This window comes from Vicugna pacos, chromosome 27, assembly GCF_048564905.1.
Source record: "Vicugna pacos chromosome 27, VicPac4, whole genome shotgun sequence".
Lineage (NCBI taxonomy): Eukaryota > Metazoa > Chordata > Mammalia > Artiodactyla > Camelidae > Vicugna > Vicugna pacos.
The window spans coordinates 5,502,292-5,559,987 of record NC_133013.1 but is presented as its reverse complement, the minus strand read 5'-3'; the positions used below and the strand labels follow the sequence as shown (position 1 = coordinate 5,559,987).

The window sequence follows — 57,696 nt, the reverse complement described above, 5'->3', positions numbered from 1 at the left end:
CGGGACAAGGAGACATCCTGGTCCCTGTTGATGCCCTCACTGTCTCTGCACCAATGTGGGCAGGCTCTATAGAAAGATTGAAGTTACGGGTCATTTGGGTGGGCCTGTGGCATTCTGGGGACAGCCATCTCAGTCTAGTTGATAAAGAAGAGTATTTTTGGTTTTTTTTTGGGGGGGGGGGTTTCTAGAAAAGGGTTTGAAAGCTATTGTAAAATAAATAAATAAATAAATATTCAATTTTTTTTGCATATTCTGTGATGGTCATCAATAAATGGTGATATTCTTAAGTGCAATAATGGTGCTGTGGCTTCTCAAGGAGCAAGTCCTCATCTCTGGAAACATCAGGGAGTGAGGTGTCAGAGGATTCAGGGGAAAAGAGATACAGAAAGATCCACGGAGGGAGAAAGAAAATGAAACATGGCAAAAACTCAGCAATTGGTAAACCTGCGTAAAGAGTGTTCATGGTATTTCTCCCTCCCCACTGTCAGTCCTGAGTTGGAGAGTGTCCTGGGCAGTCTGGCCTTCCAGGTCACAACACCATCGAGAGAGAGCTTGCTGCTGAGGGTCTCTCCCTGAGCCGTGAGGGGAGTCTCAAGTCCGTCCATAAGTCAAACACAGAATAGGTCAAGTCCCTTAAAACCCTCAGCTCATGTGTGGCGACTGGACCTCAGATCAAATCCCACCATCTTGGTTTTTGCCTCCCCAGGTTTGAAAGAGACCCCTTTTCTTTGATCGAGCACTAGGTCAGTCAGTTTTTGGTTTACAGGAGCTATGTTTATTTCAGTTACTATTCCTCCGTAACAAATAACCCTGAATGTGATAGCCTAGAGTAAGAAACATAGCCTCTGTTAAGTCAAGAACATGGACGGGGGCCCGGAAGGGATGGCTTTTTTTCCTGCTCTGGTATTTGGGCCTTCGCTGGGAGGTCCAGAGGTGGGAGGACCTGAGGACCTGAGGCCGAGACCCTCCCTCACTCCCACGCTGGCTTCCAGCTCAGGGCAGATGGACTTCTTCCCTGGGGAGAGGTGTACTGCAGGACAGCCGGGGGATGCCACCTTTTAGGATGAAGGTCACACAGCTCCCCTTCCACTCTGCTCTGTGGCTTGAAGCGGTCTTGAGCTGCCCAGAGTCCAAGGGAGTGGTGTCAAAACCTCTGCGGCCATTTAAAAAACTGCAACAATATTGCAAAAGTATTTCACACTGCCTTGCGGTATTGCAACAATTTCTGCCTTGAGAGTGGGCTCCCCTTCAGGCTGCCTGTGCCCTGAGCTGGCCCTGAGCTGAGCTGAGGCTCGGGGGACTCTACCCCCACCCCACTATCCCTCCCAGATGGCACTGCAGGCCTCCCTGAGCAGCCCCTGCACTGCCTAGACCTCTTCATGTGTCACGGGCACGTAGTGAAGCTGCTGTAGGTAGAAATGTGTGCATCCCTGGATGGTTCAGATGAGCCTGGCTCCTTTAGCATTAGCAGCCAGTCCAGGAGTCTGGACCACAGTCTCTGAGTTGGGTCCTCTCAGTCCAGGAGTTAATGCTGCATCACGACACGTGGGGAGAGAAAGGTCTTTAAGGGGAGACTTCAGGGACACAATAGAATGTGTCCCCATCCACTGAGGACCTGTTTCCTGAGTGGCAGCTCACCCCAAGGCACTGGAGCACACTCCAGTGACTGAGCCCAGGGCTGGCCCACAGCCAGGGGGCATCCTTGCCCCCTTGGAGTGGAGCCTTTGGAGGGCCTGCCTCGTAGCGACCCGCCAGATCCAACACAGACCCCTCAAAGGGACTTTGTCAGCCATTTCCAGTGAGAAATATTTCTGGGCTCTTGGGAAATGACTTCTGATGGGGGATGACAGCCTCCGGGTGGCTCTCAGGTTAGCTGGAGTGTGATTAAAACAAATTATTTTCAACTTCTGGCCTTTTCCTGGGCATAAACATCCTCCCTCCCCCGGAATATCAATAGTCCTGGTTGTACAGTTCTCCGCTTTACATCTGAGAGAAGTTTCATACCAAGTCCCAAATCCTAGGTCAGAAAGTTCCAGTTCAAAGAGCCTCAGAGTAGAAAGACCCAACTCCTACTACCTTTGGAAAATATTGTAAATCAACTAGTTTCACTATAGAATCAGGTCTAATAGCTACTGACTGTCTCAACGGACTGCCCTACATAGGAAGCTCAAAGCCCAGAAAACCAAGTGAATATATGGATGAATCTGGAAGGTGACAACAGACCTTGGGCGCCCACACTGGAGAACTCACCTGACTGTGACTGGCCTGACCTAGACCCAATTTCTGGGATCTTATGATACCTAAGTAATCCTGGCTGGCACTCCCTTCAGCACTAACCAAAAAGAAGAGTGCTTCCCCTGCATCCTGTCCATCCTTCAATTCTTCACGGAATCCTACGTGCAAACAGCCAAGAATTAAAGAGAATTTTATCCTTCATTGTTCACAGCAAATCCGCCCAATCCCATTAACGGGAATCCTCATTAGACAGGATTCCCTGGAGAGCCCAGAATGGACTAAACTGGCTCTTGTTTAATTGATCTGATAAATCCCCACTTAATTAGCTGGCTGCCCCAAGGCTGGGGATGGGGGACCATTGTGAGGCCAAAGGACTCGGGCTCTTGCTAGGTGTGGCCTTGGGGAAGTCTCTTGCCCTGATGGGGGCTTGATTCTCTCACCTGTAGAGTGGGAAGGAATGGCACCTTCCTTGGTGAATCTCCCATGTGTGTCAACGTATCAGGGGAGCTCTGCAGTGGTCCCAGAGGTTGAAACTATCATTGACCAGTGCTGGGGAGGAATCTCAGAGTCAACTCGAAAGGGTGAGATGTAGCATTGGACCCAGAGCAGCCACCAGGCAGGGGGTGACAAGTTACCGATGGCAGACAACCAGGGTTTAAAGTTGGGAAAGGGGATGCACCAAAGAACAGTTACTGGTGAGACTGGAGACCCTCCCAGATCATCATGAAGGAGGGCGGGATCCCAGGTCAGTTGTGGTGTCTAGAAGTGGGAGCCATCTGCTCCAGCATGCTTGGAAGGAACCATCCATCATTTTAAAGTGCTTTCCTCCTACATTTGTAAATATCTGTAAATATCTCTTCGGTCTTTTGAGGACTGGGTCTCAGAAGCCTTTCTGGTTTTAATCTTTCCCCCATGTAAACATGTACCAGATGCAAAGCTGGCTTTCATCGTTTGAGATCTGATGAGTTTTTTGGCACTCCAGTGTTCCTGGGAGACGGAACATGAATACAGTCTTCTACCCACTTCAACCACCCCTCTACCATATCCTACAACAGAGAATGCCTTGTTCTCTTAGGAGGTCAAGCCATCAGTGGCTGTGATGAAGGTTTTGATCAGAAGTTCCCCACCCAACCATCCAATTCTGAAATGGCTAGACTTGAGGGCTGCCAAAGTTCCGGGGCCAAAGTCTTTTTTTTTTTGTTTTTTTTTTTTAATGGAGATACTGGGGATGGAACTCAGGACCTCATGCATGTTAAGCATGTGCTCTGCCACTGAGTCTTCTTTAGAACTAATGATTCTTTATGATATTGGAAGTAAGTCAGGAGACATGTAAAACCAGGTGTGGGGAGCTCTGAGCATAAGGACTTCATGAGGTGGTCCTGGATAAACCCCAGCCACCCTCAGCCATAGCCCTTGAGCAGATGCAGGATTTACCGACAGCAGCTGCCCTGGGATGGAGGAAGGATGATGCCCTGAGCTGGCACCCCACAGCCTGGCTGCCACCAGGGAGCCAACCCTAGAGAAGAAGACTGTAGAATAAAGCACAGACCTGGTTCCACCTGGCACCAAACCCTCTCTTCATACACCTTCTTCTGTTGTTTTCTTTCATCCCCTCCACCCCTTTTCCCTTTCATCCTAGCTAAGGTAAACTAAGCTCCAGTAATAGGCAGGTCCTGGATTCTGGCAACTGAGCCAAGTGGTCAATGACAGTAGATTTCCCTTTTGTTCTCTTTGGAATGCTTTTCTGTTCACTTTATTTTCTATCTCCATGTTAATTCAACATCCAACTCTTTGCCAGGTTTCTCGATAGCCTCTCAAGTCACAGCCACAGGTTTTGTGGAAACCATGAATGCGTCACTGGATAGCTCATCTTCTGACGACATCATGGGTCTGCACCCGGTTTCCTGTGGGTAGCATGGTGCATGTGACTAGCTAAGAGCAGAACTGTTGTGTGTCATTTCTGGGCCAAGTATTTAATTGTCACAAGACCTTCTAGGAGGTATGCCTTCCCTTTGGCATGGCGACTGCCAGTGTTCCAGAGATAGGCTGCTCTGTCCATCTGGGTGCTGGGATGAGGGTGATCATGCCACAGAGCAGAGTCTCCTGCCAAACCTCAAGGTACTGAGAATTAAACATGTGGTATTTGAAGCTTTCAGAACTACTCGTTACTGTAGCATAACTTACCTGCTCCTGACTGGCACAGAGAATGGTGACTGGGAATGGGGCATAGCTGCAACAGAAAACAGATATGTGGCATTGGCATAAAGGCAGACCCAGCAGGCAGTGAGAGGATTGACTGTGGAAGCTGGAACATGGCCGGTGGTAGGATGTACGGTAAACTGTCACCTGGGATAGCTTAGAAGTTTCAGAGACTGAAGGGACTTAGGGTGTTACTCTACCATCAAACCGAGTGGCTCAAAGTCTGCAATTTAGCTGAGACAGAAGCATGTGTTGAAAAGCACTGCGATGGGGGAGGGTATAGCTCAGTGGTAGAACACATGCTTAGCATGCATGAGGTCCTGGGTTCAGTCCCCAGTGCCTCCATTAAAACAAATAAATAAATCTAATTACTGCCCTCTGCCCCACCCCCAAAATAAGAAAATTTTAAAATTAAATTAAAAAAGAAAAGCACTGTGAGAGTGGTTACTGACAATGAAGCCAAGTGGAATTGAATATATTAGGTAAAAAGTGAGAATTCTGACGAGCTAGTAGTGCCAAAGAAACCAAGTACAAGCACTAATTGAGTCTGTGGCTGGAACTTAAGCCAGCCCTTAATCTCTAACCTTCTGAGGCTGGAAGTGAGCTGGGGAAACTGCTCAGCCCCCAAGGAGGGCAGATTCCCATTGCCTGCCCCACTCCCCCAGCTCCACGCATCCAATGAGGACAATGGTGGAGGAAGGACACCGCCCCCTCCCCCCCACCCCCGCAAATGGACTAAGGCTCCGCAGAAGAGTGGGCCAGTCAGGCCTTCCCGGGGAGCAGGACAGGGACTATTCACCAAACATCCACACTTGGGGATCAGGGACTGTATCTGTCCAAGAGGATTTCAGGATTGCTATGGACACTGTCTGCTGGGTATCGCCCATTTCTCCCCTTTTTGAACTGGGAGGTTTGTGGTGTTATTCTGCCCCTTTCCATCACTGTACATTGGGATTGTGTATTAGGGCTGGGGGTGGAGTCAGGGTGGTGGTGCAGACAATTGATCACTGGTCTCTAAACAAAGGAGAGCCACTGGAGCCAGCCACGTGGACCACACGAAGAAACTGCAGAGGTCCCGGGTCTCCAGCTGGATGCTGGACTATCTCCCTTGGCCTCAAATTCCTGCCTTCCTTCCAGTCTCCAACTTCCCTGTCTCTGGCCTCTAGATCAGGATTTAACATGTTCATTGCCCACAGTGGGTCAGGTGCCCCTGAAGAAACACAACTGTCACCCAGATTTGGGTGACATGGTGATCAACGTGTTTTGAAGGGTTTCTCACCTGGGGAGAGGGATGGTGTATTTTGTGTGTGGGAAAGAAGGCATCAGGGCCACCTCTGGGTCCAGCCTTGCCCTTTGTCTCTGCCATGGTGACCAGCATGTTCCTGAGGGGTTGCTCCATCCGCCCGGGCATCCCCAGGCCCCTCGTTATGGGTGGGTAGCACAGCCAGAAATCAACCTTTGAGATTTGCAGGTAGTTTGGATTGCAGTGTGGCCCAGCTTCTCCTGAGGGACCTGTCTATTTCACCTCCTGAAGAAGGGTCTGTGGATGTTCTGACGGGCCTGAAGATTCTCTGCTCCCCTCCTTCCCTCCCGCCCAGCTGGACTGCCTCCTTCCTAGATCACATGGCCTCCTCTTTCTTAGTTAACTTCTTTATTTTGGTGAAGCATTATCTCTGGCAGAATGCTACCATGAGAAAGGATGCATGGGTAAAATTTTTGAAAGCTCCTACCTCTAAAAATATTTGGGTGAAAACTGGAGAAAATTTTTCCTTTAGATTCCCAAGGATTTGCACCCTGGCTTCCAACTCCTATGTGTCACTGCAGAGAAGCCATAGACATTTTGACTCCTGACCATCTATGTGACCCACTTCTAATGTCAGGACACTTTCTGTTCCCATTATTCAGCAGTGATGTGCCTTGGGGTAGGACTATTTTTTTCCCATTGGGCTTTCTGTGGGCCCTTCCAACACATGTTCTTAAATTTTGGAGACTTTTCTTAAGAGTTAATTCATCGAAGAGTCCCTCGTCCCTTCCACCCCTGCCCCTGCGTCTCTCATACCAATCTTTTGGGGTTCCTTTCCACCAGTGGACTTTCTGGATGGTCCTCTTTTTTTCCCCCTCTCCTATTCCCCATTTTCAGGGTTCCTTTTGGTTCTGCTTTCCTAGAGATTTCCTCAACTTTAACTTCCAAGCCCTCTTTTGATGATTTTTTCGTTTCTGCTAGTTTAGATTTCTAAGACCACTTTTTGTGTGTTCTCTGATTGCTTCTTTCTGTGTCCTCCCTTCGTGGGTTGCCATGTTTTCTTTCACTTCTGTTAAGACATTCCTGATAGCATTGCTGACTTGGACTTCTCTCCACATCGTTTCTGTTTCCCCCAAGATGCTTTAAAAAAAAAACCTATTGGGGCTTTAGATTTCATGACACAGGCTTTCCTGCGATACCAGGTCAGCTTTGGCTGCCCGTGAAAGACGGATTTGAGGCTCCAGAAATATGGGGGCTCGTTAACTGTGGCCTTCCCTCTAGGATGGTCTGGCTGTTCAGTGAGGCAAGTGCAGATGTCAGAAGGTTTAGGTGTTCTCCTCAGCCTGGTCTACTGCCCCAGGAAAGACCCTTCCAGCACCTGGCTGCTTATATTTTGAAAATCCACTGAGGGGGCGGAGACATAGCCTCAGCATCTCATATCTTAGCAGCCAGCATCCATAGGTTCATTTAACCCCTCTGCTCCCATTATGGCTCCTCTGCCCTTGTGTCCAGTATCTCAGCCCAAGACGTTCCCTTAGCTCCTGTCACACCCACGTCCAGAGGTGCCCAGTGCCATCCATTAGTGGAACATTTGGGGATTCAGAGTTTGTTCTTGGCTTTCCTCCCTGAAGCTTCCTGTGGTGAACAGTCATCAGATGTTTGAGAAACAAGCCAAGGGGCTGAGTTTTGCCTCTGGAATGCCATGCGGGCACAGACAAAACCCTTAGGGAGGCTGCAGCCATGGGGGGGCCTGTGGACTCTTTGTGGCTGTGGATGGGATGGAGTGTCTCCCAGTGCAGTGGACCCTTGATCCAAGCTGGCCTCCCCTCACCCAGAACAAGTGTCTTGTCCATGGATGTGGCCCAATACCTAGAATGGTGCCTACTCATAGGAGGCCTGTTAGTGTGTGTGCAGGCTGGGGTTTCCCAGGAGGGATTATGGTGAATGTGGAGAGATGTGGTACCTTGAAGACTGGACAGAATCCTGCTAGCTGGAGAGGGACGGGGAGGGGACCGGTGACTGCTAAGTCAGTGTAGGGCCAGCTCTATCCTTAATAAAGTGATTGACTGTGGTAGAATTGGAGAAACATCCTGAATCATTACTTGGTCAGAACACAAATCTCTTAAATGTCATCAACACAATTCGCCTGGGAGAAGAATGATTACTTCCTGCCAAGAGGAGACCCTGTTAGAGGAAACTGACCCAGCTGGCTGGTAGAGACCCCACCCCAACATAGCACATTGTGCAGTCTTCCCAGAGAGCACAGGCACCACCAGCGAGAGGGAGCTTGAGGGTTTTAGTTAGATACGTTTACAGGTCACTGTAACATCCAACCCAGAACGCCTGTCTCTGTTCCTCCTTGGTGACCTGAAAAGAGTTTTTTTCTACTCAAGCTCCAAATCAATTCGGTGAGAAGTGGCTGCTCTTAATTTTGTGCGCAGAATGACTTTGCTCCACCCACCCCTCTTCTCTGGTCCACGGGAGTTGAGTGCCTGGGCTGCCCTCATTCTCCAGGCTCCCCGCACGGACAGCTGACACGTTCGAACGTCCATCATTAAAGGCAAAGGAACCAGGGGCTGCAAACCCCGGCCCCTGTCTCCCAGGGTCAGGAGCCGGCGGCGACGGCCCGGAAAGGGGCTTGCTGAGCTTGGTTCGGGCCTCCAAGGTGATGGCCTAGGCCTGGAGAAGAGCGGCGGGGACGCCGAGCAAGCGAGGGCGAGGGCACCGGTCAGAGCCAAGGGCAAGTCGGCGCGGCGGGGCGGGGACATCGCGAGCCGCGCGCATCGGAGCGTTTCCATCAGGAGGCCCCGACAGTGGGTGGGTGGGGCGCGGTGGGCAGGGCCCTCGCAGCTGGTGGCGTTTGAAGCCTCCCACCGCGGCGGGAGAGGGGCAGCCTGGAGAAGTTGGCAGCAAGCCTGCGGAGGGGAGGCGGAGGAAGGGGCCCCGCGTTCCCCAAGTAGAGGCGCTGGCCGCCCCAGCACGTAGTTCACTCCTGCGAGCGCAGGACGCTGGGGGCACGTCACCCACGCAGCCGGGTTAACCACCAGCCTGGGGCCAGTCTGGCTCCGGCCGACCTGGTCTCCAGGGCCGCTCAGGACCGGTCGGGGAGATCCTGGTCCCTCTAGCGGGCGCAACCCCGCCCCACCCGACTCCGCTCCTGGCCGGGCTGCGCAGAGGGCCTGAGGCTCAGCCGGGAAAGAGCGTGGAGCTGGGCGCGGCCACCCAGGAACCCAGCCTCGGTGGGGTGCGGCCAGAGCAGTTCCGCCCCCAGGCCAGACCGGCAGCCCTGAACCCGGCCGAACGGGCACGCCTCTTCGCCCAGCAAACCGCGCTCCGCAGGGGAAAGAGACCCACCCAGGCGCCCCTCACAGGCTGGGCAATAGGGACAAAAGGGCGCCCTCCCGAGTGCTCGCCTACACACGGGTGCAAGACTGTCACTGTACAAAAGCTCCGGCAGCAAAATACCCGGCGGAGTCCCCACTGCGGAGGGGAGGGGAAGCGGCCCCGCCCCGTCCGACCCACCGCCCTCGGACGTCGTGCGTCAGCGTGCCCGGCTCCCGGCTCCGGTTTCCGCCCCTCCTCCCGCCGGCCAAGGAGGCACGCCCATTGGCACGCGCAGGCCTGGCGGCCTGGTAGCCACCTCTCGCGGTACGGATTGGCCAGAGCGCGGAACCCCGGGCCAATGGAACCCATCCTCGTCCTCGGCCACGCCCCCTCCCTAGGCGTGGGCGCGCGACCGCCCTACCCAGCCGGTGCGCGCTCCGGGATCCCCGCCCCCTCCGCGTGCGCAGCCCCCGGCTGCCGCCGCCGCCGCCTGTAACCTGCGCCGCCAGGATGTGGCTGGGGGCTGACGTCGGGTCCAGATGTGGCCCCGGCCCCGCCCACCCCCAGGGCCGGGCCGCCCACACCGAGCCGCGGCGCGCACGGCTGCTGTCCCGCCTGCCACAATGCGCGGGGAGGCTGCGTCCACGACTTGGCGCGGTCATCCCTGACGTCGCCGCTCGGCATCCTTAGGACAGGCCGCCCCTGACGCCTTGCGGGGACCCCACTCGCCCGCGCCCCCCATGCGCTCACTCTTCGGTGCCCAGCCGGGCGGGCGCCTCGCAGACGCGGAGCCGCGCGGGTGACGGCAAAGGCGGCTGCGCGCCCAGCCCAGCCCGTGGAGAGGGCGCGCCGCGCCCCCGCCCCCCGCCCGCTCTCCGGAGGCCGTGGGTGCGGATGCGCGGCTGACGACTCGCAGCGACTAGCAGTGCCGCCGGCCGGAGCCCGCAGCATGGCAGCCGCCGCCTATGTGGACCACTTCGCCGCCGAGTGCCTCGTATCCATGTCGAGCCGCGCGGTTGTGCACGGGTCGCGGGAGGGGCCGGAGCCCGGACCCGAGGGCGCGGCCGCTGTCGCCGCCACGCTGCCCCGCGTCGAGGAGCGCCGCGACGGCAAGGACAGCGCTTCGCTCTTCGTAGTGGCGCGGATCCTGGCGGACCTTAACCAACAAGCGCCGGCACCCGCCCCTGCGGAGCGCAGAGAGGGCGCCGCGGCCCGGAAGGCGAGGACCCCCTGCCGCCTGCCGCCCGCGCCGCCCCCAGCCCCCGAGCCCGCCTCCCCCGGCGCCGAAGGCGCGGCGGCCGCGCCCCTCAGCCCGGCTTGGAGCGAGCCCGAGCCCGAGCCCGAGCCCGAGGTGGGGCTGGAGCCCGAGCGAGAGCCGGGGCCCGCGGGGAGCGGCGAGCCCGGCCTCAGACAAAGGGGCCGGCGGGGCCGAAGTCGCGCCGACCTCGAGTCCCCGCAGAGAAAGCACAAGTGCCACTACGCAGGCTGCGAGAAAGTTTACGGGAAATCCTCGCACCTCAAGGCGCACCTGAGAACTCACACAGGTCAGTGGGGCGGCCTGGGCACCCCTAGCGCGCGGACCCGGGCCAGTGCCAGCCGCCCCGCCACGCCCCCGGAGCCGCCGGCCGGCCAGGCGCAAGGGACGGCGGGCCGGGAACGACTGTGGGCTCGCCCCTTACCCCGCCGCTTGGTGCTGGGGTCGACCCCGCTCGCGGTTCGAGGCGGGTCGCGGCCCTGGGAGCCGGCGCCCGCCCGGCGACCGCGCCCCCGCCTGGCACGCCCCCTCCCGGGGCGCGCTCGGGCGGGGGCGACTGTCGTCATCGGGGCCGGGGGCGGGGACCCCGCCCAGGCCAGGGGGCTCGCGGGCAGGTGCGGGCGGGCTGGCTGGATGGGTAGGGGCCGCGGGTGCTGCCTGGGGAGGTGGGTGGCTCAGGCGCCCAGGAGCTGCGGGGGAGGGTTGTCCTCGCCCGGCCCCTCCCCAGTCGGCTGGGCGCGCGTCCGCGAGGGGAGGGGCCGTCCCAGGTCGGGCGCGCGGCGGGCGAAGTTCACGCGGGGACAGGGTTCCCTCCAGCCACTCGGCACATTCTTCCCTCTCCTCTTCCTGTAATTTTTCCAGCGCTCTAAGGTTCAATTTGTCGAAACCGGAGCCAGCGGCGGCCGACGCGGGGGGCGGTCCCGGGTCTTCGCCTGCGGCTCTTTGTGGGAGCCCCGCCCATCCGGCCGGCGGGGGCGCGCCCTACCCGAGGGGCTCCTCCGCCCGGCGGCGCTTTCTCCTGAAACGAGCTCCCCGCCGACAGCCCGTCGGCCTGCGCCGCCCTCTTCCCGGCCCCGCTCTCACCTGCCGGGGCCGGATGCGGGCAGGCAGCACCTGCGCGGGGGCGGGCGGCCGGAGCCTGCAGCCTGGGAGACGCGGACCGCCGCCGGCCCCTCGCCCCCGACCCTAGGGCGGTGTTTCCCTTTGCGCGTGCCCGGGACTTTGTAGTTGATTATTCTGTGGTCGTCTTTTGGTTTTTAAGCACAAAAGTGGAAATAGCCTTTTAATGGATGGCCATCTTTCTCCCCCAGTTTGGTTTAAAGAATTGTGTTTTTCCTGAGCTCACGGGAAGTCTTCTGTGACGTTTAAGTCTTACATATCAGGGACAGGTTCAAAGCCCTTACACTGCTACCTTGTTATCAAAGGTTTAGGCTTTCTGTTTGTAAAATAGTTCACAAGCTGATTAAAAGGCTGATTTAAAAACCGCAGTCTTAAAGAATCTAGAGGCAAAGGGCTCTTTTCTCCCGGTCAGTTGGAACTGAGCGGCCCCAGGTCTGCAGGTGTCAGGAACCAAGGATTTCACGAACTTTTCCCACCAGGCTTTGCCCGCATTTCTGGTCCCACGCTGTGACCGCCTCAAACCACGTGGCAGGTGGTGGGGTCGCGGGTGAAGGCGAGGCCGTCGTTAGGCTTTCTGAGTCAGAATTAGGGGTGTGTGGACTCAGGAGAGGGGTGGGGACGTCACTGCCAGAGTGGGTGTGGTCGTGGGGGAGGGGCCAGGCCAGGTTCGGAGCCAGGTGGGGCAGCGTTTGGGGCGTGACTGGGGTTGAGTACCGCGTTGGGGGCGAGGCCAGTACTGGGAGGGGAACTTGATTGGAAAATCTTTCTCCCAGCCTGTTTATCTGTGGCCTCCCAGCCAGTTGCAGAGGGGCTGGCCCAGGGGCGGGGCTCTGCCGGGGGATGCCTTCTGGGTTGGCTCGGCCCCCGTGGTCTAGGCTCTGTGTGCCCTGCCTGCGGGGTCCAGGGCAAGATGGCTAGATGATTGGAGCAGGGCGCGCCTCTCAGAGTGGGGTGGAAGCCAGTCTCTCTGGGGTACCTGGAAACCGAAGAGGCCAGAAGAGGATGGCAGTGTGCTACGTCTGAGCAGGGAGCTGCCCCGCCCTCCAGGTGTGTGGAAACTCCAGCCAGATCTCTAAGTCAGGAGTGCACAGTTTCCTTGGGGCCCTTGGAAATGAAGATTTCCAAGTCCCAGATGCTGACTGCAGTATAAGGGGGTACTCCAGGTGAACCTAGTTATGAACCAAGACCCTACCTATGGTCGAGGGCACGTCCATGCCTAGTTCCAGCCTGAGCGCAGGTGTGCAGAGCATAAGTAACTGGTGTTACTAGAGGAGACAGGGGCCGCCCACGGGAGGGAGAGGCTTGGCGAACTGGCTGTAGGGGGTGACCCAGAGGCCATCCTGGGAAGACCGGAGCAGCAGGCTCTGGTCTGTGGGCTTCCAGAGTGTTCTGGGGGGTCTCTGAAGGCAGTGTTTCAGGTCACGCCAGGCCTTTCACTCTATCCCCTGAGGAACCGCCCCCCCCCCCATGGTAATTACATGGTAGGGATTGAATACCAAAACCACTTTAGCCAAGGAGGCAGTTGGCAGCTTGATCTGCCCAGCTTTGTGACCAGGGACACAGGCCTCCCTGCAGCTTGATGATGCCTCCCTTGACCACCTGGAAGCAGGAAACCAGGATGTGTGCGTGTGTGTGAAAATTCTTTAGGAAGTCCTAGGATCAGCTTTGACTCTGGGTGGACCTGGCCTTCCTGGCTCTGCTTTCATCTCCTATCCCCACTCCGACTAAATATGTGCAAAGAGCCACCTGTCCTGCTGGCTGTGTGGCGGTGTGGCCTCCCACCTACATCCCCCAGTAGTCATCCAACTCTGTCACTTTGTGGTGATTGTTGACGTTATAGCAAATTCATGATAAAACAAAACAAAGGCACAAACGTCTTTGCAACTCGCCGCTCATTATTTGGTTGATTGTAACTTCCCAGCTTGGATTTGGGAAGTTTGCTGAGTCTCACCATGGGGAACACCTAGACCACGACCACATTTTCTTGGAGGCTGAAGGGCTTTGATTTGAAAATTCGAGGTCTTGAAGAAGGAAACTTCTGTAGCCCTCTGAGGGCAGACCCACACCCTGAGATGCCAGGTCCCAAATCTGGAGATTCCTGCTTGTCATCCGGGGTAGTGGGGCTCGGTGGGCCTCTAATGTAGTGGCTGCTCTGTCTTTCCTGGCCAATGTGCCCCAAACACGTTCTTGCCTATTTCTTCCCACAAAGAATTGTCTCCAGAACACCTCTGTGCCCTGTTTTCCCTCCAGCATCAGTAGCCAAAATATCCCTTGCACCCTGCCTGAGCTGGGCCCATTTCAGCAGTTCTGGGCTGTGCACCCTCCCTCCTGCAGCCCCTGAGAGGTGTTCCTGGTCACCTAGCCTTGTTTGGGGTGGGGTAGGGGGGTAGAGTCACATTTCCTCCTCTCAGCCGTTTCCTGTGATGATTTCGGCAGGGTTTGTTTGAAATTTATCTTGGCTCACTGGACAAGGGATTCGATCCTGAGTGATAGTAATGGGGCCAGGATTTAGGTCCTTTCCCCCAGTACAAGCTCTGGCCTTAACACACGGTCTCCAAGCACATGGAGCCCTGGCAGGTGCTCCCCAGGGCAGCTGCGTTGGAAAAGCAGCCTGTCCTTGTGGAGGGTGACTGTCTGGGATCTCCTTCACCCTGGGCAGACCAGGCTGGCAGAGGGCCAGCTCTTGGTCTGGGACACAGCCAGGCCAGCAGCTCCAGCTCCTGCCCACCCCCACTTCAGTCCCAGGCTGCCCGTGGGCCTCATTGTGAAACTCCTCAAACAATGCAGAAGTGAGTAGACAGAATGTGCAAGCCTTCCCCTCCCCCAGCTAACTACTGTTCCCTCTATGGGTGTGTCTCTTTCTAGACCCTCTTCATGGAGTTTTCTGTACACATGCATATGCATCCGTGGAGTAGATGATTTAAAAAATATACGTATAGGATCCTAATAAACACAGCCTACTGAGGCTTTTGGTCCATGTGTTTGCTCAGTGAAGCATCGTTATTCTTTTTCCTGGCTGCATTGTACTCCAAGGTGCGGCTCTGGCTATGGCATAACTTACCCAGCTTCTTACCTGCTGAAAGCACAATGATGTTGCTTTTCTCTCTCTCTCTCTCTCTCTCTTTTTTTTTTGTTATTATAAGATATGCAGCAATGGACTCTGGTGTGTGTTCTGGTGTCCAGCCGGCGTTTCTGTCTGGTTGAGACCTGGGGTATTCGTGACAGCAGCGTAGGCAGCATTTAAATGTGTTGTGGAGTTCCTGTGTTGACTTCAAAGACATGTTCTGTTTTTAAAGGAAATAGACTGACAGTTCTTGGTCTCCCTGGTACTTAAGTTCCTGCTGTGTCTCTGGCTGCCTTTTTTTTAAACTTCTCCCAGTTCTCCTTTTGTACACGTGACAGCATTATATTGAGACCCATTTGAAACAACCTCAAGAAAGCCATCGTTACTTTTTCATGCCCTGAGGCTCTCAGCCCCTGCAGGCATCAGGTGTAGCCCCCCTGGGCGCCTCTTGGCACAGCCTGTGGTGTGTGTGTGGGGGGCTGGGGCGATGCCACCTGCACCCCTCCTTCCCCTGCCTGAGAGTAGACAGGAGGCCCTCCCGGGTGAGCCGGCTGATAGGAGCATGCCTCACTTACCCAGAGGCCCTGTGTGTGGGGCTTGATTGAATTCTCTGGAACCAGCAGAGTTGGGGGCCCTCCCCATCAGAGTAGGGACTGTGGGGTTTGCTCATTGACGGCAGCTCCTGGTGGCCCCCACACTCTCAGGGCCTGTCTGCTCTGACTTTACCCTGAATCCAGGTGGTGGTTTGATTCCTAGATGGGGCAAATCAAAAGGGGAAGGCTTGATGGTGGCTAAAAGCAAGGGAGGAAACACAGTGAAGGGTTATGAATATGTATACATGTGCGTTTAAATACGTAATTCGAGAAACCCCACAAAACCGAATAGCACTAGAACAAACACGGGGTGTTTGTGGAGGGCTGCTCTGTCCTCCCGCCCCTATGAGGCCTACGTTCTGTGATAACCTGACATTCACAAGGGAGATCTGAGCTCTCGGGGCACTGTTAAAGAGTGTCTGGTTTGTGCTTTAAGAAGGCAGTTAAAATAGTTTTGTTGTTGTTGTTGCTTTTTAGTGGAGGTACTGGGGATTGAACCCCGGACCCCATGCCTGCTAAGCACATGCTCTACCACTGAGCTATACCCCCCCCCCCAGTTAGAATAGTTTTTAAAATAAAAACTTGTAGAATGACACACTCAGCTCTCACATCGCGTCTAACACGTCCACACTGCTTGCTAGGGGCCTGGTGGTCTATTTGCAGCCGTTTATAGTAAGCTGTTTAATCTTCACAAGGACCCCATGAAATAGGCACTGTTATTGTTACTAGTGTTTAAATAAGGATGCTAAGCTCAGATGGGTCACGAAATATGACCAAGGCTGCACAGCAGATGAGGGTGGAGCTGGGGCTAGTGCCTGGGCAGCCACGCTCCTGAGTTCGGCTGTGCCCACTGGGCCTGACTGCTGCTCCCATCCGGACCGGGTCCCAGGGGACGATAGGTGAGCAGGGCCTCCTGATGTCAGAAGCCCGCACACCCTTTGCACATAATCATATACCCTTCTCCCTGAGTCACTAGTTGTATTTGTCACACTTTTAAAAAGTCTTTTTGGGGGAGGGTATAGCTCCTGCCTGGCCCATCTGCTACGATCCCTGCCCTCTGCCACATGCAGGAGTGTCTCAGGTGCTCCCTTCCCCAGACAAGGAAGATACCCTCATTTTATGTTGCATCACATACTTCCAGATGGTATTTCTAGCAGCTCGGGCGGTGGTGATGGGCGTGTTCCTCTTGGTCAGTCTGCCCACTCACACCCTGGCACCGTGCCCATGGGTGACCCGTTTCTCAGGCCTGGGTGGGGCCTGTGCCCAGTGACACCCTGGATGTCCTGGTGGGTCTCTGCACACTTTCCCGGAAAAAGCCAAATACTGATCTGAGTCCGCACACCTGAGCCTGTTTTCCTTTCCTGTTTCACAGCCTCACAGGGGACCCACCCTTGGCCCCCAGCCCTGTGGCTCTACAGTGGGCCGGTGAGGCTTCCTAGGGGAGACTCGGGGGACCCTCAGCTAGGGTGAGGCTGGTTGCCCCTGCTCCTACGGTGCCTGGCTCTGCTGTGTGTTCCACCTGCTCTGGTCCCCTGCCGACCTGGGGCCATCCTCACGCTTGCTGAGGGTCCCCCAGCCTTGTATGCTGGTGGGGGCAGGCTGGCCCAGTGTGGCATCTGCCCTGACATCACTCTGCACAGACAATGAGGGCAGGGGGGCCCATTCCCGGGTTTGACTGTGTGCAAGGGGAGGGGCGTGGTGGGGGAGTGGATCTGTTTATTGTTCCCCTTTTTGAAGTTCATCACACAAAAACACTTGCTAACCAGGAACTTGGCCTCACTCCGTGGCCATTGGCCAGTCTGTCCCAAGGTGACCTGACTGAAAAAGTGCTGAGACTTGAGGTCTCAGATTACATGTCCCTGTGCTGCTGCCCCAGGGGTGTGGCCCGCCCTGCACGGGTGGGTGACCCGTGGTCCCCAAGCCCAAGGCATAGGCCTGGCTTCTGGAGCTGGAGCCCAGGGTGCATCGTGGGAGAGCTTTGCAAGAGACAGGGGCCCAGATCAGCGGGCACTCACCAGAGAGCTTGGGGTGCGCACTTTGCTGAGCTCGTGTCTCAGAAGCAGCTGCTGGAGGTGGAGTTCTGGTGAGGGCCTGTCTCCTGCAGACTTGGCAAGTGGAAAGGAAGCTTTGAGATAGGAGCCAACCAGGTGGGCTCCGAGGAGCTCAGGGGGCTTCCTGTCCTGCACCCAGGGCCACCACCCAGACGCAGAGGGACTCAGGAGGTGATGGCTGGGCAGCTGGCTGGTGCCCCGGGGCTCAGGATGGAGCCTCCTCCCTCTCTTGGGTTACGTTGCCCCCAGGTCATTCACCTCTGGTGTGAGCAGGACAGGAATTTCCTCCCCCTATAAATTCTTTCTCTGAGCTTTTCCACTTGTTTTTAACTCTCTTTATTATATAAGTGCTCACTAGGAAAAAAAAAGAATAAATAACTTGTTTGGGGGCTGGAGGAAGAAGCTAAAGTTAGTGAAAGATCAAGCATATAAGTTTTTGCAAGGAAGTGTTGGGAAAGAGAGAGGAAGCAGAAAAGGCAAAGGAGCCCCAGCACTTGGCCCGCAGGAGGGGAGGAGCAGGCCCAGGGGCCCAGGCATGTCCTTGGCGGGAGTGACGTTTTTGCCTGGGCTGTTGGCCGGCTGACTTGCTCAAAACCATGTCTGAGATGACGGGGAGGGCCCCGGAGGTCGGGGGGTTAGCACCCCGGCTGCTCCCCAGGCATCTTGTCAGTAGCAAACCTCGACAGATTTTCCTTGGAGGAGGGCTGGTAAATGTGGATTAATTATACAGTTGCTACTAACTAAGCTGTGGAAGGAGTGGCGGGCAGTCTGGATACTTCGCGGGCTCTGCTTGCCTCCCTGACTTACTGCCCGTTGTCCTCATTCCCCGGACTGGCCACGTCTGGTCTGCCCACTGGTCATAGGTGGCTTTTGTGTCTCTACCTGGGGTCCTCTCCCATTGGGCGTGCTGAGTGAGCATGGCGGGATGGGCTCAGGCAGTGTAGACGCTGCCTTAGGTCCCCTCCATCCCATCGCTGAGATCTCACACTCTGGAAGGATTTCAGTTTGTTCATCAGTTGCCATTTTTGTCCCCGGGCAAGGGCGACGTGGTGGGAGGAGGACCCCCAGGACTCCAGCTCCGGCAGCCCAGGGTGCTGAGGGCAGTCACCCAAGGTCTCCTTGTCTTTTCCAGAGTGCCCCCTATGGGCTACCGGCGTAGCACACCCTGTGTTCTAACACTGCTTTGTTCCCTGGCCGCAGACCCCAGGGGATTCTCGGGGAGAGTCTGAGGGACTTTGCAGGGTGCTGTCTTCTCTGATGATGAAGCTTCGCTGTCATTTTACGCGGTGGGCCCGTGGGCATCCCAGCAGAGCGTAGGCAGCAGGGTGAGCTCATGGGGGTTGTCCTGAGTTACCGTCAGGCCCCAGGGGTTTGCAGGAAATTCAGCCGTGGCTTCTCACAGGTGCTGATTCGAAGCTGCCCTTCCCTCAGCTGGGGCTGGGTGTTACGTGTCAGCATTCTGCTTGCACGGGTGGCATCATTTGTTCTTAAATTCACTCACTTTAGTCTTTGAAAACATCAAGCTTTATCTCCCTTTCCCGGATCGTTGTTGTCTCCCTGAATTATGAGCCAGGTGTTGAAACACTTTCCCGTGTTCAGCTCCTCCCATCACATGTTCAGCATTGCCCGGAGCCCCGGGACACAGATATTTATGTGTGTGCCGTTGTCCATGCGTGTGTCTGTGTGTGCACGTACCTGAGTGTGTGCACGGGGTCTGCCTCCCACCAGAGTCAGGACAGTTACTTCTTTGGAAGGAAGCCAGTCCAGCATGAGGTCTGGCTGGTGGCCTGTGCTGTGACAGGCATGTTCTGTGCGACCCCCAGTGGGGCCGCGTCATGTGGAGTCCTGCAGGAGCGTGGAGGGAGGGAGGAGCCTCGTGTGCCCCACTGTGACTCCTGGGGTAGGACTGGTCTCAGGGTGGAGGGGACCCTGGCGCTGAGCTGGACAGTGCAAGTTCCTGGTCCCCAGTGGGGCCCTCAACTCAGCCCTGGATGGGGCCAGCAGCCTGATGTGGGGGGCTGGCTGGGGCTGGGTGAACCCACCTGAGCTGAGCTCTGTGCTGCCCAGCTGAGGGTCCAGCCTGGTGTGTCCTCGCATTTCCTCCTCCTGCCTCTCCCTCCCCTTCCTCCTCCTCCATCACACCTGGGACCTGAGCTTGTTTTTTAACCTGCCTGAGGGATTTCTAGTTCTCCGGATGAGGGGAGGGTGAGTGTGCTGCGGAGCTGGAGGCTTGGGGAAGGTGTGGACACCTCTCCTTTGTGCTGTTGCCCTGGCTGGCTGGCAGACCGGTGGGGGGCTAGGGTGGGGCTAGGCCCCTGAGGACACCCCTGTGGTCCTTCCTGTGGGCTGTTGCCGGCATCAGCCTAGCTGCTCCCGGTCAGGCTTGGTCAGCATCCTCCTACACAGCAGAGGGAGGGGTAAACACTGGGTCTCCTTGGCAACCGGCAGAACCAGAGCGCTTGTGGCCAGAGAAGCTCTCATTGTCTCAAGTTTCTAGGATGGGCTTCTGTTTTGATTTTTTTTTCCCCTTTAATTAGCTGGATTGACTAAGGTTCCAAGATGCCTGACCTGGTACCTATAATTTCTTAATAAACATTTATATTCCCTTTATGGGAGGAAGGTTTCTTCCAGTGACTCATGGGCTTTTTCTTTTAAACTGTGGAGGGGCCCTGGCATGGCGGGCAGGGTGAGGGTGTCACAAAGGGGCCCCTACCACCAACAGCTGGTGTGGCCTTAGGATGGCGTGTAGGGGATGCACTGGCTGGGGTCCAGGCACCGGGAGCCCTCATGTCAACCCCACACCAGGATCATATCTACCCGAGATTGATTAGGCTCCATGGAGAATTTAGGGGCAATGCCTCTCTCACCTTGGGATGTTCAGGTCCCAGTCGAAGGGTCTGACAGGCAGTAAGTCTGTCTGAGCCTGAGCAGCACTCTCCCCACCCGATGAGCTAGTTTACACCCTGGTACAAGGTGACCTTTTGGTGTTTGCTCTCCAGGTGACTGGGCTGGATGTCCTGTCTCAGTGGGAGGGACTTGGGAGGGTCCGGGCCAGCTGGGGCACCTCAGTGTCAGGGAGACTCAGCAGCAGACTCTTGTGCAGACCTTACCCTTTACTGGGGGCAGCCCTGGGCTTCCCTGGGCCATCACCTGTGAATTACCTGCTACGGAGTCACCAGCCCCCACTGAGAAGGTGCCGGGTGAGTCTACAGGAGAGCTGACTTCATTCGTTTTGTTGTGAGTGGAGCTGACCCAGGCAGCTCTGGTGGGTGGCTTGTCCTTGGAGTCACTTTGCAGAGTCACAACAGTGTGCGGGGGTCCGTCTTCACTGGGGGCATGCAGGGCCCTGGGCTCCCTTCCCTTGGCACACGCAGGCTGAAGCCCGTGGGGTTGGGCTGGGCTGCCCCTGGGCCCTCCTGCCCCAGCCTCCCTGCCAATCCCCTGCGCGTACCTGAGTAGGGAGCGTCTCCCTACAGTGGGGTTGGTGTGATCACCGGGGCAGAGCGTTGGGAGTCCTGTCCGGGACCCGGTGCCCTGTGCCCTCTGCTACATCCTGACCGTCTGGGCTTTGGACTTTGAGCCCCATGTCATTGTCGCGTCTCTTGTCCTGACTACGTGGAAGCTTGACCCCACGTGTGGTGTGTCTTAGTGACCTCAGTCAGTAGCCTCTCAGTGTTTTGTTTTTATCAGAGAAAGGCCTTTTTGTCTGATGGTGAGTTGTCATTTAAACAGAGGGGTGATATGCAGTGTTGGTGAGGTCCCCTGGCTTTGGAGGGACAACAGATTGCATCTGGTCCAAGTTCAAGGTGTGCTGACTCCCTGGCCTTTGAGAGTGTGTGCGAGGCACCCAGTAGGAGGGATGTGTGTGTGTGTGGCTGTGTGTAAATGTGTGTAGTATGCGTTGTGTGCATGTGTGCATATGAGTGTGCGTGTGTCTATGTGTTTAACCTGTGGGAGCAGAATCTCACCCACCATAGTACTGCTCACCAGCACCTGAATGAACAGACATCTTTGCTGATTTCTCTTTTGGAAAGAAACAATTTAGAACTACTTTTCTGAAGCAGGTGCCGGCTCTTGCCTTGGGACCTCCCAGAGCCTCCCGGTGGCACTACATGGGTTGAGCTGTGTCCCACCTCAGCTCTCCAGTCAGCAAAGTGCCCATCCTGGGCCCCAGAACGGCAGTGCAGACAGTGGGGCTCCACGAGTGTCTTGTTGCTATGGAGACCCGCTGCCGAGCAGCGGCCAGTCTCAGGTGAGCCTCATTTGTTACCAGGTACCAGCTGGTTGTAGCTGGGCAGGCTCTTTAAAGGGTGGAAGCCACTAAACTGGAAACTTGAGGTGAAAGACTGGGTCACCCATCACCAGAGCCATTTTGGATACGCTCACTCTCCTGCCCCCTCTCCTCTGGGGGTCGATAGTCTTGGGCAGTCTCCTGGTGATGAGTGGCTGTGCCAGTCCTGCCAGGTGACCCCGCCCAGATGGATGGGGTGCTCTGGGCAGGACTTCCAGAAGCGGGCTGCCTGGGAGAGGCTGCCCAGCCCTTGGGAGGAGAGCTCCTTCAGGTGGACAGCCCGGCCCCGCTGTCCCCGCGGCTTCGACATGCTCGGCCGGGAACTCCCGCTCAGGACTGACAGTCGCTCTTTCTCTGGCGTCCCGGGCCACTCCATCAGCAGCACCCCGCGTCCTGTTTATGAGTGTCAGGCTGTCTTTCCCCCTTTCTTCTCTCTTTCTTGGGGCCCGCAGTTCTAAGTTGCAGATGTGAGATCAGATATGAGAGTTGTTTCCTAAGGGGAAGCATGAAGGTCTTCTTGAGACCAGGGTTGCAGCTGTCCGACCACAGGTCATGCACCCTTCCTGCCAGCTTTTCGTCCTTTGGCATTGAGATGCTTCCTGTGTGGTCTGAGGGGAGATTCTGAGTGAGCGTGCGAGCTGGGGGCGTCTGTTCTGAGCTGACACCTGGACGCTCTTGCAGCCGTCCTCTTTTCTGCCCTGGCATCTAAGTTGTTTCTGAGGACATGTGTGGAGTGTCTCCTTGCCCCGCTCGTGTGGTCTGGAGTGACCAGGCACTGGGCACGGAGAGGCCCGGAGCTGTGCGCACCTGCACCCCTGCCTCTCTGCGCCCCAGTCAGGGAGACCGCCCTGAGAGCCTCACCTCCTCAAGGGTCAGCCTTCCATGGGGACCACAGCGGAAGGGCGCTTCTGCCAGTGCATGGCCTGGGGGCTCTCGGCCCCGGCAGACCGTGTGCCCACCTGTGCCAGCAGCACCCTGGGACGTAGTTATACAAACTGGGCTTCCTACATTAGGGGACGATTTCCATCCGCAGGAAGTGACTGGGACAGCCCAGAGCTGTTCGGAGCTGGCCAGCTGGGTCCTGGGAGGCTCTCCAGGCTTTGCGTGTTCTGACAGTGGCTGCTGTGCATCCGTGGACACAGAGTCCTGCAAAGGCCCGGGGCGGATAATGAAGGGTGCCTGACCTCTCAGGCACGGAACTGGCATCTCTGGGTCCAGGTTCCTGAGCCTCTAGAGAAGGCCCGAGGAGTCTTCCTTCTCCGTCTTCCTGGAGGGCCGAGATGTCCTCCAGGACCCTGGCCCGGAGAGCCCTGTGCCTGCGCAGCCGGATCATGTGGCTCCAGCCCCAGAGGCAGGCCCCATGCCCCTCCCTCCCGTCTGTGCTGACATCTGGTCTCACTCCTTACCTGCAGCACGGCTAGGGTGTCAGCAGCATGAGCATCTCCATCACCGCCTTCACCCCTGCTTTCAGGCTAGGGCCTACTGAAATCGGGCTGTGGCTCAGACCTGTCCAGGAGTCCCGCCGGCAGGGCTGTGGGGAGGGGGCTGGGGTGCTGGGAGCCGGGCTGGAACCAGCAGCAGCCCGGGTGCTCGCCCAGCTTGGCTACTCTGTGTCCTGGCTGGGTGCTGGGCCTCTGGGGTGGCCTGCTTCTGCCCCTCTGACGGGGGCCTGGCTCGTAGTGGGTCACTCCCTGCTTGGGAGGCCTGGGCCGTCACTCCACACCCCTCCCGGGGGCCAAATATGCTGGTCACAGGGTTTGTCCTAAGAATGTGGAGAATGAGTCCTGGCCTGGGGTTTACAGATTTTTCCTCTAGAAGCAGTAGAACCTTTATGTCAACAACATCTTGGTGGATTCCAGGGCAGAAAAGAGCTGGGGGAGGGCGGTTGCCGGCAGGGGTGGAAGTGGCAGGAGGGGTTGCAGTTGGGGCCCCTTCCCCACTGAGCTGTCCCAGGCACTCCCCACCCTCCTGAGGACAGCACCCAACCGTCCCAAAGCCGTCCTGCCTCCGCACTGTGAGGAGGGGATCCAGCCCCTGAGGCGTGGGGCTAGGTGCGGCTGCCCCCTGGGGCTGGGTGGGGGGGTTGGGGCCTGAAGTCTGAGGCAGGTGCTTCTGGGCTGTGGGTCGGCGTCTCCTCAGGTCTTTCAGGCTGGACCCAGGGTGATTGGTGGGGGGCTCTTGGGACCCAGCAGGAGGAGGCTGCAGTGAGACCCTGGCCACACCGAGGTGCGGAGTGGGCCTGATAGGAGGCTCAGGGGGGCACTAGACCTGGGCACCAGGGTCCCAACCCACCCTGCAGCCCGGCTGAGAAGCTCTAGACTCTCAAAAGTGGAGAGAAGGTGGCCAGGGTCGCGACGATGGGGCTGGGGCCGGGAGCCGGCCTGCCCAATGGTGCACACAGTACTGTGTAAAGCTGCATTGGTGGGGGGGTGTCAGGACAGGGCCAAGGGTGGGAGGCATGGGGTTTCCTCGCTGTTCCCAAGGGCTGTGAAGGTCCTGCCTCTGGCTGGGGTTGGAGGGGTGTGGAGTGGGGACACCTCCCTTCACAGGACTGACCACTGACCCAGAGTGTCTGCTTAGCCAGCCCCGGGGGAAGGTCTCCAAATGTTTTAGCCACTCATGATGGTATTGGCACCCTCCAGCTGTCCCTGGGCCCTCATTGGTTCATCGCCTCTACTGTCCCACGGGTAAAGTCTGTGGTCACCGACGGAATAAATCCATGCTCTGATCCCCGTCCTAGAGGGAGGGTGTCAGAGGGCAGGCTTTTGTTATGACGTGCCCAGAGCTCAGATGGATGTGGGTGCAGAGGGAACGTGACCCTCTGAGTGCCCATGTGTGCAGCATGAGCCCCTTTCCTGACAAAGGCCCCCCATCGCCCGGCACCTTCTGTGCACCTGTAGCCTGTCCCAGCAGGAATCCGTCGTTTTGCACAGAACCCCAGGTCGATGAGCTTGGCTTGATTGTTTCTGGGAAGATCACACATCTGTGGTTCCAGAAAGCACCCTCTTCCTTTTCCTGAAACTTGCACCCCTCCCCCACCAATACACACACGCATGCACGAGTCCTGGGCTCCTTTTCAGCACTGGCTGCCCCTCCTGGGTTGGGTCCCTCTGATATTGACCCATCCGCTTGGGGAGAAGTGAGGTGGATGTGCCCAGGACCCCCTCCCTGTGTCACCGGCAGTGCTGGTTCATCCCTGGGGCTGCACGCCATCCCCCAGCTCATCTCCACCTTCCCGCCTTGTGGCAGCCCCTTGGCCACCTCTTTCTTCTCCTCACACCCTGCCTGGACCCCCAGCCTCTCAGGGCCTTGGGGGCTTCCGGGCGGGGGGAATCCCCTGCTACCCCTACGCCCCAGCCTCGGCTTCTAGGGAGGGCTTCCCTCAAGGTGACGCCCGCATTGTCACAGGTCCGCTTCTCGTCTTCTCTCTCAGAGGCATCACCTTCAACTGGAAGGAGAAACGAAAGCACCACCTGTGCCTCCGAACCTTTCAGTTTCCAGACGGGGTGACCCGGGCCTTGGTTGTGGGCTGCGTGGGCTGCTGGGACCCAGTCCCCTGCCTTTGGGGCCTGGAGGTTGGGGAGGTGCAGACGGGAACAGTGGGTTGAATGGGCTCTGAGGGGACACGCAGAGTCCCCGCCTGCTGGCTGTCAGCTGAGGCTGTGGTGGGTCAGGTCTGTGATGGGGCCGAGCTTGGCAGGTCAGAGGACTTGAGGGCTGAGTGACTAGGTGAGGTAGGCACGGAGCTAGGGCTAGGTGTCCCCCCAAAGCTCTGCTGGTGGCACCAAGGCTCCCGAGGAGAGGGCTTCTGCCGTTGTGCCTGGGGACCACCTGGGAGACCAGGTCACCAGGATGCTGGCTGCTCTGCCCAGACCACGCTGGGCTGGCCGGAGGTTTGGGAAGTGCTGTTCTTGCCACTTGTGGGTGGGGAGAGGTAAGTGGGGGTGTCTTTCAAAGCCATGAGCCAGATTCCTGTAAGGAAGGGGTCTTAGGGGGGACAACGGAGGGTGTGGGAGCAGAGAGGTGCCACCCAGTCACTTGCGGGGGGTGGGCGAAAGGCAAGTCAGAGGGGCCCCTCTGGAGGCAGGTCTGGGCCTGAGGGGCATCGTCTTGGTGATGAGAGACAGGCCCAGGGTGTGGGCATCCAGGGGTCGTGCTGCTCCTGAGGGGTGGTGGGAAGAGGAGTCTTATGGAGGCTCGTCCCCAGGGATTCTGCACAGGGTGGGGTGGGGGACTCTAAGGGCGAGGAGGGAAGGAGGGAGGGGGCGATGTGACTCAGGATGCCAGGGGAAGAAGAAAGAAGTGGGTGTCACGGTGCCCTTGTGCCCTGGCCTCTGGGTCCGGGCTGCGTGCATGCCCACCTTTCCATGGGCGTGTTTGGGAGAATGCTCAGGCTCTCTGTTGGCTTTTCCCTTACCACATGCCCCCCACCTGGGGATAGGGGAAGGTGTGTTTCCAAAAGCCCGTCTCATGCCTGAGTGCCTGCCTCCCTGCCTTCTTGACGGCTCCCCGCAGGCCAGCCTCAGCTTCTGTGGTCTCTTCTGTTCTTTCTGGGCACCTCCATCTGTTTCTGCAGATGAGATCCACACCGTTGGTTTCCCTGCTCAGGGAGGAAAGTGGAAAACTCACAGGACTTGGGGGATGTCAGGATGCCCACGGGAAGGTCAAGTCTAGTAAAGAGAAGAGGATGCAGTGGAAGCAAACGAGAGTGGCGTTGGCCCCGCTACCCTCTCTGACCTGGTTTCCAGCTTAAGTGACAGTGGAACCTGAGGGTCTGAGGGTCTGGCTCTCCAGGAGGAGAAGGGCCATGCATGGCACCCGCATGCACAGGTGCCCTTATGTTTTATTGAAAGTGACATGTTAACTGCAAACCATTTTGGAAAATTTAGAAAAGCTCAAAGAAAGAGAAAGAGTGGCCCTCAGTTCTACCTCCCAGAGAGGTTGCTTGGCACTGACTTCACCCTTGGTGATCCTTCCCTTCACCAGCCCCCAGAAGACCCCTTGTCGCCCAGGCCTGGCTGGCGTGGCCACAGACGCACAGCCCATCTGCATGGGCGCTGACCGCTTCGTTTCCATGAGCTGGGGCTCAGACCGCATGCCAGGCCTCCGTGCCTTGGGCTCAGCTTTGCCGCCCATGTCACTGCCTTTGGATTTGGCACCGTCCAGCGCTGTTTGTAGAGGCCTGTGCTCTCTCTGGACCTGCAGAGTGCGGCTGTGGGGTGAAGCGGGGGAGCTGTGTCCTATGCAGGCCTGCTCCCCTGACTCCCCTTTGTGGGGTCCTGGTCCGTGACTGTAATTCCATCTGGGGGAGTTCGGGACTGTGGGAGTGCTGCTGCCCCGGGCGCTCCAGTGACCCTCTGGGTGGTCCTGACTTGGGCATGTTTTCCGAGAGCCGGCCAGGCCCCCAGCAGCTGGGAAGCATGTGCCCAGTGGGGCTGCAGTGGTAGTAGCAGCCCTCCAGTCAGTTGAGTGGCCGTCATCCCGGGGGCCAGGGATTGCGTGCGTGCTCGCCTTGTGCTGTGCCTGGTCCTGGACCCCAGTCTCTAGGCCCTGGCCAGGTGTCAGCCCTGTCAGCCCCTGTCACCCACCTCACCTCTGATACTTTCATGGGCCTCTTGCTGCACAAGCATGCCGTGGTGCCTAGGGATGGGTGGGGAGGAAGTGGGCTCCCTCGGGGCCCCAGAGGTGGGCGCATCGTGAGGACTGGATTCAGGAGAGGGACTTCAGTCTCTCCAGGATGCTTCAGGCCCCCATCCTGGCCCTGGGGGTCCCCCCAGGGGTCACAGCTCCCAGCAGCCCTCCCCCCACTGTGAGGCTGGGTGGGAATGAACAAAAAGCACCCCTGCAATTCCACAGAGCTGGGCGGTGGAACCAGCGATTAACCACATGTCCTGGGCTGACCAGGAGCACTGGGAGAGCTGCTGACACCGCCGGGTCCTCGGCGAGGCCCTTGTGGCAGTGATGACCGCTTCTCTGGCTGAGGTGGCTCTTCTCCACCTAGTAAAGCCCTGCAGAGGGTCCCCCTGAGCTCCCAGAACTTGGAGAGTAGTCAGGCTGTGGAGCCATTATGCAAGTTACAGGCCAAGAAGGGAAGGGGTCTGCCCGTCACAGCTGGGGAGGGGCACGAGGACCCAGAGGTGTTGGTGGGTGGGAAGTTCGTCCCACAGGCGGTGCAGGCCCACTGCTCAGAGCCTGTCCTGGCGCCTCCCATGGGGACAGCTGTCCCTTGGCGGCAGGGGTGCAGATCCCAGGGGACACATGTGAGGGTCCAGGCGGGATACTCCTCTTAGGTTCTGTCTTCATCAGTTGCTTGAACTTGAGGTGTAAGGAACGATGTCCCCAGGGTGTAGGGTAAGGGAAATGAGGCTCAGGGCCTGGTGCTTTGCACCTGTCTCACCCAGCGGTGTTTAGAGAAAGCGGTCAGGCGTGTAAGGAGGCCTCCTGCCTGATTTCAGAGGGTCTCCAGGGTAGCTTTGGTGTGGGTCCAGCCCTCTGGGAGGACCTCAGGGGTGGGCCAGGCCAGTGCAGGAGGCCAGGCCCACCGGGCTCTGAGATGCTGGCACCCGCTGTCCGGGGTGATTCGGGCTGCAGCAGTTTTGAATAACTAAGGACCCTCGCTGTCAGTGGCCTTTGTGTAAGAACATGAGAGCGGCAGAGAGATTAGGGGACACCAGGAGGCAACGCTTGGTGGACACCCAAGTGGAGAATTCCACAGCGTCTCCATCTGACGAGCCTTTTTAGATGACCCAAATCGGCCATCTGTGGGCCCGAGGGCAGCTTCTGAGTTGGGTGCAGTCAACAGTTGGAAAATACTTGCTCCACCCACATTGGGACTGGCTTTTGGTGCTCTGGGGCCGGGTGAGATGTGAGTATGTTCCTGTTTCTCATAAGAAGTTGCTTTACTGGAAGACTGTGATTAGAATGCGTTGCATCTGTTTTCTTTCTGATTGTAAAAGTGGAGCACGCTCACGAAATAGGATGTGAGGAACAGAAAAGGAATAAAAGAAAAATTAACGAGGAGGAAAAGCACCAACTTTCATCCCACCGTCCGCACGTCACTACTGCTACCCCGTGTGCCTGTGTGTATTTCAGTAGAAAACTTGGGGTGTCCCACACAAGTCATTTTACGTCCTGCTCTTTCCCACTGTTTAACATTCTGTCATGAGCACATCTCCAGAGCGCTGCCGGGCTCTTGGACCTGCCCTTTCATGGTTGCCCAGGGGGTCCTCATCTGTTCATCCCCGGGGTCCTGACGGAGCCCGGGGTTGTGCAGGTGTGATATTTCCAGCGACTTGCTCCGCTGGAATAGCCTGTGACCGACTGTCACCCATGGTGGGCCTGTGCTTGTCATTTTCACATGAACTCCTGGGAGCCAGCCAGGGAAGGTGCAGGTAGGGACAAACTGCCTCCTAGGAAGGAAGACCGAGCCTGACACCCCACCAGCAGGGCTCGAGAGCACCTAGCCCGGCACCCTGGCAAGAAAGGTGTGTTCTTAGATGTCCGAGGGCCCTGCGGTGAACTGAGTGGGCCGTCTGGGAAGCGTTTACCTAACAAAGGCCCCAGGCCCGCTCTTTTACCCTGGGGTCCCCACACTGCCCTGCTGTACACCGCACCTCCTGACTCTTGGGGCTGGAGGGCATGTGGTTAGGCCTCCTGGTCCTGGGAAGGTGGCCGTGGGAGCTCTTCTTTCTCGTCTTTGGGGTTCAGGCCAGGCCAGGGATTTCCATCTCTTCTCAGAGCTGGTGTCTGCAGGGGCCCCTCTGCCTGGACTCCGAGGTTCCACCCCACAAGCCCCCCTGGCTCCCTGCTCTGCGCACACAGGCCCAGTGGCCAGGGTGGCGGCCAGCTGGTTCCCGGTCAGAGCTGCTGGAGTGACAGTGGAGTCATCTGCTGTGGCTCCAGCTCCTCACCCCGGGCTGGCCCCTTGGGAGGGCCTTGGGTGGTTGCTCTGTCCTCGGGACAGGAGCTCTGTCCTCTGGGCTAGGGCCCTTCCATGGTTGCTGCATTCCAGGCTCCATGCTTTAGTGACGGCTGGGCATCACTAGGCCAAGCTGAGCGCCCTTAGGAGGCAAAGAGGTTGTTTCCAGGTCTCAGGACCGCTGGGCATGGCCTCCAGGGTGGCCATTTGCAGTTCTTCGGGGAGGGCAGCGTCCTGACCCTGGAGGGGCAACAAGACCAGGCCACCCTCCCCTGGTCTGTCTGCAGCCACTGTGCAGCCGGCCCCCCAGGGCAATAGGGAGTCAAGGCTCCCCACCCCCACCCCTCAGGCCTGGGGCGCTTGCCTCACCTCCTGGCAGCGCCTGGCTGGGGTCAGGGCTGTGTGACCCAACGTGTCTCAGACCCTTGTTGGGCCTGATTTCCTGGTCTATCACCAGGCACTTTTACTGGGTCCAGTTAGAAGGCAGGTCCTGGTGGAACCAGAGCTGGGCCCGTAGCCCCGGTAACACGGCACAGTCCCTGGGGGTTTAAAGCCACCACCGCCCAGGAGGAGGAGTTGGAGCCAGGCTGGTGCCCAGGGAGCCCATGGCAGCAGAAGGTGCTCCTCCAGCTTAGAAGGGGAGGCAGGCTCCAAGGAAGAAGGCAGGGTGGAAAGTCAGGAGGAGGGGAGGCGAGCCCTGGGAGGGTCTGGGCCGTCAGAGCGCTGCCACCTGGCCCAGCCTGCCCCCTGGCTGGCCCGTGTCTGTCCTGGTCCCGGCAGGGGCTGGGCTGCTTCCAGATCTGTTTTCATTTTCAATTCCCTTTATTGCTCAAACTACCTCAAGGCCACAGAAAACCAACCGTTATCCTTAGCTGACCTCAGATTCCTGGCCTCAATTGTTTGCCGTTTGCTAATTTTAGCTTCTGATCATTTCCACCCTTATCCTCCCCCCAAAGGGAGACACACACCAAGAATAGCGCTAGGAAGGGGGGCTGTGGTGTCTGCGGCTGGAGTTCCCACAGCGATCTGGCCGAGACATGGGACAGCCCTGGCCCTGCAGGCGGGGACCCCAGGCCCTGTCTCGGGGAGGACCCCGCACCCACAGGGCACGGACATGCAGAAGAGAAGGACTTGCCTGAGTCTTGTTTCTCGGAACCCCTCCTCCACCACCGCCCGCCCTTCCTGGCTCACAGAACCCTGGGAGGCAGGAACTCCCCAGAGCTACCAGGCTCCAGGGCCGCGTGGACGCGCACAGCCTGGGGTCAGACGTGGCGCTTGGCCGCAGCCCGGCCCGGTCCCCGCCCAGCGCACTCTGCTCCAGCTGTGAACACACTGCGATGGCCTGGCCTGCAGGCTGCTACCTGCCCCCACCCCCGGAGTGTGGCAGGTGGGGGGCAGTTGGTCCTGGAGCAGTCAGCCAGACCCCCACCTGGGGTGCGGTGAGTGGGCCTTGGAGACCAGCGGCCGGGGGATGAAGCCCGGTGTGCAGAGTGGGCTCTGGCTGGGCCTGTGGCCTGTGGTCATGCCCTGTGTCTGATGGTGCTTAGACTTGGGTAGGGAGGGCAGCCCATGGGGAGCTCTCACTTCCTTGGCACCCCCACTGCCCGGATGCTATATGTTTTCTTCCACTAACGTGTCTGTGCCGTGCATTTAGAAATCAGAGCATGTCTCGTGCTAGAGTGACACTCACTGACTTAGGAAGTGCGTCTGCAGCCAGGTCCCACCTCACTGCCCCTTCGACCCACGTAGGAGCTGCGTCACCATCACCAGGAGAATGGGCTCCCAGCACACAGCCGCTAGGTGTTGAGCACTTTGTACTCAGGTTTTTAGGGAATCAGAGGCAGCGACAGCAAAAACAATGACAAGTGCCTGAGGGTCATACAGGCCTGCAGAGGGGAGGCTGCCCGGTGAGGCTTTCCTCTGGTGGGGGGGACAGGGAGGAGCAGGAGGGGCGCTGTGTCCTCTCTCTTGGGTGCCGGCCGGCCCGCACCCTTGTGGGGCTTCCGAAGATGGTGACAAGGATGGCAAAGTGATTCCCTAAGAAAAGGCTTGGCTGCCGAGAACATTGGACCAGTTCCATTCCACTCTGTAAATTATTCTAAAAGGTTTTCAGGGTAACGAGTGCAGTAGTGCCCTAGCCCCAGGCCCGCAGCACCCCGTGCATCTGCTGTGATGGACGGGTGCCTGGTCGTGCCCCAGCCCAGGGGCCCCTCTGGTGTTGGCTGCCCAGCGTGTGCTCAGAGGGCTCTCTCCAGGTCCCAGTTTTGGGGCCTTATGTGCTGACTTCCCAGGATGGCTGAGGACAGATGCACTCCCGGCACCTTGCCGCCTCCTCTGAGCTTGGATTAGGTCAGCATTCCGTCTCCAGAGATGGTTAGGACTAGACACGCAACTTGCAGGTGACCTTGGTGTCACACAGGTTTCTTTTCCTAGAATTCATAGTTATCCTTTATGCTTGGTTTTCTCAGTGCTATTGTCACTGTCTTGTCCCCTCTCCCTCCGCCTCCCCCTGCCCCCCGCCCACCTCTTCTCCAGACCTCTGGGGTCCCTGGGCTGGTGATCCCTGCTGAATTACTTACACATGAGCTCCATGGTCACTGCCTCAGTGATCACAAAATGTGGGTAGCTGGGTTTTCCGTGATTCGTTACCTGAACCTAGTTGTCTGCCCTCCTCAGGCTTCTTTTGCCTGGGACAGGCTCCCAGACCTGCCTTGTTTCCCGTGACCTTAACAGTTGTGAGAGGTGTGGCCAGCCGTTGTACAGACTGGCCCTCAGTTTGCGTTTGCCTGGTGTTTTTCTTGTGATGAGACTGTGTTTATGGCTTTTTGGGAGAAATACCAGGGCGGTGAAGTGCCTTCCCATCACCCCATACCAGTGGGAGAATGATATCCATGGAACTTACTCCTGATATTTATCTTGTTGCTCCAATGTTCATTCTCGGCCAGGGACTCTGTTGGGTTGGCTCTTGTGTCCCCAGACCTGCCCTCATCATTTAGACTTTCATGCCCTCCCTCCCTCCCTCCCTTCCTTCCTTCCTGGCATTTTAAGGTGCTTCAGGTTTGTCTTGTGTGTCTCCTCTTCCAGTCCTAGAATCAGCCATCTTTCCAAGGATCCCTGTTTCCCTTTATTGGAAAATGATACTTAGACACCAAGATCTGGGTGCTGCAGGTGTTCCTTGTTTCTGGGGTGTCACTGCTTCTAGCCCTCCCTGAGGGACAGAGCCAGGGACATAGATTTGTTCTAGTCCTTGAACTTTTAGTCACTTATCCCCTTGACCCGAGGCTCAGCATGAGTTCACACCCATGCCTTAGACTCTGGGAAGCCCCACAAGGGACTCATTTGCCTTCCCCTTGCTCACCTGTAACTTCCCTCTCCAACAGTGAGACATAGGCTTCTACCTTCCACCCTGTGTTCACCTGTCTGTTCAGCCCTCGTGTCCACGTGAAGCAGTTTTAGAATTGTCTACCCTGGTTTCTCTTGTGAGAAGCAAGAGCTTTGTTCAAGTGCAGTTCCTCTTGTCATCTCCTTTTCCTGGCCCCCTTCTGAGAGGCCATGGCATTTATTTGTAATATAGCCAGAATGTGTTGTCGTCACTGCCTGCCTTTCATCCTGGGACTCCCCTAGCCTCCTTTACAGGCGGAATATTTGCATACATAGAAATGCATTCTTGACAAAGTACAGTCCTGTGGGTTTTGACAAAAGCAGAGTCTTGTATCCACCATCCCGGTACCAGGCAGAACAGTTCCATCACCCTAAAAATTTCCCTTTGTGGTCAGCCACTTCCCGATCCTCCATCCCCCCCAACCCCTGATGCATTCTCTGTCTTTGAAGTTCTGCCTTTGGTGGAATGTCACATGAATAGTCACACAACGTGTAAACTTTGGGGTCTAGCTTCTTTGACTTAGCAAAATGCATTTAAGATGCATCCATTTGAGTGCGTGTGAGTCACTAGCTCCTTCCTCTTTGTCACCGTCGTGGTCCACCGTATGGACGCACCACCACATGTTCCTCTGCTCACCTGTAGAAAAGTGTCTCCTCACAGTGTTGGTTGATTATGAGTAGAGGGTCTTTTCACCTGGTAAATGCCCAGGAGCGGGATCGCTGGGTTGTCTGGTAAGTCTGTGTTTAACTTCATAAGAAACTGCCAAACCATCTTCTAAAATGACTGGACCACATTGCATTTGCACCCACAGCGAGTGAGAGTCCCAGCTGCTCCACCAGCATCTAGTTTGTGGCCAGTGTTTTGGACTTTAGCTGTTCTAGCTTGTGAATGGTGCCATCTCGTTGTTTTACTCGCATTTCCTCAATGACAAATGACGTTGCGCACTTTCCACATCGTGTTTGCCTTCTGTGTATCTTGTTTAATTGAAGTATAGTTGATTTACAACGTTGTGTTAGTTCCTGATGTATGGCCTAGTGATTCAGTCATATGTACACAAATATATTCTTTTTCATGTTCTTTTTCATTATAGGTTATTACAAGCTATTAAATCTAGTTCCCTGTGCTGTACAGTAGGAACTTGTTGTTTTTGTACATCTTCTTTAGTTGGGTTTGAATCCTTTGTTCATTGTTAAAATCAAGTGTTGGCTTATTGTTGAGATTTCAGAGTTCTTTATATATTCTGGATATGAGTTCCCTTTTTTTAAAACAATTTTTCAGGGGGAGGTAATTAGGTTTATTAATTTCTTGATGGAGGCACTGGGAATTGAACCAGCACCTCATGCATGCTAAGCAGGCGCTCTACCACTGACCGCTACCCTCACTCTCCCTTACTTTTGATCAGCCTCAAATGAAGAGTGTTTTTATCAAGTGAATAAACCTGGATCTCTCATTGTGGATTCCAAACTCACGCCCTTGCCTTTCTGGGGTGTTTGAGAACTTCTCTGAGGAGGGCTGGGTGTGTGGGTGTGCAGTGGATCACGGCTGCTGAGGCAGGGTGGCTGACAGCATGGGGAGCCCTCCCCCGAGGATGGCAAAGGGAAAGGGGCCAGGAGCTTGATGGAAACTGCACCTGGCTTCCCTTTGGAGGCAGTTACTGATGTGACCATCAGGACAGGGAGGCAAGGAATGGAAAGGCCTGTGCTTTGGGTTTAGCTCACACGAGTCCCCCATAGCATTCGATCACCTGGAGAAGGTCCCTCCCGTGGAGCAGTCCAGGGTCTGGAAGCTTGTGGGGCCGGGGGGAACCGATACACCTCTCCTGGCACATCCCTTCAGGAGAAATACAGCGTGTGAGTGTGACACACAGACAGGGATTGACCCCAGAGCCCTTGTCTGGAGTGGCTTCTGCTGTCTGCTGGCAGAAACCATTAGTATTTTATGATCGCCATTTGGAAAGGGACCTTGGGAACGGAAATTTTCAAATGTGTTCTGTAACCCTTAGGAGAAGCAGGGACCACACCTTGATGGAATTCCTGGCACATGGTCCTCTTGACCTCTCCAGGCACGTCCACCCATGCATGTGAATGAGCACCGCTCCCTTGGCAGAGGCCAGAAGTCCCGGGTCCCAGGGAAGCAGGCCCAGTGAGTGAGCTGGAGTTTGGGTGAGGCTGTTATTCTGTAAAAGAAGTTTGTAATGTCTACGTACGTACGTATATAGATACGTAGAGACGTGCACGTATACATCAGCTTTGTGAGATAGCATACTGCCTTCTTTCTGACTACGAGAAGCAGTTCAGTTGAAAGCCATCGGAATGCAGAAAGGACAGTTGTGCCTGAATCCTGTCTTCCCAAGCTGACCCCAGGCTTCCTTCCTGCAGCCACGGCTCTGCAGCATATGTGCCTCCTGCATACCCAGGACAGCGGGGCTCAGCTGCTCGGTCGTCTGTGGTCTAGGATGGCTGATAGGCATGGACCTGCATGTAAGAGGACCCCTGTCTATGGTCTATGAGAACATCAGAGAGACAGCTGGTCGGCTCCATGTTTTCCGTCCCCTCGTCTGCCCACCCCATGCAACACGTGAACCCTGGTTCCATGACCTTGGGGGTGACTCCAGGGTGCACCATCTTGGGTCCTGGTGGGAGCGGGATGGCAGAGTACAGGACAGTGTCCTTGCCCCAGGCAGCTGGTCCTGGCTTTCACTGACCCTCCCTGGACATCAGTCCCCTGCAGAGCTGTTGAGGAAGGAGACACTCCCACCTCGGGGCTTCTGGGGGATACTGAGGGGGTGGGGATTGCAGAGCAGCTTCTGCTTTCCTGCGTGGTGGGGTCCCCAGGGTCAGCTACCTTACACCTTTTCCAGGCTAGGCAGGAAGGGGGTGTGTCAGGACAGGTGGAAAGCTGGGCAGGAAGAGAGGAGAAGGGAATGGCTGGGGGGCGGTGGGGCAGTGGCAGGTGGTGGGCAAGCCTGTGATGGGGAAGGGGCCGGCCTTGGCCCCTGACCTGGAAGGGCCCTGGGAGCACCCTTGTCCCCCATCACAGTGGGCATGGGGATCTCTTCAGGTGGGGGCACGGTGGCCTGCTCCCCTCCGTGTATGCAGCCTGGGACGCACTGAACAGGACCCAGGTGTGCTGCGGGGCAAGGCCTCCGGCTTACCGCTCTAGTGTCTCTTTTATATAAGTGGATAAATTGAGTATCAGCTGCTCCACATGGCCAGGGCTAGCCAGGCACTGGTGGGTCTGAGGACCTGGGGAGCTGAAGGAGGGGCTGGGAGCTTTCCCGGGCCCCCTCCTGGTTGTCTAGAGTTGTTCCTCAGCATCTTCAGCTGCTCTGGAAAAGGCAGGTCAGTGATGGACTGTTTTGGTGTCAGCTTCCTCAAAAACTAAAGGCACTTGGGGCCTGTAGTAAGAGAACTTACTTTTATTCTGATTTCTTTGCTTTATGCAGTTAGCCCTGAGAAGGTGCTCCATTCTGCTTGAACCTCGTAAATTTTTTCCCTGAGGGAACCAGGGCCTGCTTCTTGCACCTGGAAGAGGGCAGAAGTGGGTGCTGGGGGACCCTGTGGTTTTGAGGGCGCTCAGTACTCTCGAACCAGCCAGGCCTCCGGGAGGAGAGCCTCCGGGCCCTGCACACGTTGGTGTGGGCAGGGCCACTCCCTGCCCGGGTAGACTGGCCTGGTGCAAACGTCGGTCTGCTGAGCCTTCCCAGGGGCCAGAAGGGGACCTCGCAGCCTGTGTGGGGAGGGTGGTCCCACCTGGCTGTGAGATGGGGCGGTGACCTGCCTCATTCCTCTTCTGCCCTCGCCTGGGGCATTGTGAGTAGCCAAGCTCAGCTCACCACAGCCATTCCTGGTTCACGGTGGTGAGTGGGCAAGATATGGACACTGGGGCTCGGCCAACCTGGGTGTGTGACCTTGGGGAGGTCATTCTGACTTTTGCCCTCAGCCTGGTCCCTGGGATGGGTTCATCCTGACACCCTCCTGTCTCGCAGGGTGGGATGGGTGGGTGGAGTCACAAGCCTGTGCAGGCAGGAGTGAACCTGGCATCTGTAAAGTGGGAGGAGGGTATAGCTCCGTGGCAGACTGTGTAGGTCCTGGGTTCAATCCCCAGCACCTCTGTTAAGAAATTAATAAATAAATATCCTCCCCATCCCTGAAAGAAAATGGAAGAAAAGAAAGTGAACCCAGCACCTGTAAAGCTGTATGGCTGTGGCGGGCAGGACCCTGATGGCCAGACCCACCCAGGGGGCCTAGGGAGAGGACAGGAGAGAGGACTGGAGGGCCCAGGGAGGGGGAGACACAGGAAGAGGAAGTGGGACCAGAGTGGTTCCTGAAGGCTCCATGGAGAGGGGCCCAGAGAGCCTGGGGCCAAGCCAGGTGGTGGTGGCAGCGGGACCGGAACTGGAACCTTGTGCTCTGCCTGAGTGCCCTCTCCCCTGGTTGACCTTGGGAGCTTGGTTTCTTTGGGGCAGGGCTGGTGTGAGCGGGTAAGGTGGGCTGAGGGATCGTCAGCCTCATGGAGCAGCCTGGCTCCTGCGGGAGTCCCTGCGGACCTGTGTGTGTGCTGCCGGTGATGGTGACGGGTGCCACCCCGGACGTCATAGCCCCGTGGCTCCCCAGAGGCTCTTCCATCCTGTGCACGCTTCCCCTGCCCCGCCCACGCCTTGCCCCGTCATTTCTTTTTTTGGTCCAAGAGAAAACCCTTTCCCAGAAGCCTGCACAGTACCCCCCAGTTCCCACCCCTCCCCCCAGCCCTGGCAGAGGACAGTGAGTCTCCCGCCTGGAACTTGGGGTCCATGTTCTGACTGCAGAACTCTCCTGGGTTGGTGAGGGGAGGGAGGGTGGCAGCCAGCTCCTGCCCTAATCACCCAGGCTGGTTCTCAATGGTCAGTCAGTTGAGGGAGAGTGGACAGAGCGACTTTTATGACAGGAGCATGGTATTCGGGAGCCTGGAAGGGCCTCCAGGACATAATAATTACAGCCCTGTGTCTGCGGCTGTTGAAATGCTTCACCGTGGTCTTTTAAGTGAGGCTGGGTCTGTCTAACCCATTATCAGGGAGCGCCCTCCAACAGAAGCATTTGCAGGGTGACCCAGGGGCTCTGGAGCCTTGGAGTCCTGCCCTGGGAACTCCTTCTGGAAAGGTAGATTGGACTTAATTGCTGTTTTTGAGTTTCTCATACCTGAAGGACTGCCCCCCTGCTAGGTCTAAGGGGTGCTTATGGGGTGGTATCTCCTGGGGGTGGTATTGGATTGTGCTGGGGAATGTGCGAGGCCAGGACGGGATGGGAGTGCGCGGTATTGTTCCTTTAACACCCGCCTTTAAATCTGTGTTATTCGTGGCTACCATTTCCTCGTTTGTTATGGATTTTTGTTTTTAATTTTTTGAGTAGGCAAATACACTGTGTTTCAAAATCCGAGGGGTTTTAAGTAGTTTTCCAAGGAAAGTTCTCCAAATCCTCCTTTGCCTCCTTGCCCAGCTCTCTGCCCCCAGGCGACCTCCACTCCTTTCTCCGATGCCCTCCCTGAACTTCTCTGCAGGTAGAAGCAGATACGCATGCGCACTTGATACTTGTCCTGCCCCCACGCCTTCTGCTCAGAACCTTGCTTTTCTCACTCAACACTTTCTGAGAGACCTTTCTGTCTCCGTTCAGGAAGAACCCATCCCACTCCTTCATAGGATTCTGTTACTTTATTCTAACTGGCCCCTATGGAAGGGCAGGAGTTGTTTGGGGGCTTTAGCTGCACTGAATAACCAGGCACATATCCCATTTCATAGGGTAGCTTCCCCAAATTGATTTGTGAGTTCAAAAGATACACACATTTGTCATTTTGACAGTTATGGCCAAGTTGCCCTCCGGCAAAAAGCTTGTGGCACTTTGTGTTTCCGTCAGCAGAATGTGGGCCTGCCTATTCCCACATTCTCAGCTCCCTGATAGGTAAAAAGTAGGATGTCCGTGGTGTTCCATTTGTATTTGTCTCCTGATGGGCAAGGTTGAACATCCTTCTGGATGTTTGAGAGTCATTGCACCACCTGTTTAGGAACGGTCAGTTATAGCCCCCGCCCATTTTTCTGTTGGGTGTTCTGTCTTCATTTAATCGCCCTGTATTGGAGATTAGCACTTTCTTGGTGTTATTTTTTGCCTTTCCTTATGGTGACTTTGCCCATGGAGATGTATTTTACAGTCAGATTTATCACTCTTTTCACTTATGGCTTCTGGATTTTGATTCATAGAAAGAACTTCTAGCATTATAAAGAAATGTTGCTGTGTTTTCTCCTAGAATATCTAGTTTCACTTTTCACGTTTAAATCTTTGATCCATTCAGAATTTATCCTTCTTTCAGGTGTGGAGCACGGACCAGTTTTTACCTAGTTGTCCTCAGACATTTTTTGGACCCTGTCCCTCTAGCCTGTCTTAGATGTCACTTTCCGCTAAGTAGTTCCCACGGTCTTAGAATCTAGTTCCAGCGTTCACGCTGTGCTCCACAGCCAGCCATCACTTGGACAACAGTGTGTGGACTGCCTCGTGGCCCAGTTCCCTCACATCATTCTTCTTTTTTCGAGCTTTTCTGGCTATTTCAATTTTTTATTTTTCTGTATGTATTTTAGGATTAAGGTATCTTATTCCAGAACAAAGCAAGGTGAAGCAACAACAAAAATCCCTGCTTTAGAAATACACCTGCATCCCCTGTAGGAATGTGAAGATATGCACGTCTGTAGAAGGAGGATTTTCTCCTTTAAACCACGCCCCTGTCTGTGGTCTCCAGCCTGGTGCCTCCTCCCTCCATGTCCCACCAGCTCTGGGGCCTGCTAGAGCATATGGGAGCCTGTGATCAGCACACTTGTGACCCACATAGCACTGGAACTGAGAATCCGGGGCCAGGCCAGGCAGTTCAGCAAAGATGAGTGCTGGCTGGTGTACAGCTGGGGACGTTCCCAGGAGCTCCACTGGTGATAACAACATATCTCCTCTGAGCACGTGTGAGTGTTCTCCCACTAGCTCTCACGGTAACTGTGAGATGGGGCCTTCAACCAATGGGCAGGAGTGCCGGAGTCAGGTGCTGGCCACGGCAGGGGCTGCTTCCATGCAGAAGTCACTGCTTCTGCTGCCCACCGAGTGGCAGCTCTCTCTCCTGGGCTTCCCCTCCCTCACCTGTACGGTGGTGGGTAAGAGTTCCAGTCTGGACTTTGCAGGAGACAGGGCATCTGTGCATTAGCTCCATGAGGGTCTGTAAACCACCACAGAGTAGCTGAGTGGCCTCCTAAAGAAAATAGGAAAGCCGGCTCCCCACTGCAGGGACAGGCCTTTCTGCTGAACCCAAGGCTGTGGCCTGGGCTTCCTGGGATGCTAGAACTTGACTGGCCCCTGTGGTTGGCCACGTGCTGAGATGCCTCAGAGCTGCAGGGAGAGTGGGCCTCCTGGGAGTGAGGAACATGGCAGTTTTGAGGTTGGGAGCTGGAAGTGGACCCGTGCCGTGACCACAGATCAGAGCTATCTGTTGATGAATGACAGGCCACTTGCTGGCAGTGAATAGCTGGGACCTGGGGTCTGGGAGCCCAGGAGAGGCTATTTCATTGTGGAGGCCTCTCCCTGTGCCTCTCTGACTATCTGGACCAGTCCTGCCCCTCCCCATTCCCCGCAGATACACATCTACACAGATTCCCTGTGCCCAGTGAGGTCTGCTCTTGTGGTCCTGGGTACCCCTGTTGCTGGATCTAGCTGCCTTTCTCTCTCGGGCCCCTCGGTGTGGGAGATGTCTCTCCCTTCTCCCTTCCAGAGGGACGCTCAACCAGCACTGAGGAGCCCGGCACTCACTGCCCACAAGCAGAAAGCGCCCTGGTCTGCAGACGGTGCTCAGGACCCGGCCCAGTGCGAGGCCCTTGGGAGACAGTGAAAAATGCACCCCACCCCCACCCCGACTGCCCACAAGAGGCTCACAGGCAGAAAAGAACCACTATGGTCTTTTTCTATGGGTGCTGCTGGAGCCAGGAGGGGCCCTTCACCTTGTGGAGGCTGCCAGTATGGCCGAGCTGGACAGGGCGAGGGGCATCGCTGGGGGCGCGCCCTGGACGGGAGGGCGGGGCGGAGGCTGCCGAGCCCGGAGGTCTCAGCCGGACTCGCGCGCTAGCGCGCCGGTCTGCACCTGCCCGCGGGCGGGCGGGGGAGCAGGGCCCGGGCGCAGGCGCCGGGTCTGAGGCTCCGCGAGAGGAGCCCCTGCGCTCCCCGCCCGCCTCCTGTGGCTTCTGGAGGGAACACGCTGTCCCCGCCCAGGCCTGCGGCTTGGGCAAGAGAGTGTGGGACGCTGTGTTCCCTGATAAGATGAGGCAATCGCTCTCAGCCGCCTCGCTGGGCGCCAGGGAACATTTATGTAACCCCCGCCCTGCGCGCCTTCGGCCCCGCCCCCATACCCCCTCCCTCCCTGCGCGTCCCCGCCCTCGACTAACCCCGCCTCCCCGTCACTGCGCACCCCAGGCCCAGGGCCTGCACTCCTCAACCTGTGCCCACATGGCCCCCGCCCCTCCGCTCTGGCCCCTTGAGGCCTGGCACCTGCAGGCAGGTACCCACCCCCTCCAGCATAGCTGGCCCCTCGGGCCCCAAGAGCCCCTCAGTGACCCTGGAGTGCCCCGACCCCGGGCTCAGGCTTCAGGGATGCTGCAAGAGGCTTGAGCTCCCTTCAGGAGTCTAGGGTCTGGGCGAGGGTCATTTCTGCGCTACACTGAACACTGTCCTTGTCTTAGCCCTGTGGTGCTGCTGCCTCCCTGTCACGTGCCCAGAAGGAGGCAGATGCAGAATTTGAGCCTGGGGAGAAGCTCGGGTTTGTTTAGTGCGCTGGGTTGACTCCCCGCAGGACCAGGACCTGGGGGCCCCCACCCACACTCTGGGTGCATCCCCTATGCTCACCCAGCTTAGCCATGTCCTCCTAGGGTCAGTCTCTGGAGCCTCAGTGGTGTGCAGAGTGGAGTGCAGGGACACCTGCAGGTACTTGAGACCCTGCGAGGGGACCACAGGTCAGAACTGTTTTCATAACAATAACGTTACTTGTCCTTCATTCTCTCAGAAGAATCGAGTGGAATATTCCGGAGGCTACATGATGTGTGGTGACTTCATCCCTCTGATGGCTACTGGAATGTGTGCTTGAGTTTAAAGTTTTTTGCTTTAATTTCTAACACGTTAAATGGCTGTGGGCCTAACCCATGTCAACAGGAGCGCCAATGACTCTTCATGGAAACTGTGGGAAGTGCTGTCCTGGGGGACCCTGTCCTCTGTCTCCACCCGTTTGCGATTCTCCTCATCTACCTCCTGGGTGCCTCTCAAATGTCACTACTCAGGCCAGCCAGGCCAGACCTGGTGCTGCTTCTTGCCAGCATGAGTCACAACTTCTAAATGGTTTATCCGTCTGTCTGTGGACTGGTTTATTGGCCTCCTGGAATGGGCTAACAGAAGGATAGAGGATGGAGCAGGGACAGCCCTGTCTGTAGGCCTCACACCCACGTCCCCAGGGCCAGGCAACGCGTTGGTGCTCAATAAAAGTGTCATGCTACTGACCCCAGAACTGGCTGAGAGCTTCGTGCCGGCCAAGTAGTAATGCTGGGCTGTCCCCACCTGCTGCCACCAGGCTGCCTGGTGCCAGCATCCCATCTCATGGGATGCCACCGTCCTCTGCTGCCCTGGGGTCACACAGCCCAGCTCTAGTGATAACCACCTAACGTGCGTCCCAGGTTGCAAGCAGAAGGACCCCGAGAAGGACAGGCTTCCAGTGAGGACCAGGGCTTAGGAAGCAAGGCTCAAGTCTGAGAAGACCTAGTTGACAAGAATTATAGATGGGAGCTTAAGTGTGAGCTGATTGTGTGCAACCCTGTGGAATAACCACATGGACCCCATGGTGAGGATGGGGCACTGTGTCCATTCCCTGTGGCTGCCACAACCAGTTACCAGAGACCAGGTGGCTTAAAACAACAGAAGTGTGCCTGGCTTGACTATTTATTAAACCCTTGCTAAGCGAATAAATCTGAGAAAAGAGAGAGCCAAGGGAAAAACAAACAAAACAAACAAACAAACAAAAAACAGACACATATCCTCACTGTTTCAGAGGGCGAGCAAGGTCTGAAATCCAGGTGTGAGTGCCTTCTTGAGGCTCTGAGGGACAGTCCATTCCTTGCTCCTCCTAAGGTCTGGGGGCTGCTTGGCTTCCAGGCACTTCACTCCCTGGAGTCCTTTCCCCTTCTCTCCTAATCTTTGTCATCTCATCTCAAGATCCTTACGTCAATCACATCTGCAAAGACCTTTTTTTCCAAATAGGGTCACATTGACAGGCCCCAGGGATCAGGACTGGAACATACTTTTGGTGGGGCCACTGTTTACCCCACTCCAGGCAGCAAGGCACGTGTCTGGGACCACACCATCAGTATGTGGTGGGGACAGGGACTGAGCCTCGTCTGTAGGACACTCGAGCACAGTGCCCAGTCACACAAAGGGACACCACTCTATAGTGCTGGGCCTTTCCAAGCACTTAGGACAGCTGTGCGTGGTGAATCTTCAAGAGTGGAATTAGCCTGTGGCATTTCTCAAACTTTCTGTTGCCGATTTTGTTTTTTATCCCTGGAACCGATGAACAATTTTAAAAAGTCTAACATTTCTTTAAATATGGTTTGAGAAATGTTGGGCTAGATATTTTAAAGAGTTATATTTCAACATTCCTTTTTATTCTTATCAGAAATATAAATGCACATGGTCTTTTCTAAAAGACACATAACACAGAAGAGTTTATGACAACAAAAAAAATCCTCTTCTCACGCTAGCCTTATTCTCTAGAGACCAGTACTGCTTTGATTTCACATATCTGGTGGTTACTGCCATAAATAAAATGTTATGCCTTTATTGCTATTTCTTGTTTTAACAAATTAGGTGCTACCTACCTGAATAAATCTCTACCCTGAAATTTAAGTATTTACCTCATTCCTACCCCTCTCCCACCTCCTCCTGAATTGTTGCTATATTATTATTTTTAATTTTTTTGTTAATTATCCTTATAACTTTAACCTCATTTAGAGATTTCCTTTACCATACATGTGTGTATTCCTTCCTTTCCCTTAAAGCCACATTCTCTCTTGGAGCCATGAATCAGTCACATGGGCTTTGTCTTTAAGATTGGTTCTCAGCACTGACAACTAGTGCTAGGGTTCACATGACCACGACTGTGTGTAGATTGCTTCCGAATGCCAGGGTCTGTTCTGGGACTGCATTCCCATCTGCCATGCCATGGGATTGTTGTGAAGGATAAATAATATTCAAAAAGCCCCTAAAACAGTGCTTGGATCTGAACTCCTCCTGCTCTGCTCATAATCATGTCGTATTTTAGTTTGCTTCTCGTTTAGACAGTTTTCTCACATACCTTCTATTTTTCCTGGAGTTTCTAATTGCCTCTCTTTTTTCTTTTTAACCAAAGAATATTATGTGCCTTTGCTGTGTCCTGAAATTTATTCAGCCTCTTGATTGTACTCTCTGGTGTCTGGAATTCACTCTCTTCTTGGAACCATCCCTCTGATACCTGGACCACTGATCTGGTGGCCCACCAGGTCTCTCCCTCACTCTTGTCCTGGAATGACCCTTCATTGTTCACTCACTTCCCTGGCTTCTCAGTCTTGTTTTTTTTTTTTCTCATTTTTGCTGGCATGTGAGAGGTAAACTTGGAAGGCTCTGTCATCTGGCGTCTAGTGTGACTTATGAGAAGTCTGGTGTCTGTCTTAGCCTTACTCTCTCGTGGATGACCTGGTGCTTGCTTCTCCCCTTTCTCTCTAGTAGGTTTTGTGATCTCTTTTTACCCAGTGTTCTGACATTGCACATATTCTCACAGCAGGAGCCTCTGCTCACTACCCTGCCCACCTCTGTGCCAAGCCTTTCCAGATTAGTTTCCTGTCTCCTTTTTTTTAACTCTGACAGATACTGTTCTATTGTTTCTTTGGTAATTTCCTCTCCTCCATTTTCTTCTGCTCTTTTGTTCAATGCCTGCTGTTAGTTAGATGTTGCACCCACAGGACTGATTCCCTGTGACTCTGAATTTTTAGTTCCGACTGTTTGTAACTATCAGATAGGTTTGGGAAATGATGGTTTGCTTTGAATCCCCCTCTCACACATACCCTGCCACCCCAAACATAAAGTCAATCAGCTTCAGCGTTACTAGGAGACAGAACACTGACAGTCACAAATTTTCTAGAGTTGTTTTTTGGTTCTCTTTTTCTGGGATATTTCCTTGAGTATGTTTCCAGCCTTTCTATGGAATTTTTGTTTTGGTAACAATACTCTGAATTTCTAAACACTATTTTTTGTTCTCTGAACTTCCTTTTTTATGGTATCCTATCTGCTTTATGCATAATATTTTTGTCTGAAATTTCTTTGAGAATGCTAATTAGAGCTTTTTGGTTAATATTCTCTTCTGTTTCCTGGCTTCACTCTTTTTCCTCTGGAGTCTGGTTTTGTTACGCTTGGCCTCTCCTGTTCATGCCACTGGTTTTCCTTGCCATCTGGCCATTTTTGGGTGTCTGTTTATATTTAAGGTTGATGGACTCTTTCGGAGTGGGTGTTGTGGGTTTCCTCTGCTGGGTACTGAAGGGCCAGCTTCAAGGACTGGCTCTCAGCTTCAGGGCCAGAGTCAGGGAGGGAGGGAGAGAGACAGGGCAGAGATGGTGGCTGTGTGGCCACCCCCAGTACCTGAAGGGCTGCATTCTGGAGTGCTGGAACCCCTGCTGGTTCTCCTTATGCAACTGATGTCTTTTTTGTGTGTGTGGTTCAGAGTCCACCTGGGTAAAGGCTGGCCTGTCCCTTGCTCTGAGCAAGGGATGGGAGGGAGAGGGTGAGGTCCTGACTGTAGCCAGCCTTTGTTACCTCCCTCTCACTGGGTGTTCTGGGCAGCCACCCTGTCTGTCACCGAGCAGTCTCCTCTTCTGCAGCCTGTTGGCCATGTTGGAACTCCTCTGAGAGGAGGTGCAGCAGATTCGAGTTGAAGCCTGAGGTGGTAAACCTGATATCTCTGTCATAGACTCTCAGGCCCTGTGAATTGTCTGTCCTGACCCCTTTGTGTTACAGATGAGAAGAAGGAGGAGGGTTCAAATGGTGGCTGGGCACTGGCAGGGGGTTAATCACCTCCAAGCCCTATAGGGGTGTGGGGCTCTGGAAGGCTCCCATGGGGTCAGAGTCGGGTGGCCAGACTTTTGCAGGTATGCTAGCTCTCCCTGAACCCTTTCCTCCTGGCTCCCATTCTTAGAGCCTGAGGCCTGGCTGTGCTCCCCACAGGCCGGGGACAGCTGACCCCGAACAGGGCGTTGAGTGGCACTGCTCTGCCAGAGCACCTGAGATGGTGCCATTTCATTCTGGGAGATGTCGCCTTCCTTCTGCCGTGTGGACTGTAAGGCGCTGCTACCCACACCTTTGCCCTGAAGGATTTATCGCTCAGGCTGGCGGAGATGGGGCGCGCAGGAAGGGGCTCAGGGAGGGGTGCGGGCAGTCAGGTTGGGGGGAGCAGGTGTGGGGTCTTGGGGTCTGTCCTGGGGTGGCGTGGGTGGCTGTGCTCGGAGACTGACCCTCTGCCCATGTCGCCCGCAGGTGAGAGGCCGTTTGCCTGCAGCTGGCAGGACTGCAACAAGAAGTTCGCGCGCTCCGACGAGCTGGCCCGGCACTACCGCACACACACGGGCGAGAAGAAGTTCAGCTGCCCCATCTGCGACAAGCGCTTCATGCGCAGCGACCACCTGACCAAGCACGCGCGCCGCCACGCCAACTTCCACCCGGGGATGCTGCAGCGGCGCGGCGGGGGCTCGCGGACCGGCTCGCTCAGCGACTACAGCCGCTCTGACGCCAGCAGCCCCACCATCAGCCCAGCCAGCTCGCCCTGAGGGAGCCCGCGGGGCGGGGCCGGGGCCTGGGCGGGGCCAGGGAGGGGGGCGGCTCCCGCAGCACAGCCCCGCCCCCGCGCCCGGCCCGAGGGCCCGCCCCATGCCCAGCCTGAGGCCCCGCCTCTTTACAACAGCCATGAGCAGATGCTCTCACTTCCTTTCGTGATTTCGTGTCTTTTCCTTTTGTGATAAGAAAGAAGACAGAACTTTATGAAGTCAACGACAACAAAAAAAACATTTTTTCTCCACCTCAGGTGTCAAAATTGATTTGTTAAGAAAAAAATTTCCAAAAAACACCATCCACGATTGCACAAGAGATATGCCCACGCAGGTGAGATTCCGTGGTGTTGAACCCCCCCCTTTCTCAGGGATGGACATGTTCCACGAGGTCAGTGAGGACACCCCTTCCTGCCGCCTTACTCTGTACATAGATTTGCACTCGAGAGTGTCCTTTGAGGTTGGGGCACACACTGGGGGCCCAGCGGTGCACGGGAGCCCAGCGTCGGCGGCAGACCCGCCGGTCGGTGGGTTGGTCTGGAGCGGCAGTCACTGACATTGTGCTTCCAGGGCAGACCCCTACACAGGCCCGGAGCTCCCGCGTCCTGCCCACCTGCCCAGCCTCATCCTCGCCCCAGCCGGCAGTGGAGCTCGGAATGCACACAGCTCAGAGGGACGCCTTAAGCTGTGGTGGGCCCTGGGGAGACTGCAGAGGGCCCTGTCCTCCGGAGGATCTCAGGGCACTGGGAGCAGAGATGCAGGCCCCGGCCCGGCAGACCGCTGCGCACCGTGTGATGTCCACCCAGCCAAGGGCCGTGCCCCGAGATCCACGCTGCACAGGGCTACCGCTGCCGAGTTCCTGCAGAAGGCACCGGGGACTTCCCACCATTACACCAAGCCCCTGACTGCTTCTCTACAAAGATGTCTCAAAGTGTCATTGGTGTGTCCAGTTCCCATGTTGGGCCAGTCCCGCCCTGCTCCTGAGACACCTTTGTTTGAAAGGGCGGTTAGAGTGGGCCACCCTGCTGGGGCCTCTGAGTGTGTGGCCCTGCGTGTGCCCTGCCTGGCACTTCACAGAAAGAGACCAGAGCATTGTGACTGGGAACTTTTGGGAAGTGGCCAAGCGGATATTATGGGAGATGTGGTCAGAGAATGTGCATTCTCTTTTCTCCTGGAGGAACACCAGGCAAAAGTTGTGGGAAAGGCTTTTCTCAGACCCACCGTGTCCCCAGCTCAGAATTCGCTAACCCCCAGCTTCTCTGCGAATTCTGTGTCCCCTGGCCTCCTCCCTTCCCCTCCTGCCTGGGAGGCCCCAGCCCACACCCAGCCTGTGGGGCACTAGGGTGCAGGGCCCCCTCGCCAGTCTTCCTGTGCTAAGAGAGGAGGGGCAGAGAGCTGGGACTTGGAGTGGGGGGTTCGAGCCCAGGCAGGTGGGTCAGGCCAGGCTCTAGCGCACACCTCTGCAGAGAGCTGGAACCCCCTCCCTCTCCACCCCACCTCCGCCCCCATTGCCCAGGCACCACCCTTCCCTTCCTCCAGAGAGCTGGGGGCCTGTAAATATAAGACTAGTCCCCAGTGTGTGTGTGTGTGTGTGCGCGCGTGTGTGTATGTGTGTTGGGGAAGGGGTGTGGGTTTTGGGAGGACTTGGGGTATCTTGCAGAGACCTCTGCTCATTTTGATGAGGAGGAATGACCCTTGGGACCTCAGAGGGCCGTAGATGGGCTCCCCTGAGCCCAGAGTGCCTTGGCCGTGGCCATCCTGCTTCCAGCCCCATCCAAACACAGCACATCCCAGCTGTGCTCACCCACCCTGGGCCGGCTCCAGAGCGGGTGGGTGCCCTCTGGCCATAGTGCCCAGGGGGTGGCAGTCTGCCATCTGCAACACTCTGAGTGCCCATTTTTGACTCTGCTGTGTGTCAGCTGGGATTGGCCAGCGGTGTGATGGTGGCTTCTGAGGAGCATGGTAGGTACCCAGTTGGGCAGTACTATTGTTTTGCTGTGGGTGGAAACCCATTGGGACTGATGTAGGGGGTGGTCCCCACCCTGCGTGGGTGCAGAGTTGGCTCCCTGGGGCGCCGGGCTCTGTTGGGGCTGTGTGGCAGCCCTTCTCACCTTTGGTCCAGGAGAGGGAACGGGATATGCTGCAGACACCTGGACAGAGTGGTGCCCTGAATACCTGGGGTGAAAGCTCTTCATGCCTGGTTCCAAAGCGAGGCCCGGAAGGCCCTGGGGGGGCCCCTCCCAAAGTTGTTTCTGTGTGGGGCAGGGAAAGCCACACTCCGAATACATTTCATGTCTCAGGAACTCACATTCCAGGTTCAGGAATTTTATTCCAAAGTCCTTTGGTGTGCTTACTGTCCACGAGCCCCGGAGGCAGGGAGAAGGGCTACATGTCTCTTGGGGGCCACACAGCGCGGCCCCCTGGAGGAGCCCATGGCATCCACCGCGGAAGGCGGCTTTGCAGCCCCATGTCTCTCTGCACAGAGGAAGGGGGCAAAGGACTAAACCCAGTCATCTTGGAATAAAAGAAGAGCTGGTTTGTTTTAGAGGCGGGGTGGGGGGCGGGGGAGGGAAAGCGGGCGTTTGCTGTTTCCAAAGAGAGCACTTAATTTAATTTTTCCTCTAAGTGACCCAGGGCTGTTCCGTCTGATAGATGGAAGGGTAACATTGCCTTAAAACAGAAATATGCAGGCGTTGGCTATTTTTGGCAAATGAGCGTGTCTTCATTCCCAAAGTAGTTCTTGGCTGCTGGCAGGGAGGGTGCGGTCCTTCCAAGTGGGCCTGGCCTGGGAGATGGGCCACTGCTTTTCTGATGAGGGCACCTGGACAGAGTTCCTGCCCGGCATCCCTGAGCTCTCCGCCCAGGGCTCCAGCCAGTGGACCGTCTGGACTCATCTGGGGCTAAAATTCATCTCACATGAAGGGTGGGAGGAACCCATGAATCTCAGGCCAGGTTCAAATGGGCTCTTACTAGCATCTCATTGTCACAACATGTGGAGTACGTGTGGAAGAGGGTGGTGGGCCCCGGAAAGCTGCCGTCGCCCGGGCCCCACCCTGGGAAGCAGTTACGCAGGGAGAACCCTCCTGAACGGCCTGCATTTTTTTCTAAGATGTAGAATGTCTTCCCAGCCCGGGTCTGTTTCAGGGTCTTTCATTTTTCTGGTTTCTGAGTGTGCTTGCCGGCTTCTATGTGATTGAGGAACAAACCCATAGGACTCCTAGAAATGATGGTGAAAACTCAAACTGTACTTCGTGGCCAACTCCAGGTTTTGCAGGCCAGGGGGCAGAGATCTCAAAGCAAAGGTTGCCTGAGTGAAGGGAGAGTTCCCCTCCCGCCAGGCCTAAAAGTGACCCCAGACTCACCCTTGGGGGCTGGTATTCAGCACGTGTCCCAACCAGGAAGCCCTCTTTGTGTCCCCCATGGTGGGGTTGTCTGTCCCCCAGATGTCTACCTGGCCCTACAGCCATATGGAAAGACAGAGGGCCCTGGGGTCCTCTCCTGTTGGGTGCTACACAGGAAAGGGCAGTGATGCCCGTGATGGGAGTGTAGTCTTGGAGGTGCCCTACCTGCATCCTGCCGCAGTCTACCCACTCCCTGCACTCGAGGTGCTGGACAGCCCCCCTTGATTCTGAGGCCATGCACCCGGGCAGGTGCAGGATTCGCCAGGGTGCAGCCTCCAGGTGCAGACATCAGCAGCCCTGACCACCCCCAACCCTGGGTCATGGCTCAGACCAGTGGAGGTGATTGGGAGGTGGGGACAGACAGGCCACAGGTGCCCCCCACCCCAGCGCACCTGTTGGGACATGCAGACAGGGCTGGTCGCTTTCTGTGGTCCAGGTGAAATGCAGCCCAAGTGGGGTCTTCATTCAAGGTTTCCGCCCCCCCCCAAGCCTGGTGTCTGGAAGTCCCTGTGCTCTTGCCAGGAGCAGGTGCTAAGGTGGGCGGCACAGGGTTAGAGCACCCCCCGGGGACGTGCTCCATGATCTCAGCGAGCCGGCTGCCACCTAACAGGAAAGCGTGATCTCAGCAATAGCGCCCTCATTTCTCAGCTCCTGGTTTCGGCTGTGTTTACAAGGCTACCTGATTTGTTTGACTTCTGACAGCTATAGCTGATTTCTTTCTTTTTATTTTTAACCCCTTTTTACAAAGTCATTCAAAGACTCAGTGCTGGAAGATTTAAAGGGGTTGATGTGTTGGTCACTTTGCAGCCAGTAAGAAACGCTTTGCGAGTCACCCCCATCTTTGCTACCCAAAGGTTCTGTGTGTGATACTAGTGACCGCATTTTCCAAAGCTGAAATAGTGGGTGTGGGCTGACACTTTGAATTCAGGATTGCCCTGGGAAAAGCCAGGTCCTGTAACTGATTTTCCTGATTCTGAGGCTGGGTTTCAGAAATTTGTCCCAGACACATTCCAGAGAATTTTGTACCAGAATTTGAATGCACAATCCAGCTTACTACTGATAAATGCCTGAACATCGTTTAGGGAGAGGCCCTTCCCTCCATGCTGTTCTGTCTCTCGGTTGGAAGAGCTGAAGTTGGTGGGAGGCATGAGCCCGGGGCCACCAGGGAAGAGGGGCCACACTTGGTTTCTACTGACCCTCTTATCTGGATATCAGACTTGCAGTGGGCCCCCTGGCCCTGCCCAGCCTCTCCCCTCTCATGCAGCTTTAAAACCTTACTACTTTTATTTAAAGATGAACAGGACAGGAGAAAGCGGCGTCCCCCGCCCTGCACACCATACATTCCCCATGGGGGACATAGGAAGCGTGGGGGCAGGGTGCACGAAAGCAGCTTTCTCCCGGGGCTCGGGGACATCTTCCCAGTCACCTGTCCACAGGCTGCTGCACATGCTCATTTGGAAACCAAGGGCATGAGCTGAATGCCTGCGGGGCGACCGCACGTTGGGTGCAGGCTGTCTCTCCCGCTTGGCACCCTGTGCCCGGCCAGCCCCTCCCTCCCCAGCCTGCCCTCCTCACCTTGGAGAATCCCTTCTGTGATCGCTGGGGACCCTGGGGGCTGGAAGACCTTGGCATGGGGCTCTCCTGAGCAGCTGTGCGGGGTCCGGCTGGTGCAGGGCCAGGAATCGGCATGTGGCTGTGCGGGGTGACTGCCTCTGGGACTCAGTGGCCCTGGACTCCGCACAGACAGCCCCTCCCCCACCCAAAGCCATTGACGGAGCTTCTCTGGAATTGTTTGCCAAAACCCCAAGGTAGAATCCAAGGGTCCAAGACCATTTCCATCGAGCACACGTTTTCCATTTCTGTAGGAACTTTCTGTTGTCGTTTTTGTAACCAGCACCACACACCATGCTTCCGAAGGCCATGTCCCACCTTTCCTGGACCACTACAGTCAAGTATTACAGCTGTTCAGTCCCCGGTCTGGCCTTGGCTTGCTCGGATAAAACTTTGTATGTATTTTGTAAGGCATAGATTCTATATTGTAATGATGTCCTATGCAAAAAAAGGAAAAAAATTAACTAAATTGTAAATTTTATTGTTTTAACGTGTATGCATGTTTTAGTGACGTTTACATTTTGAAATAAAATTTATGATTCATTATTTTAGTTGCCAGGGCTGGTCCTTTGATGGGCAGGCCCTGGAGAGGGTGTGGGATTGGGGGGAGGGGAGGGGAGGGGAACCCAAATGACCCAACTCAGGCGGTTTGTGTACTTGGCTGAGAACTTGCAGGCCTTTCACAGGAGAGGAAGACTTTGTAGGGATTGAGCGCTTTTCTGGCTGCCTGTCCTGCCCCCTCACCCCCAACCCCAACTCCAGGACCCATCTTAGCTTATCATACTCCCACTCCACGTGGTGACAGCAGATCCCATTTAAATCTCCTGTGGGCATGAGCTGCCCCCGGCCGCTCCTCAGAGCAGGGCCTGTCCACAGCAGCAGGGAGAGTCCGCGTGGCCGGTGGAGGAGGCCATGAGGGGGCTTGGACCGTGACTGGGAAGGAAGATGAGGTAATTCCCCCCCATAGTCCCAGCCCTCACCAGATGCAGACCCAGGACTGCATCTGGGACTGTATGTGATTCTTAACGTTACCACTTGTTGTTCATAGGCTACGTAAAAGCCACGAAGGAATGCATTGCAGGTGATCAGAGATGCTTTTTCTGAAGGCGACATTTCCGCTGGCCACCGTTTTGTGATGAAGGCTTGTTTTCTGCACTACAGATAAGGAGTGGGGGTGGGGAGTGGACAGGCCCAGCGCACACTGGACCCTCAGTAAAACAAGCACACGTTTATCAAACAAAAGTCTTTCTGGTGCTGAGATGTTCGGAGCCCAGTCTTGGTTGGAGTGTCTTCCCAGGACATCCCAGGGCACACCTTCTTGGACATGGTTCCTGGTTGCTCAAGAACTCCCCAGACAGCAGCAAGCGAGAGTGGGCGCTTCCATAAATGTGTGCTGAGAGCCCAGATGCTTTAAAAATATTGACGGGAAAAAGCAGACATCGGTTATGACGTCACTGGTAAGGTCTGAAAGAGGTCGTGGGTTCTGCTGGGGTTCCTTTCCAAGAGAGAGGCCTGGCATTCCGGCCGCCCCATCTCAGGAACCTAGGATCCCTGGAGACCTTGAGAGGCCCCTTATAGTACAGATGGAAGAGAATAAACAATAATTTTCCTGGTGTTTATAAAACAAATTTCTAGTATGTGTCCACAAACAGCACCTAAGCAGTATTGGGGGGAGGGTCTGCAGTGACGGGACCTCAGGACTGGACAGTGACCAGGTGTCACTGTGGGGTCAGCCCCAGGCCCTTCTGGGCCCCACCCTCTCTACATTTTTATCAGGACTTGGATGAAAGGTCAAACTTTGGGCAGTCAGATGCAGTGCTGTGGGCGTGGGGGAAGCGGGCCCACATAGGTGTGAGGATATAGTAGTCACCGTACTAAGTTAACAGGGTGAAAATGCAAAACAGCCGACAGATCAACAGATGACAGCAAGTCCCTGACCAGAGCCGCTACCCGCTGAGACAAACCTGTCTCACCAGACCGAATATGGGCGAGACCCGGCTGGGCCACCCCAGCCTGCAGCACGTCTCTGGGGACGGCGGGGCCTGGGTTGACCAGAGAGCTGCCCTTGAGCAGGTAGGGCGGAGGGGCATCTGGTGGAGGCAGGGTCATCCCGGAGGGCAGAGGCTAGCCAAGGTTCATGAAATAGAAGAATTTCCCGTTGCCAGGCACTGGCCTTCAGCCAGGGAAGGCCCCACTGAGGGAGGTTTTTGAGCAAAGGTAGGAGCTGTCAGGCCTGCCTGGAAGGGATTTGCTTTCTGCAGGGGAGGCTGGTCAGTACTGTTTAGGGGGAAACCAGAAACTATCTCCTCATGGCCTTGTCAGTGATGTTGGGGTGTGAGCTGGCCCTCAGGGTAGACTCTGTAACTTATTCTGGGTACATGGGTGGCTCAGTGTCCCCAGTCAGACCTCCTCCATCCCATGACAGATTGTTTGCCGTTAGCACCACCCCTAAGGTCTTCGAAGTAGAAAGCTTTTTTCCCCTTTTTTTGGTTAATGGAGGTACTGGGGATTGAACCCAGGACCTTGTGCATGCCAAGCACGTGCTATACCACTGAGCTATACCCTCTCCACCCCCAGGTGGAAAGCATCTTAACCCCATGACAGCCCCCTGGCTGCTCCTGGCAGAGCTGCTGCCTGTGCACCCACTGACTCCAGACCCGGGGATCCGAGATCCCAGGGCAGCAGCCTTAGGACCGGCAGGTGTTGATGGACACAGTGTGGGAAGTGTAGGGCCTATGTTAGATTCATATAGTGCCGGTGGTCACCCTCATTCACAAACAAAGCTCCACTGGGCTGAGAGCTTCAGAGAAGCGGTGATCTGGGGTTCAGTCTCCACCCCTGCCCCCATGCGAGCATCTTCCGTTCCCAATGTCAACATGGGGCAATGAGTTATTTATGAACTCCACAGGAGCACTGGGGGAGTACCAGCAATGAATATCAATATGGTTTGCATAACCAACAGGCTTCCCCATGTTCCTCCTAGTGAGACAGGAGGGAACGGGCAGGGCACCACCATTAACATAATGACACAGCCATGGAGAAAAACAGGACAGGACATAAACTGGTTAGAACCAAACAGGCATAAGATGGTGGAAGATTCAACTTCCGGTAGATCTTGAGCCTCATTATATGCTCATTACAATAAAGTTAGCCTTGTAGATTAGAAGTACCCATCATGCACCATGCTGTGACACTTCCAATCCAGACTAAATAAGGATGAAAATCCCTCCTTCCCTCGGGAAGGTGAAGCTGAGATGAAAATCAGGGACAATAACCCCAAACCCTTCCCTTCTGAATGAATATCCTGCCCATTGATTTTTACACCCTGTGTAACTAACTTGTCAAAGAAACTCAGGGCATCTGCTCACCTGAGCCTGCCCTTTCTCTGCTTGAGAGCATCCTATCCCTTAATAAATCTTCACCTTACTTTCCTGACCTCCATGCCTCGTCTGTGAATTCTTTCTGCGACAAGACAGGAACCTAATCGTGAGTAACACTAGGAAGAGTCATCCACACACATACCAACCTCACAAAGGTTATTGGTTCATTATTGCTTTGGGGAAATAGGTACTGAATGCTGGCTCTGATGAACATAAGCTACTCCCTCTCTGGTCTGCCTCCTGCCTTTTCTAACCGTAAGCACATTCCAGAGGGTTTACTGCGTGGATCAGACTCCCAGAGCTGGAGAGTGGCTCGCTCAGGGCCCTGCAGCTCTCTTGCAACCACAGTCTAGGGCAATTTGTACATGAACCTTCCACTCCGGGACCACCACCTGCTAGTGCATGAACTTGGATGGTAACAGAAGCACACACCCCAAATCCTGGAGGGCAGGTGCCTCTGCTGTGAAGGACCCAGGGCCGGGAGGCGGGCACGCACAGTGTCAGTAATGTTGGGGTGGGTGTCAAAACTCACTTCTGTTACATATATTCTAAAGTATGCAGCAAATATTAAATCATACAAAAGTTAAAGTCATCTGTTATAATTACCAAAATGTTCAAAATAGCATAAGTATGAGTAGGGGATTATTTCAAGAACTACGTAACATCCAATATGTCCAATATCCAATATATTATTAAGTGAAAAGGCAGGTTATAAAACAGAATCAGAGATACAATCACATTTTATTTTCAAAAAATTTTCTCTATAGCTATATAATTTCTTAAATTTAAATATTTAAATTGAAGTATTGTTGATTTACAATGTAGTCTCTGGTGTACAGCATAGTGATTCAGTTATACACATACATGTTCTTTTTCATATTCTTTTCCTTTTTAAATCTTTATTTTGAAGTATAGTCAGTTTACAATGTGTCAAGTTCTAGTGTACAGCATAATGTTCCAGTCATACATATACATACATATATTCATTTTCATATTCTTTTTCATTATAGATTACTACAGGGTATTAAATATAGTTCCTTATGTTATAGAGAAGAAGATTATTGTATACCTATTTTATATATAGTAGTTAGTATCTGAAATCTTGGACCCCCAGTTTATCCCTTCCCACCCCCTTTCCACCTGGTAACCATAAGTTTGTTTTCTACGTCTGTGAGTCTTTTCCTGTTTGGTACGTAAGTTCATTTGCATCTCTTTTTTTAAAGATTCCACATGTGAGTGATATCGTATAGTATTTTTCTTTCTCTTTCTGGCTTACTTCACTTAGAATGATGACCTCTAGGTCCATCCATGTTGCTGCAAGTGGCATTATTTTATTCTTTGTTTATGGCTGAGTAGTATTCCATTGAGTGTGGAGCTTCTTTATCCAGTCATAACTTCTTTATCCAGTCATCTGTTGATAGACATTTAGTAGCTTCCGTGTCTTGGCTATTGTATATAGTGCTGCTATGAACGTTGGGGTGTAGGTATCTTTTCAAATTAGATTTCCCTTCAGATATATATCTAAGAGTGGGATTGCTGGATCATAGGGTAAATCTATTTTTAGTCTTTTTCAGACTCTCCATACTGTTTTCCATAATGACTGCAGCAAACTACATCCCTTTTCTCTAGACCCTTCCAGCATTTATTGTTCATATTCTTTTTCATTGCAGGTTACTACAGTCCATTGAATAGTGTTCCCTGTGTCCATAGCTATATAATTGTGATTACATAGTTATATGCACAGAAGAAATACTGGTAAAAGACATAAAACTCAAGCAGTTTTTCTCTTTAGTTAGTGAAAACAGATTATTTTTATTTCTTATTTTTTTCTTCTCTGAATTTGCAAAACTACTCAGGTATAACTTTAAAAACACAACAGTGCTTTTGTGAGGCTAAGAGCTTGACAAAGGTAAGTTGGGTGGAGGGTAAGTGTCCACCTCACCCCCAGGGGACATCCACCATCATTCATAGCAGTGTTTTCAGGGACGCAGCCAACAGCTGCCTGCATGTAAGTGCGAAGGCGTGATGCAGAACTGAGGACGTCAACCTTATGATATTCAAAACTAGTGCAATGACCCTGTTACCAGTGCATCAGGACCCACAGACCAGAAGGGCAGGGTAGGGTTGCTCAGAAGAGCAGCAAGGGCTTTTATCAGTACCTTTGACGTGGCATGTATTTAGGATTCCAACTAGGTGGTGGGAGCTCTGGGATTGCCTCTTTTACCAGATTTGCTTCAGGTGTGAAATGCTAGACAGTTTCACATGGTCCACGGATGGAGCCGATGTGAGTCCATCTGGGCTCTTCCCTGCCACGTGCAGCCGGCAGCTCACTGAGATGGCTGCGGCTGGCTGTGCCCTGCACTGGGCAAAGCTCTGCTCCCAGGAGTGCTGGGATGCTGCCAGGGAGCCTGACACCCGGAGCATAGCTACTGGCTGGGACAGAAGCCATATGCAATGCCCAGAAATAAAAACAGAACTGCTCTGGCCAAGTGGTGGGGAGGAGGCTGAGCTCCTGGCTGGGAAGCCTTTGAATTGAGAGGAAGATTCATTGATCTGAGACTACGGAGGGACATGGCCCTGAGTGCAGGGCGGGGTCCCAGTTACCTGCTCTGGTACCTGGTAGCATCCACTTCAGGGGTAGGGGTGGGAAGCTGTTAGAATTATTGTTACTGTTATTCGTCAGCCTGGCTGGCACTGTGCCCTTAGGTAAATACTTGAAACTTTTTTCCCCTTTCTGTAGAGGATAAG

At 55.3% G+C, this 57,696-nt stretch overlaps 1 protein-coding gene across 1 annotated transcript; it reads left to right on the top strand.

Moving 5' to 3' along the window:
- Window positions 1-9,431: 9,431 nt before the first annotated feature.
- On the top strand, window positions 9,432-52,114 carry KLF13 (KLF transcription factor 13). The gene is made up of 2 exons (XM_072950655.1): window positions 9,432-10,545; window positions 46,270-52,114. Exons 1-2 carry the CDS (start codon window positions 9,951-9,953, stop codon window positions 46,557-46,559), a joined length of 885 nt encoding a protein of 294 aa, XP_072806756.1. The 5' UTR covers window positions 9,432-9,950; the 3' UTR covers window positions 46,560-52,114.
- The last annotated feature ends 5,582 nt before the right edge of the window (window positions 52,115-57,696 follow it).

Bases quoted from the DNA above. Each gene is read 5' to 3' on its own strand.
- KLF13 (XM_072950655.1), top strand. From the start codon at position 9,951: ATGGCAGCCGCCGCCTATGTGGACCACTTCGCCGCCGAGTGCCTCGTA. The intron at 10,546-46,269 runs GTCAGTGGGGCG...TGTCGCCCGCAG, and splicing joins GCACCTGAGAACTCACACAG to GTGAGAGGCCGTTTGCCTGC.